General features: G+C 44.7%; 3 protein-coding genes across 3 annotated transcripts; 1 reads left to right on the top strand and 2 right to left on the bottom strand.

Annotated features, from left to right (window-relative positions):
• The first annotated feature begins 36,061 nt into the window (after window positions 1-36,061).
• On the top strand, window positions 36,062-37,976 carry LOC145790697 (glutathione S-transferase T3-like). The gene is made up of 3 exons (XM_082869127.1): window positions 36,062-36,094; window positions 36,929-37,351; window positions 37,437-37,976. The coding sequence occupies exons 1-3, from the start codon at window positions 36,062-36,064 to the stop codon at window positions 37,974-37,976; spliced, it is 996 nt and encodes a 331-aa protein (XP_082725253.1).
• A 672-nt stretch (window positions 37,977-38,648) lies between these two features.
• On the bottom strand, window positions 38,649-40,119 carry LOC145790670 (uncharacterized). Its single transcript, XM_082869047.1, has one exon. It carries the CDS (start codon window positions 39,930-39,932, stop codon window positions 38,649-38,651), a length of 1,284 nt encoding a protein of 427 aa, XP_082725173.1. The 5' UTR covers window positions 39,933-40,119.
• Window positions 40,120-55,318: 15,199 nt separating this feature from the next.
• Window positions 55,319-56,327, bottom strand: LOC145789641 (uncharacterized). Its single transcript, XM_082866745.1, has 2 exons — window positions 56,120-56,327; window positions 55,319-55,911 (listed from the first exon to the last, which is right to left on the bottom strand). Exons 1-2 carry the CDS (start codon window positions 56,294-56,296, stop codon window positions 55,474-55,476), a joined length of 615 nt encoding a protein of 204 aa, XP_082722871.1. The 5' UTR covers window positions 56,297-56,327; the 3' UTR covers window positions 55,319-55,473.
• Between the last annotated feature and the right edge of the window lie 15,762 nt (window positions 56,328-72,089).

Genomic DNA, 72,089 nt, shown 5'->3' with positions numbered 1-72,089 from the left:
GTTTTGTTCCAATTTGGGCGATTTGGTCTATACTTGTTTGCTGCGCGCATAACATAGTAATTCTAGGCTAATAATCGGGATAAGAACACGTAAAGTTTTCAAAAACGGATATCACGGTTAGTAGAGGCCGGTCTTCGGACCGGGCGAAAGGGGGTGCTCATAGCTGACCTTCCCCGATCGTGCCCAAGCTCCCGAGCCGAGACAACTCCGGTGATGACGGACATGTGGCCTTCGGCACCGAGTCAAGGTTTCCTAAATTCTCCCATAAAAAAATATTTAGGTGGCGACTCTGTATCTGGCAAAGCAGTCCATGTTTGGCACTACTTTTTCAAAAATCTGTTTCTCAAAACGATTTGCCAGATTTGGACTCTTTGGTTCAGATTAAGAACCGTGACACAAATCGAGTCCGAACTGTAGTAGTATGGGGCCCACGCGGGCGCGTCTACAGCCGCGCGCCCGATCTGGGAACCCCAGTTGTTTCAAGCTCGTGAACCCACCACGTTTAAGTTAATGGGAATGATTGGCGACCTCCAAAGATCTGTGGCTGATCTGGCCTATGGAATGTCAGCCCCGCTACCGACTGCATCGTATGTTGGGAATTTCATGCCTCAGGAGCCCCCGCTACTGGGGCGAATTGTAATTGAGCTCAGCCAGCCTAAAGCTGTCTCGAACTCTGGAAATGACGTATCAACGACAATGGGGCTTCGCACTGAAGCAACAACCCAAACCTCCCACCAAGCCGAGACTAGTGGAAAGAACAAGATGAAGGCAGATGCGGATCCTTATGCATAACTCCAGCAAGCTGTTGAGGCTCTGAAAGCCGGGGGGTTGAATAAGCAACAAGTACTCGCGATTTTGACTAAGACTGTGGATGACATCTTCCCCACTCAGGTAGAGAGCAGTTCAAGCCAAAGGGAAAATCGAGATTGGGACCGTCGTACCAGAACAGTTCCTCTCAACCCTAATCCTACACTTGGAAAAGATTAGAGAGCCAAGGTAGTACCTACCGATCCTTTTGCTAGTGCATCCAGCAAAGGTCCATAGACTTCGAAGTATCTGCCCCGAGGGCGCAGGCTTTTCATGCCCTCTACATGCCTTTGTCCAAGGCGTTTCAAATCCTCACAGAAAAAGGTCATCTCAAACCTCTTGAGCCTCGACCACTCCCAAGTAATCTCCCTCTCTCACATGATGCCACCCAGTACTGTGCGTACCATCAACAGGCTGGTCACACCACCGACAATTGCTTTCGTCATCGCCACGAAGTGCAAGACTTGATCGATAATGAGGTCTTCCTCCCACCCAGCTCAGCAAAGTCTGTCACCACTGAGTTTCTGGACTTCGAAGATAATGCAAGTATGTGATTAGGGGTTGGCCCACCTGCGGGCGGTGCTCGGTTTACTTCAGATGTGGCGTGTGGCGCGCATTGTGTTGAGCATCTGCGAATGCTAACTTTTGTAGTTTCTGACTCGGGTGTTGAGTTAGTTCTGTGGTTTTTTTTTGAGTTTGCCTCTTTGTTTTGAGTAAGTATTTTTGATTAAGGGTCCGTCTTGTGTATCGAGTCGGTCTTGTTGTATAGAAGTTGGTGATTCTGGGGTCGTTGCTTCGGATATCACTATTTTGCTTTGTGTTCGTCCTTTCTTTTGAGTCTGTTTCTGTCTTGGAGCCAGTTACACCAGAAGATCTAAATGAAACAGCAGTAATTTTCACATTCTCGTGTTTGCTTCTGCCTTGCGCCAATTGTGCCAGAATCTTGAGTGAAACAACAGTGCATTTCACCTGCTCTTCTGTGCCTTCAAATCATTGCATTGACCTAAGTTTTTCAAAACTTTTTGAACATTGTGATGAAAACGAAGAGGAAGGAATTCCTCGGGTTTTGCAAAATTTGATCATATAAGAGAAAGAGAGGCGTGCTAAGCCCTTGATGAATGAGATCATGCTTGTTAGTATGAGTACTGAGAAGGACCCTGGCTTGATCCAGACTGGTTCTACCTTGTCTTCAGCGCGAGCGATTCGTCGCTTTCTTATAAGTTTTCAAAAAATATTTTGCGCGGTTCTGCGAAGACCTGTGTGGAATCTCTCTTGAGATTGTGTAGCTTAGGATCACTCTCAGCCTCGAGACTCGACCCCTTTTTGCTTTCAAATAGTTGAACTTGCGTTCAGAATGTTCAAATGGTCAACCACAATGTGAGACTTGTATGGCCAGATCAGAAGCACCCTCGAACAAGGGCAAAAGACGTCAGATAATGCACCCGAAGAGTCCAAGACGAAGATCGGCAAGAATGCCAAATCCCAGAAATGAGGGAAGAAGAAAGTACTATCGGAGAACAACTGAATTCCTATCCATAACACTAGGGGCAAAATTCAGCCCCCATTGGATGGACTCTGACAACATCAGTAAATAGCAGCCATTCTTCTAGATTCAGATGGCTTCGAGATCTCAAAACCATTTGACATGGACAAAGCTACACTTTTACCCTTGAGATGCTCGCTGGGCCGAAAACCCGGAAGGGCGACCCAGGAAAAAGTTAGAGCAAGAAAAAGGAGAAAAAAAAATGCAAAGAATGCAAAAAAAAAAAAAAAAAGAAAAAGAAAAAGAAAAGAAATGAAGAAAAAGAAATGAAAAGAGTTGAAAGGAAAAGAGAACAAAGCTCGCAAGGTTGAAAACCCAGAAGGGCGGCCTTGGCAAAAGTTAGAGCGTAAAAGGAGAGGTTGATGCCCGAGTGTCCCTTACCCGGAACTACGTAAGGCTTGATTCCCATGTTTGGGATACGTAGGCAACTTCATTTCGAAGTCCAGCCACAAATACTTCCAATTGGATTGGCTCCATGTAATGGTTTGGCTCATCTTTGTTTTCTCTGTATCCGAGAGTTCGGTTGTGATCGTTACTCTGAAGGCTGATTACAATGCGCTGCAATATATATCATTCAAACAAGGGGCAACTTTCCGTTGCCATTCGGTGTGCCACGATGCCGTTCAGACAAGGGGCAATTTTCCATTGCTTCTGATTCGAGGTTGTACATCTCAAGAGTAGGTTCCGTGCTCGTAGAGCAGTGGCCGTTTGCAAAAATAGTTTTTGAGAATTTTTACTGAGTTTGACTAATTTTCTCGAAAATTATTCTATTTTTCCAAAATCGGACCATTTTCTTGGACCCAAAAAGGAAAATTTTCAGTACTCACAACCTAACTTGCATGATTTTAAGTCAGAAAGTTGAACGAGCATGTTAATCAAACTTTTATATTGATCAAAATTGTTTTAAGCAAAATCAAAAAAGGGCCAAAATGATGAACTAGGGGCACAGTTGAATCAGGCTTTCTGTCTTTTCCCCGTTATCCATGCGTTTGCTAAAAAGGGCACTCTACCTGCTAGAAAGGCACACAACTGAAGCTAACAACAATGGGCCGAAAGCTCTCAACATCCTCCGAGTAACGAGGTATCAAGCCAAGTGCGAAGCACGAACTTGAGTGGATCAAGTTACTCCATTCCCTTTTCTGGGGCCTTGACTAAATGACACCGGAGGAGATAGCCGCGAGCTAATAGTGTTGGGCATGAACCTACAACCTTTTGTTTATCCATCAAACCACCCAGGGGAGGGATAAAAAAATGAGAGATTGAAGAATAGAGAGATGTGCGCTGAGAGAAAAAGTGAGGAAAAGGGCTTTTTCAGAGAAAAAAGAGCCTGAGGGCTGAGTGATGTGAGAATCACAAATGAGAAAGGGTGGGAAACAATACCCAGAGAAATTGGCCTCTCGCTTTTGTAACACGTCCGAATGTCGTGTCTTTTGTTTGTCTCGATTCTTGTCATGAGTCGTTTCAAGTGTCTGTGTTTTTAGGTTTTATACCTTTTGTTTTCTGTTGTTGAGTCCTTTTTCGCTGTGTTCAGTAGTAGGCTCAATACCCAATTGAGAATTCATTTCTCGATTTTCAAAATGAATTTTTTGTGCTCAGAGTGCTGTGCCATTCTCCATATTTGTTCTTCTACATTTGGAGCATCTGAATATGTTTCAACTTCTGCCAATTCCATCTTTGCATCCCATCTGTTAGGATCGAACTGTTTGTTCAGAATTAGCTGTATGCCGAATAAATCGAATGCTGTGTTATGGGCTGTTAGTTCAGAATGAGCAATATTTAGAATGGGCTGTGTATTCAGAATCAGCAGTGTCCTACATGGGCCGTATGACCAAAATGAACAGAGTACTGTGTTGTGAGCGGTGTGTTCAAAACGAACACTCTATATGTTGAACATATTGAGAACTCATGATTAGTTCCATTTCCAGTGCCTTCCGATGTTGATTTTACAAAGTCACACCTGTACTACTTCAATTTGCTCATTTGCTTGTCAAATTGTTGCTCATTTGCTTATTGAGTTGTTGCTCGTTTGCTTATCGAGTTGTTGCTCATTTTGTCGCTCATTTGTCTATCGAGTTGTTGCTCACTTGATTACCAAGTTGTTGCAATTTTATTTATTGAGTTGTTGCTCTTTGTTTATCGAGTTGTAAACTTGTCAAGGTTTTATGGTTGCTTATTGAGTTAAGTTGCTACGTTGGTCTACCTGACCTGGTGATACATGCATGTTCAATTTCCAATTCAATTACATTGTTATGTAATATGATGCGATGCGATGTATGAAATATGCGATGTAACACTTTTTTTAAGAAAAATTTTGTTTCATTCCATCATCTTTTCAAGTACATAGTTTTGAAGAAAACAAAACCTGCCTACGGCAGTACAATGTGCTCAAGCCACCAACAAAAAAAAAGGAAAAGCAAAAGGAAAAAATCAACAAAAATGTCTAAACGAAGCCAGAAAAAGAAGAAAAGCAGCAAAAGTCTAGATCAATGTCAAATGGTCTCAGGCATGAGAGTCTGTTCTCGTCCTCTTCCTGCATGATGGTCTAGGAGCATCGTCGCCGACTCCACCATCTGAGCTCGAGCCCAAATCATCTCCAGTCTCATCCTCCGATGACTCTGTCTCTGCCTCTGTCTCGGACTCATCATCGTCTGGAATCGGTGCTCGTGAGCTGCTCCCAGCATGAGTGTGCCCCGCCTTGGTACAGGGGTGTACTGGGATCCCTCACCCTGCTCTCCCTCCTCCTCGGGCAGATGTAGATGGTCCTGCTGGAGCCCCCTTGCAGCCGACATCTGGAATGCGGCCTGAAAAGGACAAATGGTAAATACATCAGTTATGCTACGCAAAGCAGAGTATGAATACAGAATACAGCGTATGAGTACAGTGTATGAATGCTATGAGCAGTGTATCAGTGCAGAATGTCGTGTATGAATGCTATGAGCAGTAAATCAGTGCAGAATGTAGTGTATGAATGCTATGAGTAGTGTGTCAGTACAGAGTTCAGTGACTGAGTGCGGTGTATGAATGCCGTAAGCAATGCTATGAGCAGTCTGTGGGTTGCAGTGTATCAAATGCCGTGAGGGCCGTGTATCAAGTGCCATGTTGGCAGTGCGATACATCAGATTATGTGTGAAACAAATTATGCACAGTTTGAGATTGTGGTTGAAAGAGCTTACCGGGATACCGTAGATAGCTAGCAGGTCGAGGCTCCGCTGTAGCATCTCCATCACAGAGGCAGTCAACTCCAAAGACTGGCGAGTGTACTCGGCAGAAGTCTGCAAGAGTGTTAGCGCATACAAGATACAAAATACAGTAGCGCATACCGGAGGCAAGCCGTAGAATCCGACTAGCTCGTGATCAGGCGGAGGGGGAGCGATGGGGATCTGGTAAGTCTCCCCACCCTGCCTTCGGTATGTCATCATAGTAGGCAGCTCAGGCCACCCGGCTCTCTGCCCTCTCCGAGATCCACTCCTGCCTCGAGCCAAAGGTACCCTCGCTGCCCTAGGTGCCCTCGGTACCCTTACTCCAGCCACTGGCGCCGCATGCCTCTCCCTCTCAGCTCGACAAGCACTACTCAGAGGCTGCATGATATAGGTCTGGACGAACTCCACATAGTCGCCCTCGTCTACAAAGCGCTCATGGCTCCAGCCAATGGTATAGCTCATCATCTTTGCTAAGGTGTATCTCTCAGTGGCCCTCGCATGGGTAAGAGGAGGTGCTGGAACCGGCTGCTCTGGCACGTCCAAGGTCTACCGCAAGAAGTGCTCCCCAAAGTACCTAGCGCGGCAGATAGGGCCCTCTAATAGAACTCTGAATCGGGCCGTCTCTCAGGCACCGGCATGCCGGTCCTGAACTGCATCAGGTAATGGAGGCCAAGGTTGCTAGGTAATCTGCAAATAAAACGCAGTTTGTTACCCACTAATATTGAAAGAACATTGTAAAGCGAAGCTTAAATGAACTGTAATGTTTGACATACCTCGGCTACGGTGATGGTATCAAAGTAACGGCGGAAGAAAATGAGGGACTCCTGTGGTCTCCGCTCGCACCTCACGTCGAAGCGGTGAGAGAATGGAACGCCAAGGGGCATCTCCTCGTTTGGCACTGGGGCAAGCCTCGGGAAATAGGCATACACCCACAACTGTATAGTGTGACAGAACATATATGAGCATGCTTATCAGATAAAGCGATATACAGATAAAGCAGTATGCAGATAAAGCAGAAAGCAGATAAAGCAGAAATCAGTATGTGCAGTGTATTGTGCAGAGTGTACAGTGTGTGCAGTGTATAGATAATATGAAATAGAACTGAGAAAACAGAAAAGGGAATATGTACCTCCCAAGCTTGCCAGTAGCTTCCGAGCAACTGTCCGCTGAGGCGGGAGAACGAACTCATGTAGCCATAGAGGGTGGCCAATCCTGCGCCACCCCAGTCATAGCGACGGATTTGTGTCACATCCACTAGTGCGCTTAGCAAGTAGAGGGCCACAGTGTTCGCCCGGTCGGCGAAAAGTGTCATCCCTAGCAGAAACATGATAAAGCCACGAGCGTACTGCTTCTCCTCCTCCTGGATGGTAGGCGCCTGGATCCGAAAATGGTCCTCGAACCATGAGTATCGCACAAACTCTGCCTGAGCGAGAGGTGGCCGAGCGCCGAGCAGGTATATCTGAGCGGCGTCCCACTCATCCATGTCTGTATCAAAGGGGATCGGATCCTCCCCCACTCTGATGCCTGTGAGCGTGGAGAAGTTGAAAGGAGTCATCGTCATCTCCCTGGTGGCGAAAAGGTGGAAAGAGTCGGTGGTGTCCTACCACCTCTCCACCAGAGCAGCAAGGAGAAGCCTACTCGTAGTGAGGCACGAGAGTCCCATGCAAAAAGTCCCAAAGCCAGCTCAGTCAACGATGCGACGAACCGTATCGGGCAGCTCCATGTACCAAGCTCTGGCGGCAACATTCCCATACCTCCAAAAGGCATGGGAATCCCCCTGTGGTCAAAACAAACATTTGTGAAGCAGTGTTACAAATATAGCATTGAAAGCACTTAGAATTGTTGAAAATACAGCGTGTGTGCGCGTGTTCAGATTCAAACAGATATTGGGTGCAGGTGTGCTCGCAGTGAACTACAGCATGTGATATATCAGTGTGTTTGAGTGGTTTAGTGGGAAATACAGCGTGTGTACACATGTTTAGATTCAAACAGATATTAGGTGCGGGTGTGCTCGCAATGAACTGCAGCATGCGATGTATCGGTGTATCCAGGCCAAACATTTAAAGAATAGAATCAACTATTGCAGTTATGTATTCTACTTTGCAGAAAATGAAATAGGGAAGAGTGTACCTTAGAAGCGCCATAGGACAGATGTGACTCTGGGTCACGCAGCAGAAGCTCCGGTGGCACGCCTCGTGCATGGCTCCGGAAGTGGCGAAGGCTGTCAGGAGGAAGCATGTGTATCGCCGGCCTGTAGGTCGCCGGATCGAACGGCCGGATATGAAGAGGCAGGAGCTCAGCCTCAGGGTCCACGTCCAACTCCGGGGGAGCCCCACCACCTGGAATGTCGTCCGCCATCTCAAGAATAGTGTGAAAATGGCCGAAAGTGTGAAAACCGGGCAAGAATGTGAAAAGTCAACCCTAAAGTCAACCCCAGGAGGGTGGAAAATGGGAGAAAATGTCGAAGTGCGGAAAAGGGCCTGAAGACCGAGGAAAACTTGGGAGAAACAAATCGTAGGTGATGGAAATCAAGAAAACTACACCGAAATCAAGTTTTGTTCGATTCAAAATGTGCGAAATCGGAAGGATTTCGCAAATCAAACAACGAAATGGGCCCGAAAACCAAGGAAAGACGGGGATTGAGAGAAGGAAAATCACCTAGAGAGAAGGGGGGAAGTTTTCGAGCTAGGGCAAAGTGAAAATATGAGGTTTAGAACCTCATATTTAAAGATCCACGGCCAATTGACAAAACTACCCTGACACAGGCATTTTTGGCCGGTCGGCCAAATTGTTAGCCGGTCGGCCAAAAGATTGGCCGATGGCCTTATTTTGTGGCCGGTGGATGGCTGGTGGTCTTCCCCGGTGGCTGGTGCATCTTCCACACCCTGGGTTGGGTTATTCATGTGGTTTGGAACCTCCATTTATCAAGGCAGTACAAGGAAATGCACTTTTGAACCTTGATCGGCCTTCGTGTTGACCTCGAGCCGTGTTTCCCGTATGCGATGCTCAATATGCGCAAGGTGTATCCTTTTTGTATCCTTGGGTATCTTGTAAGGTTCAATAACCACTTTAAATGCGTTGCATTACATGTGTTGCCTCGTTTATGATAAGCACGCATAGGTTGCATTGTTTTGCACTATTCATTTGCATTGTCATGCACTGTTCATTTGCATTGTCATGCATTTCAACAAAACATGCGTTGTCTCGCATTTGAGTTTAGATGCATTGTCATGCATTTCAACAAATCCGCCCAGTCGTGCATTCGAATTTATTTGCATTGTCATGCATTTCAAAAAACGTACGTTGTCGCGCATTTGAGTTCACATGCAGTGTCATGCATCTCAAATTACTTCGCATTGTCATGCATCTTCCTTATCTTGCATTGTCATGCATTTCCTCACATGCATTGTCATGCATGTTCCTCGTCATGTATCATCATGTGCACCTCTCATGCATTGTCGTGCATGTTCCTTATCTCGCATTGACATGCACACCTCATGTGCATTATCATGCATTCCCTTATCACGCATTGTTATGCATATCACGCATTGTCGTGCATTTCAATTACACGCATTGTCGTACATTTCAATTACATGCATTGTCGCGCATTTTAGTTCATGCATTGTCATGTGTGTCTCATTTTGCATTGTCATGCATTTCCTTACTTTGCATTGTCATGCATTTCAGTACATGCATTGTCATGCATTTCTCTCATCGTGCATTGTTATGCACACCGCATTTGCATTGTCATGCGTGTCTTATCATGCATTGTCATGCATCTCCTTACTTTGCATTGTTATGCATTTCAGTACATGCATTGTCATGCATTCCTTTATCACGCCTTGTCATGCATTTCCTTATCATGCATTGTCATGCATCTCCTTACTTTGCAGTGTTATGCAATTCAATTACATGCATTGTCATGCATTTCAGCATTTTCTTACCTCGCATTGTCATACACGTTTCATTTGCATTGTTCCTACTATACACATTGCATGCGTTTCCGCGCGTGCTTTACTTATATGTGTATATTTTGCTTGCTTTACACATTGCATGCGTTTCCGCGTGTGCTTTACTTATATGTGTTTATGCATCCCCCCTAGGTGGTTATACATTGTACATGATTTCGCGTGTACTTTACTTACATGTGTTCATACCTTGCTTGCTTTACACATTGCATGCGTTTTCGCGTGTGCTTTACTTACATGTGTTCATGCATATTTTCAGGAGGTTACACATTGCATGCGTTGTCGCGTATTGCTTTACTTATATGTGTTCAAGTTCCTCATTATACACATTGCATGCATTGTCGCGTATTGCTTTACTTATATGTATTCAAGTTTCTTTTATACACATTGCATGCATTGTCACGTATTGCTTTACTTATATGTATTCAAGTTCCTCATTATACACATTGCTCACATTGTCGTGTGTGCTTTACTTATATGTGTTCAAGTTCCTTTATTTTCACACATTGTACATGTTGTCGCACGTGCTTTACTTACATGTGTACATTTCATTCCTGCTATACACATTACATGCATTTTCGTGCATGCTTTACTTATATGTGTACATTTTATCCCTTACTTTACACATTGTATCCGTTTCCGCGCGTGCTTTACTTACATGTGTACATTTTATTCTTCGTTTTACACATTGTACATGTTGTCGCATGTGCTTTACGTACATGTGTATACTTTTCCTCACCTTCACACATTGTATACGTTGTTGCGTGTACTTTACTTATATGTGTTTGTGCCTTCATAGCATTGTTATGCTTGTTTCAAATCGTATTGTTATGAACACACCCGGGTTGCGTTGTTATGCACCCCTTCCACCCGCATTGTCATGCACCCTCTCACTCGTGTTGTAACGCACTTTTCACTTGCTTTGCTATGCATGTATCTAACGATATTGTACCTGTTAAGTTCTCTTTCTTTTTCAGGCACGATATTGTATGTACGGTTCATTTGAGGCTGGCACGATCAGACGAACCAGACAGGAACGATATTGTATGTTCGGTTCATTTGAGTTGGCACGACTAGACGAACCACACAGGTATTGTATTCTCCGTGTCAAATGTAGCGAGAATTACATAATTCTCTTACATCCTTTCTGCATTGTAATGTAGTTTGGTTTTTGGCTTTCTTAAAACTGTTGCATTTATTGTATGTATTTGCTTCGTTATAGCTTTCTTTGCATGATCATAAGTTATGTTCGGCACCATGCATTGTTCTTGCATTTTGCCCCTGCCATCGGGCACATATCTTGCTATCTTGCATGCTTGTCTAAGTCTTCGGCCTTGTCAAAAATGGGTCGTCTCTAGGCTTTGACATTCACTCTCGTCATTGTTATGACTTTCGAGTTCTGTCAAAGAGGGGCAACTGTAGACACCCCATTTTTGACCGTCCTCAAGACTTGGACGTCATTATCTGAACACTCGATGATCATCTTTGTTCATGTTCATTTTGAGTTCTCGGAGGTTTTGGTCGCGCACCTTGCCTCAAGACCTCTCGACTTGTTTGTTTTGTGCTTGGTCGTATACCAAACACTTGTGTTTTTGCTTCTGAGGGCAGGGAATGGCTTGTTGGCCATCCCCTCACCTCACCGGCCATGGCTTGAGGCCACCGGTCTAGTTTTCTTGCTACTGGCCAAGTATTTTGGTCAGTCGGCAATGCTTTTGGTTGGCCGGCCATTTTTGGTGGTCAATCGGCCATATTTTCCAGCCGACCCCTGTTCATTTGCTTTATACAGATATTTAGTGCCAGCTGGCACAGCTGGCACGCATAATTCACCCCCTCCATACACGTGTATGGAGGGATTTGTCTCTTGCTTAGCTTGTTTTGGAAGTTTTGCAAGATTGGAATTCTATAAAGAGGGAGCTTTTCCTCCCTCCTCAAGGGTTCCAGAGGTCTGAAATTAGGGTTAGGAATAGTTGTACCTATCTATCTCTATATCTCCCTCTCTTTACATATTTGTGTGTGTATAAGGTTGTTTTGTTCATACTTTTGCACACAAACACCTAGCATTAGACCTTCCACTTGGAGCTGAGGTCCTTGGAGGTTGATTTTGGTGTTCTTGGGTTGCTATGGACTCGAAAAACCTGCTGGACCATTGTTCTTGAAGAAGGTCTACAAGGGTGAGTGTTCTTGCTTTAGTTTCTCCATTTTTGCACAAGCTTTTAACCTATCTTGCATCTGTTTTTAAGCTTAAGTTATAACTAATAAAAGTTATGTTTTTAAGTTCTTAAAATAGTTGTTTAAGATCACTTTGGTGTTTGGGGTTGTTTACCCCCTCTTAGGCCTTGTTTTGCCTCATTTTTGTACATTTTTTGTGAGCTCCGGGACTACCTTGTATTGGCCTTCTCACCACTGAAATCCAGAGGGATTTTAGTGGTGGGGATGGTGTTTTGAGGTCCTAAGAAGGAGAGGGCCATCCCCTCTCCTTGTTGTCTTCAATACTTGTCATATTTGCCTCATGTGTGAGCACCTTGTTTAAGTGCATGTTGGCTATGTCTTAGTTGATATTTGGTGTTATTTTGCCATGATTTAACTCTGTCCAAAGTTGGTTTAGACGTGCCATACATGCTATGTATACTTGTCTTGTAATCCCCCGATTTTGCCTTAACATGCACCTAGCATTTAGACCACTATGCATACTTGTTTTGGCGTAACTCCATGAAGCTTTTGGCCTTCCCTTGCCATGATAAAGGTCTAATTTTGGTTGTTTGGGTCATCGATGACTTGCTTTGTATAGCTACCATACAACCTAGCTTGTATGCTTCGAGTGTTGAATCCTCTAGCATGCTCCATTTGGATCATTTTTGTGGTTTGGCACCACTAATAATGCTATTTCAGTCCATATGTTATGCTTGTATGCTTGCATTTATAACTCCTTTAATGCTTTAAAGAGTTAGGGTTGTATGCCTCGTGGATGTGTCATTGTGTATGCCATTATGTCTAGGCATTTGGGATGCCATCTAAGTGGGTTTTTGGGCTCATTTTAGCATGTCATATCTCTAATTTTGGTCGCCTAAATCATGCCATGTTTGGTTGCCTTAGGTGTAGTGTAACACCTCTTTGGTGGCCTTGTATGCCTCATGCCTTGCCCCTTTTGTTTTAGCTTGTTTTAGCTTTGGCCATTGCACGTTTTAGGCTTACTTTGGCATGATTTGGAATTGTTTTGGTCCACTTTGGTCATTTGCTTCATGTGTCACATGATCATGGTTTGAGCCTTTGGGCTAGTTTCAAGCTTTTTGTGCATGACTTGTTTGCATTATTAGGTTGATTTGGCATCATCCTTTGCATGTTTTCAGAGCATTAAAACGCTTGCCATATGTCCATGTTTGTCCCTTTTAAGTGTCCTTAAAAGTTGCCCTCTCATGCTTAAGTGTTGGACCATTATACATGCATGTTTGTATGTGACTTTGTCCCTCATCTCTTAGCATATTGGCCGCTGATTTGGGCCTATTCGAGAGCTGCCTATATTGGTTTAAGACCATCCTTTGCATGTTGTCGCATTTAATTTCATGTTATTAATGAAATTTTTCTTTGCTGATCAAAACAAAAAAAAAAAATGTTGTCGCATACTTGGCCCCTTTGCATGTTGTTGCATGCTATGTATGTTTGTACATCTAGATGATAGGACTATTAACATGTTGCATGTTTAAGTGATATTGTATTTGGCATGCATCTTTGATTAAGTTGCTTAACATGTTGCTACATGTCTTGCATGTTTGCATGTTTAAATTGCATCTTGCATGCTTGTTAGCTTGCATTTTGTAATGAATTTAATATGTTGTTACATGCTTGCATGTTTGCATGCTTGTTCACATGCTCATGTTGCATTAGTTTGCTTGCATGTCTAGGTTGCATAGCATTGTGCATGTTTGCATCCCTTGCCTCTTGATCAATTATGATAGAGGTTAGGATCATTGTGCGTTTGTGTGCATTTCATTTGATATTGAAGTTGCACACTTGACTTCTTGGGCCATCATGCATTGAAATGCGTGATTGATGGCCCGAGGGTCGAGAACCATGCTCCTTTAAGTCTCAAACATGCTGAGGGGGGTGGTGGTGCATAAATTGCTTTAAAAATGCGTTGCCATGTCTTGTCTGTCCTTTGTTGCAGCAAACCAGTCTTCTGCAGGAAGAAATGGCCGGCCGGCAATATTCAGTGCCGGCCGACTATCAAAACCCAGCCGGTGGTATAATTTTTGGTCGATGACCAGTTCTCCATAACCGGTGGTGTTTCCCCTTGGTCGGTGACCTCCCACAATGCTCAGGGAGTAGTCCAGAAGTAACCTTGAGACTTGTGCTATCCTCAGAGGTGCAGAGCAGTGTAAACAGAGGCAACATGTGACATGGCGGTGGGTTTCCGAGCGCAGCCGAGCGTGCATGCATTCGTCCGTCTTCCTGAGGCTATTTTACTGCTTTCAATAATTTAATTAATTTGTTTAATTAATTAAGGGTCTGTAATATTTAATTAGCTTGTTAGTTAATTAATTTGTATTATTCATTCGGACCCTCCGAGAGAGGGCAATTTTGTAATAAGCGTGCGTGAGTGTGTGCATGTCTTCTAACCCCGAGTTCTTTCTCCCGTTTACTTACTTGCTTTCAATGGTTAGTTCTAGGGCACGTTTCAATTAGCATCCTTATGGTATGCATGTTTGCATCATTCATCTGTATTGCATGCACCGGGCTCGGCGCATCATACTAACTACATAGTATTTCAAATTCCAAGTTGAATACGTGTATCGAGTTGTTGCATTTCACATGCCATCCTTAGATTAGCCGAGCCTATTCTAGTTGCATTTTGTATGCGATGCATTAGCCATCTTAACATGGACTTGGATCATACATTGGATTACTAACATGTTCCTTGTTTTGGCTCGAAGTATACTGTGAGTATTTATGCTTTAGCATCTTGCATGTGTGTGAGTTTTGCCATGATAGCATGCTTACCATGAGGCTATGTGCTTATGTGACATAATTGCCTGAATGCCTGTGGGTGAAGGTTGGATTGCTTGAATTAGGATAATTCATTGAAATCCGTGTTTTAGCCTACTTACGAGTAGCAAACTTCAAATCATTTTCCAAACAAACGGATATGCGATGCTTTGTTTCAAATTGGGCGATCTAGTCTATACTTGTGTGTTGTGCGCATCACATAGTAATTCTAGCTAATTAATCGGAATAAGAACGCATGTGTTTTAAAAAACGAGATATCATGTTTAGTAGTGGCCGATCTTTGATTGGGCGAGCGGGGGTGCCCATAGCTGACGTTTTCCAATCGTACCCAAGTTCCCGAGCCGAGGCAACTTTGGTGATGATGGACATGTGGCCTTAGGCGACGAGTCAGGGTTTCCTAAATTTTTCCAAAATAAAACATTTAGGTGTCGACTCTGTATCTAGCAAAGCAGTCCATGTTTGGCACTTCTTTCTAAAAATTTGTTTTTCAAAACGATTTGCCAGATTTGGATTCTTTGGTGATTTATCAATCTCACATCGCACATTGTGAGATCAGATTAAGAACCATGACAATTTGAGTCCGAACTGTAGTAAGCCCTAATGAACAAAACGGGATTCCCTCCAGAGACGTTCGGGGACGTCTACACTTACTTTTGCTTCTCTTGCATCCATTTCAGATGGAAGATGATGTCCCTCATGACGGGGCCTTCCCCACGCTTCCTCCGGTAGAGTTTGTGGCAGACTTTGAGGCCGAGCCAGAGGCTGAGCCAGAGCCATTACCACGAAGGATACGTCCTTTTGACCCAGCGAGGTATCATCTTGAGACTCACGTAGTACCTACCGCGGGAGGCATCAAAGCCTTCACTTACTTCGCTGAGGATGCACCAGATGAGCTTCTATTGAGAGTGCCAGCAGCCCATTTGTCGGCTATCGCTATAGAGGTACGAACATTGTTTTCTGCAGTATTACCTTAATTGTTTGCATTTCTTGCACTATTTTGATCTGACTGCATAAACTACATTGATCTGACTGTATAGACTGTATTACTGCGTTGCATTCAACTGTACTTTCATTACTTGAGCTGATTGCACCTTATGCATTTCCACAGGACGGGTCTCGCTCTTTCAAAGGCTACGGTACGACGATAGCTCGAGACTAGTACGGTGAGCTCCCAGCTAGGGTGCGTGACATTATCAACGAGACAAGCTTCGATCTCTTCTGCTGTAGCCTGACGTGGCTCGTAGCGAGCCACCCTCTCTTAGGGGCTTTAGTGGAGAGGTGGTGGGATACCACAAACTCCTTCCATTTCTCCACTACGGGGGAGATGATGATGACTCCCTACAACTTCGCTATGATCACTGGCTTAGGCATGAGAGGTGATCCGATCCCTCTCGACCCTGACATGGGAGAGTGGGAGGCTGGATGGACCGCACTGCTTAGGGCACGCCCACCGATACTTCGGGTAGGCATGGTCAGATATAGTTGGTTTGAGTAGCAGTTTAGAGGAGTCGAGCTCGAGATAGTTGAGGAGACAGAGTAGTATGCCAGGGGCTTCCTCATGTTCCTTTTTGGTACCACATTGTTCTCGAACAGGTGGAATACCGTTGGCTTGTATCTGCTGAGCACATTGGTAGTACTCCAGCGAGTTCAGTTTTACGACTAGGGCAGAGCCGGCCTCACTACTCTGTATGGATACATGAGCTCGACCTCCCGCATGAGCGGGACCTTGATCGACGGCTACTGGAGGGCCTGGGAGGTACATAGCTTAGTTCTCATTTTTGCTTTACATTTTCTGCTTAGCATTTCGTGCTTTACATTTGTTCAACACATGCACTGTCTGCTTTGCATTCTCTGTATCTACTTATGTACTGTATGCTTTCTGTTTCACATTTTCTGTATTTGCTCATACACTGTATCAATCACATTTTCCCCGCAACTGTGGGTGTACGCATACTTCCCTGCTCTTACTCCAGAGCCTATAGAGGAGACTCCAGTGATAGTCCCGTTTTCTTGGGTATACGACGACCAGCTTCGCTGTAGGACCTGGGAGAACTTCATGTTTTTCCGCGAGTACTTTGATGTGGTTGCGGCACGCGAGGTAACCCAAACCAAAGTTATTTTGCTTTTTAATCAACTTGATGCACCCATGAGTTAATTGATAGCTACTAATCATTTGTTCATTCTCTTATCTTCAGATCACATGGAAGCCATGGGATGCGATACCATTAGGACTCCGAGCCCAGTATAACACAGCTAGGGTCATCACTAGTTGTCATATCCTTCTCAAGGGCTCGATCTTCCGCGCCTGGTTCTTGGGCGAGCGTTTCGTGGACCAGACTTTAGGACTGCTTGCTCCATTCGTACCGATGGCGCCTCCAGTATCTATGAGAGAGACACATAGACTTTCTGTTGAGGAGGTGATCCAGTTTATGGTAAGGCTAGAGGCGGATTACTTTCGTGTAGAGGGCGACTATGTGACCTTCATCCAGACATATCTGATGCTGCCTCTGACCGGCGTTCGTGGGGGTGAGGGGGCGAGAGCTCCAGCTATGAGGGAGAGAGGCAGAGGGGCCAGAACGACTAGGTCCCGTGGCAGGAGAAATTATGGGGAGAGACATAGAGCGGGATGGCCAGAGCTGCCTACCACACTGACTTGCTGGGGACGTTTTAGAGAGACTTATCAGATTCCCATAGAGCCTGCGCCCGTTGGTCACGAGCTTGTCAGAGTTCGAGGCCCGACCCCAGTATGTTCCATACTTTACATTTTGCACATTCAATTCATTTCAATTATACTTTACAAGCCATTGATCATCTCAACACATTTACAGGCGTCCATAGAGTACACCAGGCAGGCTCTCGAGCTAGCAGCTTCTCTGATGGGGATGGTTCAGGTGAGCATGAACCTACTCAGCCTCTATAGGATTCTGGTAAGTTTCTTCAGTTTGCACTTCATGCCATGAAAGTCTCTGCCACTGCATAAGCATTTCAACTGTTCCACAGTACACTGATCTGATTCATCACATCAAAACACTACATAGATACACTGCTCTCATGCACTGTATCGATACATCATCTGATATACACCACAACTAATATGTTTTGACAAACTGCCCTTTTCAGATCCCTTTCCAGACCCCAGCTCCATCGGATGCCCTAGCAGGAGCCACAGTAGGACCTTCAGTTTCTCTCCCAACAGTAGAGAGGAGAGGGAGACAGGCTCAGACACGCAGCTGAGGTAAAGCTAGAGGCATTCGCAGCGAGAGTGGCCCTTCAGAGCCCATTTTGGGCGATGATGACGACGAGACGAGCGAGGAGGCAGAGGTAGCGAGTCCACAGTCCGAGTCATCTGAGGAGGAAGACGACGACGCTGGCTCGGATTTTGCCAGTAGTGAGGCCGGAGAGGCTGAGGAGGGCTCCGGTTCAGACTCTGATCCAGCTTCAGACAGCGGTGCCGATGGTGATAGTGCTCTAGAGTCCTCTTCATTGAGGAAGAGAACGAAGAGGGCCTCTCGAGCTTGAGGCGATCGGCACCGATTTAGATGTTTTTTGCTTTGTTTTCTTTTGCTAGTAGCGTTAGCACATTGTACAACCTTAGACAGTTTTATTTTCTTAAAACTTGTACTCTTTTGCAAAAAGTGACCACGATGGAAATGGAAACAACTTTTTGATTAAAAAGTGTTATATATTTGCATTGTAAGCATCGCATAACACCGCACAGCATGAAGATGAGATTGATCTTTTGAAAATTGCACATTCAAATTGCATTGTCTTAATCAGGTAGTGAACCAACTAACAATTGAAAGAACAAAACAACTCGATAAACTACACAAGGCCTTGGCAGGCTTACAACTCGATAAACAAATTGCAACAACTCGATAAACAACATAAATACAACTCAATAAAAAAAACCAAACGATTACAACTTAAACAAACATGCTTAAGCCCAAAAGGACCAAAACAAGACCTCTAAAGCTACTAATAACAGAATTCCACTGCAGCAAACAACTGGATTTTCATAAAGGAGGTCAGTGAGCCTGAGGGAGAGGCTGCCAGCCATGGAAGATGGCCTACCGGCCATCACTCCCCTCTACCAGCCATCAATGTGCCCCTACCGGCCATTGATGAGCCACTGCCGGCCATCAATGAGCCACTATCGGCCATCGATGGCAGAACCTCTGAAATGTTGACATCTGGCCTCCACTCACTGCCTTATTTTCTACAAAAGCTCCAGGTTCGTGATTTCTTCATTCTGGCTCTGTTTTTGCCCCAAATGGAGTCATTCTTTGCCAAAAAACTCTCAAATTGGATTGCAACTTTGGATGGCTCGGAAAAGTTGAATTTCTTGGGTTTCGGGATAAATGCACTATTCTCGCTAAGCAGCACTCAGCTGTGTTTTCCATTCCTCCATGTCGTGGCTAGATGTTGGAATCTGGTTACACATGTTTTCAACTTTGGCGGACAAGAGATGTGTCCCACAATCGAAGAACTCCGAGCTTTGATGGAATCTCGGCGTGATGAGGAGATCTTGCCCCAGTCTTGTTTTGGACATATCCAAGCTTTAGGAAGGATGTGTGGGCTCACTTTGCATGATGCTCGGTCCTTGGTTCATAACGGGGAGTTGGATATCCCAAACTTGATTCATTGGTTTTCTGATGCCGGTGACAGCGGTGATCGTGTTTGGAAAGGTTTTCGGCAGCATGCCCTCTGCTTATGTATGTTGGCCCATTTCCTGCTTACCCTTGGCTTTGGAGGATCTAGTATTCGCCTGATCAAAGTTGCCCAAGGCTTGAAGGAGTGCAAGAGCTGCATTGGCTTGACACTACCCGAAACTTTAATGGGTTTGGATGCTTTCCATTGTCGGGAGACAAATAAGTTCGCATGAAGTCCACTACTCTTGCAGGTAATGTTCCCCTCTTCTCATATGTGTTTCTCACATCACCTGGCCCTCAGGCTCTGTATGTTTCTCATACCTCTCTATTCTGTAATCTCTTTTATTTTTCATCCCTCCCCAGGTATGGCTCATGGAGAAGTTGAAAGTAGTGGACTCTTGTCCTGCTTATTCAGCGCGTAGCTATTTTTTTCGCCCTCAGCTAGTTGACTTTCCGAATGAGGGTTGGTGGTGCCACTGGATGTGCAACAGGTCTACTATTGACATCGCTTGGCATAGCCCCTAGTTTGATCTACCTGAGATGAGCTACAACATGTCCCGGCAGCCCAGCATTCAGATGGTTCGCTTAACGCACTGTGTCTTCTATTTTCCATTCTAATTCCGTTGTCAGTTCGGACATGACCAGACTTGCCTGAAAGAGGGGATAGAGTACCCAACTTCATTTCCAATCTGAGGCCCATAACTAGCTTGGTATTCCACTGCAGGGAGGACGTGAGAACTCTTGACCCCCGCTCCCAATTTCAGTTGTGCCCTTTTTGGCGAATGCATAGCTTGGCTTGAAGATGAGGCACAAACTGGGCCTACTTTGTCTTCTGAAGCTTCCACAAGCTTTGGGAGGGGATGAATAACACCTGACTATGCCCCAAGTTTATTGCTTTAATCTGTACTTTCAAGTTTTCTTTGAATGTAATAAAAAACAACTTCAATTTGTATCAAGAGTCGGAGAACTCTGTAGTGAAATCAATGAAATTGAAGGTTGTAGGTACTGAAAAGTTTTCGTTTTGGTCCAAAAATGGTCTAAGTTGTAAAAAGATTAATTTGAACAAAGTCAACTTTTATTAAAACTTTTCAAAACCATTTTCAATATGGATCACAACTGGACACGCCCGAGATCTATCGTTGAGATGTACAACCCCAGATCCAACAACTGGAAAGTTGCCACTTGTCTGAATAGCACTGCACTGGAGGTCACAATCGAACTCTTGCATGCAGAAAAGACAAAGATGACCAAAACAATCACACAGACACAGTTGATTTGGAAGTGTTTATGGCTGGACTTCAGAATGATGTTGCCTACGTATCCCAAAGATGGGAATCAAGCCTTACGTAGTTCGGTTAGGGTTCACTCAGGTTTTAACACTCTCCTTTTGTGCTCTAACTTTTGCGAAGGCCGCCCTTTCTGGGTTTTTAACCTTGCAAGCTCAGTTTTTCTCATTTCAATTTTTTTTGCGCTCTAATTTTTGCCTAGGTCACCCTTTCAAGTTTTCGGCCTAGCGAGCCACTCAAGGGTAGTATTTCTTCAACTTGTCCATGTTGATAGCTTGGGAGAACTCAAGGCCATCTAGGTCCATAAGAATGATAGCTCCACCCGACCAAATAGACTTGATGATGTAAGGACCAGTCCAATTGGGTCTGAACTTGCTCCTAGGGTCATGGATGGGAGCTCGGTTATCTTTGAGCACCAAATCCCCTTCTTTCAGATTCCTGGACTTAACTTTCTTGTTGAAAGCCCTAACGATTCTTGCGTTGATAACCTTGGAGGTGGTACAGTGCTTTCAGCCTTCTTTCGTCGAACAACATAAGTTCCTCAAATTTATTCTGCTGCCAATCTGCTTCCATTATTTGGCACTCAGCCATCATCCACAGCGATGGAACCTCAGCTTCGATCGACAGAACAACCTTCATCCCATAAACCAGATAATATGGAGTTGCCCCAGTAGAAGTTTGAATTGATGTCCTGTAACCCCAAAGAGCAAACGGCAGCTTATCTGGCCAGTCCCTGTAGGTTTCCACCATCTTTTGTAGAATGTGCTTGATGTTCTTGTTGGCGGCCTCAACTGCTCTATTGGTTTGCGGCCTATATATGGATGACTTATGAAAAGCCACGTTGTATTTCTCCAATAAGTCGATCACTTCCTTCTTGAAGTGGGAACCATTATCGGAGATGATCTCATTTAGGACCCCATAACGACAGATAATGTTGTTCCTGATGAACTTGGCTACGTGCGATGCTTTCAGCACTGCGTAGGAATGGGCCTTGTCCCACTTTGTAAAGTAGTCTATCGCCACCAGGATGTACTTATGCCTGTTCGACCCCTTCGGAGTAACTGTCCCAATAACATCAATTCCCCAGACTGAAAACGGCCACGATGAAGTCATGTTGTACAGCTTCGACGGCGGGATGTTCATGCGATTTGCATGGATTTGGCATTTGTGGCATCGCCGAACAAAACCAATACCTTCCTCTATGGTTGACCAGTAATAACTCTGTCTTAGAATCTTCCGAACTAGCATCACCCCGCTCATATGCGATCCGCACTCTCCTCCGTGGATGGCCTCCATTAGGCGCCCCAACTCTTCAGCATCAACACACAGTTTATGCATTCCCAGATGGCCCCGTTTGTACAATTTACCCTTGCAGATGATAAACTGAGCAGCCATTCGCCGTATCGCCCTCTTGTCCTTGGCATTTGCCCTTGGCGGATAAGCCTCCTTTTCCAAGAAGTTCCAGACATCAAAGTACTAGGGGTTCTGATATTGTACTTCATCTATCGCAGCAATCAGCTCGTAGGCCGCATATACCTCTGTTCAATAATGATTGGACGCATTCGGACTCCCAAAGGGATGTCTATCATGGAAGATAGAGTTGATAAAGCGTCAGTGAACCTGTTGCTCTCTCTTAACAAATGGGTGAAGGTTAGTTTTCAAACCTACGAATTAGAACATCCAGTGTTTGGTGATAGATTTTCATCCTTTCTTCCTTAACCGTCCAGTCTCCTTTCACTTAAGACATAACCAGGTTTGAGTCCCCAATAACATCCAACCGTTTTGCCCCTAGTTCCAGGGCGACTTCCAAGCCAGCGATACATGCCTCATACTCTGCTTCATTGTTTGATACATTGAACCGGAGTTTGAAAGCTAGGGGTATGTGGGAATTGTCGGGTGCTATCAACAACACCCCTATCCCATACCCATACTGGTTAGACGCTCTGTCAAAGGACATAGTCCAAATCGCCTTTTCAACCTGCAGAATGGCCTCATCTGGGAACAGATACTCTACTGCTTCATCTCCTTTTTCTGGGTGATCAGCAACGAACTCTGCTATCGCTCTCCCTTTCACTAACTTGCGAGTCATGTACTTCAAGTCAAATTCGGAGAGAATAAGCAACCAACGAGCTAGCCTACTCGTAAGTGTTGGTTTCTTGAAGAGATACTTGATGGGATCCAATCTTGAAACCAGAATTACAGAGTGAGCTAACAGGTAGTGCCTCAACTTCTTGGTAGCCCACACCAAGGCCAGGCAAGCCTTTTCCAAAGGCATGTAGCGGGTCTCATATTCCAGCATCTTCTTGCTCAGGTAATAGATAGCCTTCTGCACCTTATCCTCAGATTCCTGTGCAAGCATACAGCTCATTGTCGTGTTGGTTACTGACAAATACAATATCAACAGTTTCCCCGGCTCTGGCGGTGACACCACGGGTGGGTTCTGTAAATACTGCTTGATCTACTCGAAAGCAACTTGGCATCGGTCGTCCCATTGGAATTTCTTTCCTTTCTTTAGGAGACCAAATAGTGGTTCACAAGTCAAGGTTAATTTTGCAATAGACCGTCTTATGAATTGCACTTTACCCAGAAAGCCTCGCACCTCCTTTTCAGTCCTTGGTGGTAGCATTTCTAAGATGGCCTTAAGCTTGGAAGGATCGACTTTAATGTCCCTTTGTGTAATCAAGAACCCCAACATTTTCCCTATTGTGACACCAAAAGTACATTTTTGAGGATTCAATTGCAATTGATACTCTTTGACTCATTGGAAAAATTTCATCAAGGTGGTGTAGTGGCCCTCTCTTTCCTTGGACTTGACAATCATGTCATCCATATACACCTCAACCTATTTATGGATCATATCGTGGAAGATTATTGTTGTAGCCCGTTGGTAAGTAGCCCCAGCATTCTTCAAGCCGAACGACATCACCCTGTAGCAGTAGGTTCCCCACGGTGTAGTGAAGGCAGTCTTCTCCCTATCCTTGGGTGCCATCAAGATATGGTTGTACCCGAAAAATCCATCCATAAAGGAGAGCAGCGCATGCCCTGCGGTAAAGTCCACCAATTCATGAATGTGCGGTAATGGAAAGTCGTCCTTCGGACTGGCTTTGTTTAGATCTCTGAAATCCACACACACCTGAATTCTGCCATCTTTTTTTGGCACCGGAACAATGTTGGCCAACCAAGTAGGATACTCAGATACTAACAGGAACCTTGCATCAATTTGCTTGGTGACCTCTTCCTTGATTTTCAGAGCCCAATTCGGGCGTATTCTCCGAAGCTTCTACTTAACGGGTGGGGCCTCAGGGTCGAGAGGGATCCGATGTTGTACAATCATAGGATCGACCCCAGGCATGTCTTCATAGGACCATGCGAAAACATCTTTGAAATCTTTTAATAAATTGACTAAGCACTCGTGTTCCTTCGAAGACAACGTGGACCCGATTTGGACTAGACGCGGATCCTTCTCAGTACTAACATTAATTGAAGTGATTTCATCAACCAAAGGTTTTACAAACCTCTTCTGCTCTCGATCAATCAAATGTCTCAAAACTGGAGGAATTTCTTCCTCGTCATTTTCATCCAAGTTTTGAAAGTCCTGATTAATGTAATATACTAAAGGCACAGAAAAGTACTCAGAAACCACGATATCATTCTCGTTAACAACTTCCAATTTGTCTGATTCTTCGGTTACGACCGACTTAAAGGAAAAAAAAGACGACCTGGACAAAACAACGGCATCCAGGTTATCAACTCCAGGAATATTGGACTTTGACTCAGAAGAACTAGAATCTGATTCTGACTCCACAGACTCTGTGTAATTAGATTCTGGTTCACTACCTAACCTAGAACTGCTAGACAAAAAGCCTTCCTCGTACTGCCAAACGAGGGAGGGTGCGATAGATGCGTCCAGAATGCCGGAAGAAGGGCCCACAACCGATTGATCTCCAAACATGGAAATAGAGAAGTCATCCCCCGTGCACCCCGGTATGATCTGAGGATTCGAGAGGAGACAAGCTAGCGCTGCTCCCATCTCAAAATCTGTGCCACTAGACTCATCCTCTTTGCAGTGGTCAGCCTTAGCTATTGGGTCAGTCTGCTCTTCTGTAACTTCATCCCCTGGCAACTGTAAGTCAAAAAAGATCTCAAAGTCGGGCAAACGCCGCTTCTCTGAATTCAGCATGGCTCCAGAAAGCTGTAAAATGGGAAATCCTCCCCCTCCCGGACAAAGCATCCGTTTAGGGTTCCTTGGATAGGTCTATGCACTAACTCATAGTGCTTCCCAGCTTGTTTAGCCTTGGCTCTTCTAGCCATCTCCTTTTCCTTTCTTACCCAATCCTCTTTGGCAGGCGTGTAACCTAGACCAAAGGTATAAGGGTTATGTGGCACTTCGGCCAACTCAGCAACGCCCTTTCGGCCACTCCTTCCCAATCCTATCCCAAGTACATGTTGAAGCTTATTCATGAGGTAAACAGATTGCGCACTGACATACAGTCCCTCATCAATAGCTAGAAGATCTTGCACCACCCGAGCCTCAGCCAAGGTGAACCCAGACAGGAAGACATCTTTCTCGCCGTGTGCAATTTCGCAAATCGGCGTAGTAACTTCCGGTGGCGGATGTATGGAAGAGTTCCCAAAAACAATTGCTACCCCTTCCCATGGGGGTATTTCAACATCTGGTGTAAAGTGGAAGAGACAGCTCTTACTTCGTGTAGGCACGACCGTCCAAGGAGTAAGTTAAAGGTGGCTGGAACATCCAGAACATGAAACTCGATGTCCTGTTGGGCCGGCCCAACCTGAGTTTTGATCCGCACTGTCCCCATCACTTCCCGGCTGGTATTGTCATAAGCCCGAATAACCTGGGCTATTGGTACGAAATCTGCGGGCTTCAACCCAATAGCATAGGCCGTACGCGATGGACACACATTTATGGAAAATCCCGTATCAACTAAGACAACTGGTATCCACTTATCCTTACACTCCACAGAGATATATAACGGTTTGTTGTGCTCAGAGCCCTCAGGCGGTAATTCTTTGTCTGTGAAGGTCAAAGTCGGTGAAGCGCCACCCGGGAACACCAGTCCCACCAACTACTTGGGGGTTGTATAAATAGAAAGCTTAGCCTTGTCCATTGCTGATAGGACGGCTTGTTTATGCACCCACGAGGCGATGAGCAGTCCCTAGATAGAGATGTCTGCTTGAATCTTCTTCAGCTGCTTCAGTACAGCTTCCTCCTCTAACAGTTTGTCTTGCTGTTTCTCAAGTTCCTTGTCTTTTCCTGATGCCTCTGGCTGGTCCAGGTGTGGGGGTTTAAAATACCACCCACTCTGGGTCATGTGGTCAACTTCTTCGGTGTACCACGTATCATCCGGGAGATTCTATCCCTAGTCCTCATCAGTATGGGCCAGACACAAATCATCATCTTTCCATTACATGCCCTTAGTAACCAACAAACAACTATCCGATTCTGTTATAATTGTTTTCGTGTTCATAAAACATTTTGTCCCCGCAGGGGCCTTAGCATTTCTAGCCCTCTGATCAGTCTCGATCCTTTCTTGTTCGAACCGCTTCAGCGCGGCCCCTTGTTCTGTATCTGCTATACAAATGCTGCTCAATTCTCGAGCAAAATTCTTCGTACTGGTGCTCTCCGGCAACTCCCCTTTGTCATCGACCGTTCTGGTCATTGCAGACATTCCTGTTTCTAACTGTCCCTATTTCGGTTGAGACCCCTCGTCAATATCTGGCTTATCACTAAGCCACCCTGTATTGTCTGTTGATCCATTCAGGTCAAACCAGTTGATGCTCACATGCCCCGGATCCTACTCATCAAAGAACTGTAGATTAGCAATGTCCTCTTCAAGCTCTACTAAATCATCCAGCCCTTGACTTAGCCCGTCTTCCCGGACTACATTCACCTCAGTTTCCCCCAGCAATTCTACCCTCAGCTTGGCCTGATCAGCTGGCGCAATAAAGCGGCAAGGGTTGTATGCTTCCTCAATTAAGCTTGTAGAGCCCTCAGGCGGTCTCTCTTCTATCACAGCCACCACCATGGGTTCAGGTTGGGATATTGACTTTCTCATCGTGCACAAGTCTGTGCATTCTGGGATGAACAACGCCAGCTTAGGTAGGTGAGAGGGAGTGATGTATATGCTGGGGTCGTATGGGATGACCATTGTTTGGATCAGGTTCACTTGCCTAGGTGGAAGAGGGGGTTGATTATGTGGTGGGAGAGGGTTTGTGGTGACATTTGGTTTGTCAGGAAGCATTATTACTTTGTTGTCAATGAGATCCTGAATCTCATGACAGAGCCCAAAGCATTGGTCAGTATCATGCCCATGCTGCTGATGGAAAACACAATACTTGGCTTGGTTATGTGCAGAAGGGAGGGGATTTGGCAATGGGCGTGGCTCCAGAGGCTTCAGATGCCCCTTTCTGATCTGGACCCTCAAGGCTGCTAATAGAGACATATAAAGTGGGGTGAAAGTCCTCTGGCCTCTGGGTGGGTACTTTACAGGTGATGGCGTTGCTCCAGATGTGCCAGTAAAGGGTGTGGCTGTTTTTGGTGTAGTGGTGACCATTCCAACATCAGAAGTTCTCGTAGCTGCATTGCTATTCGTAGCTGCATTCGAACTGTGTGTAAAGGCCCTCTTGGGCTGCTCTTTCTCTTGGTCAATCAGACCTTGTTTCATAGCATCTTCTATCTATACCCCAATCTCATGAAGATCCACAAAGGTAGGGAGGGGTAAGATAATCATCTTCTGCAGCAGCTTCGGTTGTAGATTCCTCATGACCATCCTTATTTGGTCCTTCTCAGCTCACCTGGTGGTCATCATGGAGGCCTTGGCCCTTCATTGAGTGACAAAGTCATAGAAGCCCTCATTCGGCTTTTGTCTAGTTGCCTCGAGATTAAGAGTTGTGACCTCGATTTGAGCATTGTAAGAATATTGGGCGATGAAAGCCTCGACCATCTCTTCCTAACTCCTTTTCATTGAATCCTCCAGTTTGGCGCACTAGATGGCCGCAATACCCGACAGGGTCCGACCAAAAAGCGATAGCTTTTGCAGTCTAGTCAAGCCCATCGGCCGTAGAATATCTGAAAACAGCCTCAACTGGACCATAGGATCGGCCGAGCTGTCGAAGCGGTCTATGTAAGGCATTTTAAATCTATCCGGCAATGCCACCGCTAAATTTGTGTAGCCGTCCTCTATGTCTGGGATCGAGTTAACTCCCTGAGCTTGCTTAAACAGATTTTTGAGCTTGCTCACTTTCAGAGCGGTTGGATCGACCTCAAACTTGAACGGTGTGTCCGTTGGGTAGGCTGATGCTTTTGAAGTCTGAGGTGGGACTGGCCTTGTTGGAATGTCCGTATTCTCCGGACATTAGCCATCTCTCCGGGTATTGGAACCCTAGATGGGGGTGGGTGCAAAGTAGATGCTGCAGCTTGTTATGGTTATTGATGTTGTTGCTATTGAAGCCTGGCAATTACCTCAGCCTGCTGGGCTACAACCTCTGTTTGACGAGCGGTAACTTTCGCTTGGCGAGCAGCGTCCCGCAGCATGGCCTCAATAGTTTGCTGGAGTTGACGCATCATTTCCTCCATACTGACTGAAAGATACTGATCTGTCTGACCCGGTGTACACTCTGAGGTGGAAATAGAAAGCTGGTTTTCATTGAACACTAGCGACTGACGAACTGATGAATTATGCCGAACTTTCCTCCGTGTTGTAACCGGGGGAAGCGAAACAAACACTGGTTGTCCTCTCACAAGATCCCCAGATCGATAAAGCCTCCTCACTCTGGTGCAGAATGCTTGAGAGGAAACTACCTTGTCAGAAGCAATGGTGAACTACTACCTTGCAAAAGAAAAATAAAGCAAAAAGGAAACTACAATCAGAAAACGCACAGCACCTCGGCTTAGATAAGGACAACACACAGTTGTAAACATAAGCTGGACAATCTGTCTCAAACACTAATTTCTACCCCCAAATTTCTGCCGTAATATTGATACCCTCAAACACTGATGTCCTCAGACTGATACCCAGACTTACAACTGATACATACATTCCTGTCGAGACACACCCTAAGAGCACATATAAAGCAAGTGAGAGCCAAAACACCCCTATGGTGGGGTAGGGTTTCCCTGTCCTAGTTTCATCAGGAACTAGGGGTTCACTACGCACGCATGTGATTTCAAACAATCCTGCATTCGGGTGAGCAACCTGTCCTAGTTTGGAACAGTCTCAAAGGCTTTCGATATACAACTAGGTCAAATGGTCGAAAATGATGCGTCAGCAAGGCCACCTAATATACCTCTCGCACCTAACACCGAGAAGTGAAAGAAGTATCAAATGGTACAGCGATAGTCCAGGTCAAAGGTTTGTGTTCCCATCGTGGCAGAGCTCGCAACCGGTCAGCCTTATGACACGTTTTTCCAAGCAAGCCTTCGGTAAATCGTTTAGGAATAGCAAATGGCAAACACTGTGACTTAGGCGCACCTATGCAAATGTAGATAAAACAACATATCATGAGTTAGAGTCAAGTTCTCTAAATCCCCAGTAGAGTCGATAAAAACTGTAGATAAAACAACATATCATGAGTTAGAGTCAAGTTCTCTAAATCCCCAGCAGAGTCGCCAAAAACTGTAGACTCGACTTTCTTCGCGCACCCCCTTTTAGAGAGGCGCAAATTGGTCCTACAGTTCGGACTCCTGTCACAGTTCTGAATCTAGTCTCACAAGTACAATGTGAAACTGATAATCACCAAAGACTCCAATCCGGAAAATCATTTTGGAAAATCGATTTTGAATCAAATAATGCCAAAACTGGACTGCTTTGCCAGATTACAGAGTCGCCACCTAAATATTTTATTTTTGGGAAATTTAGGAAATCCTGGCTCATGCCAAAGGCCACGTGTCTGTCATCACCAAAGTTGCTTCGGCGCGGGAACATGGGTACGAGAGGGGAAGGTCTTGAAATGAGCACCCCCGCTCACCCGATCAAAGGATCTGTCTCTACTAAGCATGATATGTTGTTTTATAAACATCATGTGTTCTTATTCTAATTATTAGTCTAGCTAACCATACTATATGACGCACACTTACAAGTATAGACTAAATCGCGAGAATTGGAACAAAACAACTCATGTTTGTTTTCGAAAATGGTTTGAAAGTGCCACTCGCAAGGGGGCTAAAGCGCGAATTTTCCACCTCAAGTGGACTTAAAACATGATTTGCCATTTCGTAAAGTGGGCTTAAAACTCACATTTGATGATTTGTCCTAATTCAGGCACCCAAGCCTTCACCCACAGGCACTCATGCAGTTAATTACTTAAGCACATAGCCTCATGGCAAGCATGCTATCATGGCAACACTCACACTCATGCAAGTATGCTAAAGCGTAAAGACTTACAGTGTACATCGAGCCAAAACGAAAGCTAGTTAGAAAAAATGCATGATTTCTAACTATGTAAGATACCTAATGCAACACATGCAATAATGCAACTAATAGGCTCGGTGTAGACACCCCATTTTTGACCGACCTTAAGACTCAGACGTCACCGATTGAGCACTTGGTGATGTTGCATAATGTGCTTGTTCAGAAGTTTCAGAGTCACGGCCGTGAGCCCTGCCTCCGGACTTCCGAACCCTCTTTTGTACTTTGCCTCGGTTTGCGAACCAGGCTCGGTTTTCTTTGTTTCCTTTCCTGAGGGAAGGGAGAGGTCCCATAGACCATCTCTCAATGTCCGTAGGCCACATTTGGTGGCCGTAGGCCATTTTTCCCATTTCGGAGTCCGGTTTCCGATTTTCGGAGCCGTCAGGCCGTGTGCCTCGGTTCAGGACCGCTTAACCATCTCCTATTGCTCCGGTTTTTGGCATACTTCCTATTTTCTCCCTTTTGAGGGACATTGGGGTCTGAGAAACCCACTTCGTGGTCGAATGCCACTTTTGGTGCTTAACAGCCCATTTTCAGGACCTCGAACTGCGCGTTTTGACCCCCGAACATTCGTTTTGCATCGATTTTCATTCATTTTTGGCAGGTACCTCTGTTTTATTATCGAGGAGGTCACTGAAGGGTGAGAGGCCAGTAATTGTTGAAGCAACCAGTTATACATCCTCCGACGTCCTCCGGCGCCCGTTTTTCACACTTTCGGGCTAATGTTGAACACCTTGGGCCCATTTTCTCGAACTTTGAACCACATATTTGTGATGTACACACATGGGAGGACCCTAAAAGTTGGTGGCCGGCCATTAATGTTACTTGACCCTTTTGACCCCCTCCTTCCGGGCTAATGTTGAACACCTTGGGCCCATTTTCTTGAACTTTGAACCACATATTTGTGATGTACACACATGAGAGGACCCTAAAAATTGGTGGCCGGCCAATAATTCCACCTGACCCTTTTGACCCCCTCCTTCCGGGCTAATGTTGAACCCCTTGGACCCACTTTCTTGGACTTTTAACCACAGGGTTGTGTTGTACACAGATAGGAGGACACCATCAGATGGTGGCCGGCCACTAAATCAGATTGACCCTTTTGACCCCTAGCCGGCCGGCTAGGGGGTGTGGCCGGCCGGCCACCTGCAGCAAAGATACCTGGCCGGCCGAGATCCTCACACTGTGCACTTTACAGCTGTAGGGCTTTATCCCCCAGAAAATATCTTTATCCGGGGGATATTTTGTGGGGGAAAGTTTGTCTCCTTTTCCCCCACCTTTACACCCCCTTTTTGGCCCTTATAACCAGCATTCCATATCATCTTTTGGGGTTAGAAAAATTTGTCTTCAAGCTTCCATACACAAATCCCTCTCTATACTTCTCATTTCCTTGAAAACTTCTAAGTCCCTAATCACCATTTCTTCTACACCACCAAGCTCTACCATCACCACTTCATTTCCAGCAACAAGGAGGGCTTCTCAAAGGCTAAAGGAGCTGCAAATTGATCCAAGAAGCAACAAAAGCTTTAGTCTTGAAGGGTGAGTGATATTTCTCCTCTTTGACCCTTTTTCTTGATCCATTTGTAAGCCCCACATGCTTTTTGTTTCAAGCTCCGGCCCTAACTGAAAGTGGCCTTCTTTTGAGCTCATTTTCATTCTTAATTAAGGGCTCAACCCTGTTTGAGCCCTCCATGATGCACTTGCTTCATTGATCCTCTTATATGTCATAATCTTGCATGCTATTTTTGGCCCATGAGTAATCTGTTATTGAGCATGTTGTAAACTGATATTAGGCTTATTTTCAGCCCCTATTCAACATTGAAGAAGGGCTCAACACCATTTGGGACTTCCATGTTATACTTACCTTTATACTCCCCTTTTAGTCCCATTTTTGCATGCAATGGCAGCCTACCATGCTTTTGTTTTTGGCCATTTTACAGTTCTGAAAAAGTGCTTATTTTAGTCCATTCTTCATGTTTCATTTGGGTCCTTTCCTGGTTTGGGACCTCCATATGCCACTTCATGTTATATCTCTCTTTTATTCCCCATTCTTGCATGTTTAGTTACCCTATCATGCTTTTGTTTTTGGCCATTTTACAGTTCTGGAAATAGTCCTATTTTGGCCCATTCTACATGTTTTATTAAGGGTCTTTGGCTGTTTGGTGATTATTTTGTATACTTCATGTTATAGCACCTTTTGAGCCTCAATCTTGTGCCTTTTTTTTAGCATGTTTGTATATTGATTTGAGGTTTTCCATATACTGTAAATATTCATATTTTTTGTCCCTCTTCAATGTTTTAGAAGGAAATTTTTCAGTATGGATTTTGCTTCTATCACTTGCTTCATTACTCCTCTTTTGGCCCCTATTCTTGCATGCCATTTTTTCCCTACCTATGCTTGCTGTTTGGCCATCTTTATAACTGTGAAAGTGCCTTTTTTGGGACTGCCTAGCTTCTGTCTTTGCATTACATGTCCATATTGTGCATGCATTGCATAGCTATAGGCCATTTCGGGTGCCAAAATTCATATTTCGGGACAATTCCATGCATTTGGTGTCATTTCGCCTCATTTCGGACTGTTTTCCTCCATATTTTAGTGCTGAAATTCTATTAGAATGATTGCTTTCCATTTCTATGTCATTACATCGCATTCTACCATCGCCTCGGTTTGCGTGCCCGTGTGCACGCATTTCGAGGCACTTCATTTTCATCCGCCGGCATCCTATGTGAGTGTGGCTGAGGCTCACTCATGTTGGTATAAGCCCATATCACATTTTCATGTCATTCGCATTGTGTATGCCATCGCCTCGGTTTGCGTGCCCGTGTGCACGCATTTCGAGGCACTTCATTTTCATCCGCCGACATCCTATGTGAGAGTGGCTGAGGCTCACTCATGTCGGTATAAGCCCATATCATGTTTTCATGCCATTACATCGCATTCTACCATCGCCTCGGTTTGTGTGCCCGTGTGCACGCATTTCGAGGCACGTCATTTTCATCCGCTGGCATCCTATGTGAGTGTGGCTGAGGCTCACTCATGTTGGTATAAGCCCATATCATATTTTCATGTCATTCGCATTGTGTATGCCATCGCCTCGGTTTGCGTGCCCGTGTGCACGCATTTCGAGGCACTTCATTTTCATCCGCCGGCATCCTATGTGAGTGTGGCTGAGGCTCACTCATGTTGGTATAAGCCCATATCACATTTTCATGTCATTCGCATTGTGTATGCCATCGCCTCGGTTTGCGTACCCGTGTGCACGCATTTTGAGGCACTTCATTTTCATCCGCCGGCATCCTATGTGAGTGTGGTTGAGGCTCACTCATGTTGGTATAAGCCCATATCACATTTTCATGTCATTCGCATTGTGTATGCCATCGCCTCGGTTTGCGTGCCCGTGTGCACGCATTTCGAGGCACTTCATTTTCATCCGCCGGCATCCTATGTGAGTGTGGTTGAGGCTCACTCATATTGGTATAAGCCCATATCACATTTTCATGTCATTCGCATTGTGTATGCCATCGCCTCGGTTTGCGTACCCGTGTGCACGCATTTCGAGGCACTTCGTTTTCATCCGTCGGCATCCTATGTGAGTGTGGCTGAGGCTCACTGATGTTGGTATAAGCCCATATCACATTTTCTATGTCATTACATCGCATTCTACCATTGCCTCGGTTTGCGTGCCCGTGTGCACGCATTTCGAGGCACTTCATTTTTCATCCGCCGGCATCCTATGTGAGTGTGGCTGAGGCTCACTCATGTTGGTATAAGCCCATATCACATTTTCATGTCATTCGCATTGTGTATGCCATCGCCTCGGTTTGCGTACCCGTGTGCACGCATTTTGAGGCACTTCATTTTCATCCGCCGGCATCCTATGTGAGTGTGGCTGAGGCTCACTCATGTTGGTATAAGCCCATATCACATTTTCATGTCATTCGCATTGTGTATGCCATCGCCTCGGTTTGCGTACCCGTGTGCACGCATTTCGAGGCACTTCATTTTCATCCGCCGGCATCCTATGTGAGTGTGGCTGAGGCTCACTCATGTTGGTATAAGCCCATATCACATTTTCATGTCATTCGCATTGTGTATGCCATCGCCTCGGTTTGCGTACCCGTGTGCACGCATTTCGAGGCACTTCATTTTCATCCGCTGGCATCCTATGTGAGTGTGGCTGAGGCTCACTGATGTTGGTATAAGCCCATATCACATTTTCTATGTCATTACATCGCATTCTGCCATTGCCTCGGTTTGCGTGCCCGTGTGCACGCATTTCGAGGCACTTCATTTTTCATCCGCCGGCATCCTATGTGAGTGTGGCTGAGGCTCACTCATGTTGGTATAAGAGCATCTCCAACGCAAGAGCCAAAAGGTGCGAATTAGGCATTTTGCCTATTGAAGTCAGATTTCGAAGCTCCAACGCGCTCTGCATCTGAGGAGGCATTTTGCCAATTCTCGTTTTGGCTCTCCACAGGTAGCCAGCATCCATTGCTAGGCAAAGCACTCTTCCCGCCATTGTGTTGGCCTCCATCGCTGCTTGTTCCATCTCTGTTCCAGCCCATTGATGATCACAGGTATGGCTCTCTTTCTCTTTCTCTTTCTCTTTCTCTTTCTCCACTTCCCTGTTCTTCCCCATCATCTATCTGCAAAGTGGGTTTGTGTACTGAAATTGGTGCCCTTGTTCATGGAAATTTAGTTTTTTTTTTTTTGTTCTGTTTAATTTTTTTTGTTTTATGCTTCCTCAATCTTCGTTTGGTTAAAGTTAGAGAGGTAGAAAAGACCGATCATAAATTAGGTTCTCAAAATATGATTGTTTAGGACTTGTCTTTGTTCATGGAAACTTGATTTTATTCTTTTGTAGGACTTTTTTTATGTGTTTTTTTGTTTTTCATTTCTATTGTCTTTCCTTGGCAATTTTTTTGTTTTATGCTTCCTTGATCTTCGTTTGGTTAGGTGGATGAGGTAGATTTTCGAAATGCACTCAAGGTGTTCGAAGAAAAGACAGACTAGAATTTGGGAGGCATGAGTTGAATTGTGAACCCATGTGATGCATGAGTTGAATTGTGAACGAAATTATTTCTTGAAAAAATTAAACACTTTTCTGCATATGAAGGTAAGAAATTAGTTTTAGTAGATTGTAAAATTTGGAATTATAAATTAATGAACAATTAGAACATTTTAATTTGTTAATGCATCACAATTTGTTAGTGCATCACATTTGTTAGTGCATCACATTTTAATTTTAGAACTGTGAATCAGATTAGAACTGTGAATCATAATTGTGAAACTAAGATACACAGGATTATCTAAACAAAGCTACAAGCATATCTAACCCATCCATTATCACATGACATTATTTGTTCTTTCTTTCCACATGGTATCCAATTACGAAAAAAAAAAAAGATTCTGCTGGATTTGGATTTGGATTTGAGGAGTGATATGTAAAAGGTGAAAAAAAAGAAGAAGAAAAAAAAAAGAAGCTCATATTCAAAATTTGGTAAGTCATTTGAAGACTTTAGGTGACAAATTGACATCAGTAAAAAAAAATATTGGTTGATAATAGCCATATACATATATACATTATGGCTAAGAGAAATGGCATATATACATTATGACTTTAACTGCAATCATTGCAGAAAAAAAAATATATATATATATATATATATATATATACATGATGGCTAAGAGAAATGGCATCAGTTCCACAAGTTTGTTAGCTAATGGTTGTAGTACACCTTCAGGGAAGAATCTGCGTTAAAGAGGTATTTTGACAATAATTCTCAAACAATCAATCATATTCCTTCTACCCAAATGATAAATATGACTAAATAAAATAGAATAAAGATTGCCCAAAGGTATATTGGTTGATAATAGCCCAAATTAGGGTGGATAAATTAATGCAAATGATGAGTATTCCTTGGAATTATCTATCACATGCCCAACAAATTGCCTGGGTATTATATTCATATTAGAAGCAAATTCAATACCATAACAGTAGCTGTCAGGAGCTGAAACTATGAGGACCAAACTTCACAATGACAAGAATGTATTAGACTATTAGTATGTTGAGTGTGATAACAAGTCATTATTACATGTCAATATTAAGAAAGCACCTTTATGCAGCAGCAATTGTTCTTGGGACCAATTGACCAAATTCTAAGCTCAATTCCCCTCAATGCTTTCTGGAGGTGGTACCAGCATACCACAGGTAATTCCATTAACTCATCAAAGAAAGTTCGTAAATAAGTCATGGATTGCTAATTTGTTCTCATAGTAGAAAATCTAATCCACATCACGAGGAATGTGTATTTTTATTCCAACTATGACCTATTTAGTAGTACTGAATGAACTTTCCTTTATCTTTCATATTAAATTAAAACATAATTCTGCAAAAGAAGATTCCTACAGGCTCAGTATTACTTAAAGTGTATTATGTCAAAAATGTTATAACTATTCAAAACAGATTTCAGAGATTTCAAAGTGTATCAGTATAGATGTTTATATATATATATATATATATATATATCAGTATAGATGCAAATACATTGGTGTGCTTCATAGGATAGCATGTTTGAAGAAATTATAGTTTGTCTATGTTTTATAATTGTGAATCAGATTAGTTCCCATGCATTAGGGAAATTTTAGATGGGATCAAATTACTTTCTATGCATTATGAATCAGATTTGTTCCTTCTGTGAATCAGGAAACTTTTAAATTACTTTCAAAGATGTCCAATTATGTCCAATTATAAATTACTTTGTTCCATTATGAATCAGATTTGTCCATTAATGTCCAATTATGTCCAATTTTAAATTACTTTCAAAGATGTTCAATTATGTCCATTATGAATCAAATTTGTTCCAATTTTAAATTACTTTGAAAGATGTTTATGTCCATTATGAATTAGATTTGTTCCAATTTTAAATTACTTTGTTCCAATTATGTCCACCATTCCCTAATTTATTATTTTTGGAATTAGGCCATGAATTGATACTTTTTTTTTCTTTTTTCTTTTTGTGTGGTATGAACAATTGTGATTTAGATGGAATATCAAGGAAATGCGTATTTTAGCAACCTAATGAACGAGTTTGACATTGACCATGATTTTACCACTGAATCTCCTCAACAAGAGAGTCAATCTTTATCATTCTCTCCTGAAGTTATTACTCAAACTACAAAGATATCACAACGCAAAGGGAATTTCACCGAAGAGGAAGACATGATGCTCATTTCTTCATGGCTTAATATTAGCTTAGATCCAATTAGAGGAAATGAGCAAAAGTCAAAGGCATATTGGTTAAGAGTGTGGGAGAACTACAACAAGTACAAAACCTTCGATTCTGAAAGAACTCAAACTTCTCTAATGAATCGGTGGTCGACGATTCAACTTGCCACAAATAAATTTTGTGGATGTTTTGCTCAAGTTGAACGGTTAAATCGAAGTGGTTCGACTGAAAAAGACAAGGTATTACTACAATTTAATTTTGTACCTATAACGAATATATATTATTCATTGCGTGATAGTGATTATTCTTTAATCTATTTTTCAGATTCAGGATGTGAAAATATTGTACAAAGACTTGTATCACTCGAACTTTCCCTTTGAGCATTGTTGGAATGAATTGAGATCCCAACCAAAGTGGATGGAAGATACAACAACAAAGAAGCAAAAAAGCACAAAAAATGCATCTCCGGCAACGTCAACCCCTTGTACACCAGATTCAGTAAACTTAGAGAACAATGATAACTATGATGTTGTGGAAAGACCAATAGGAAGGAAGGCCGCAAAGAAAAACAAAGCTAAAGATCTTGGAAATAATGTTACAGAGTCGCCTTTTGTGAAGCTCTTAGAAGAGATAAAGGTAAAGAATGACATAACAAATGAGAAGAAAATAGAGATATTTGAGAAATCTTATCTTCAAGAGGAACGGAGGATTGAAAATGAGGAAAAGAGAGAGGAACGAAGGCTTGCATTGGAGGAAAGGAGAGAGGAAGAGAGAATCATGTCAATGGATACGAGCATTATGCCTCCATTGCAAGCACAATATATTCGCCAACGCCAGATGCAAATCCTTGAAAAAGGGAATTAATTATTTTTATTTAGCTTTGAAGCTATGTTTTTATTTAATTTAAGTTTGACTAGATTTTATTTTTGGGTTTGTCGGCACATATGTTTTTGATATTCAGAATTTTAGTGCTTTGACTTGGATTTAGAGTTGGGTTTGTTTCAAATTTTGCTGGTTGAAATATGAAATGGAGACAGTGCTTTGAAATATGAAATGGAGACAGTGCTTTGAATTTTGCTGGTTTGAATTCTTATTGGATTTTAGTGCTTTGACTTGGATTTAGTGCTATTTACATTTAGTGCTATTTATATTTTGCTCTTTAAACCACTCACTAAATCCTGGAATGAATTCTGCTGGTTTGAATTCTTGTCCATTCAAGTCCTGGTTTGAATTCTGCTGGTTTACATTTAGTGGTATTTATATTTTTGCTTTTTAAACCACTCAATGCTTTGAATTTTGCTGGTTTCAAAATTAATGAGAGATGTAAAGAAAGATTAAGAATTCTCCATATTCTCCATATTAGGGATTTATTGATAGAAATAATTTATTCTAAGTATCACTAAAGATCATAGATTAAAAACAAATCACTAGTGATATATTATTGAAAGCACATAAAGTAGTACAAATATTTTTGAAAACACACTCATTAAAGCATATAAGCTAGTACATAAATCAATAAGAACCAACTAGTATTTCTCACAAAGAGTCTCCATGTAGTGTCCACAAGTGTTCAACCAAGTCTTGTTTGAGTTTGGAGTGAGTTCCTCTATCTCTGATGCGATGATGATTTTGAATGAATTCAAAAAGTTCTGGTGTACGCTCATGAGACATTGGTGGAAGACTTTCACTAATTGTATCATAATTAAAGTCTAATCCATTGGCATCCCTCTCATCTTCAACAATCATGTTATGCATTATTATGCATGCCATCATAATATCTTCCATTATTTCCGTTTTCCAAAAACGTGCAGGTCCTCGCACAATCGTGAAACGTGCTTGGAGCACACCAAATGCTCGCTCAACATCCTTTCTTGCCGATTCTTGAGCTTTTGCAAAATATATTTGCTTATTCCCTTGTGGAGATGAGATTGTTTTGACAAATGTTGCCCATTGCGGATATATACCATCGGCAAGATAGTATCCCATTGTATAATCATTTCCATTGATTGAGTAATTGACTGGAGGAGCACGACCTTGAGTAAGGAGTGAAAATACAGAAGAACGATCTAATACATTGATGTCGTTATGAGATCCGGGCATTCCAAAAAAGGCATGCCATATCCATAAATCTTGAGAAGCCACGGCCTCTAAAATAATAGTTGGTTCATGGATGTGACCAGAATACATACCTTTCTGTGCAGTAGGACAATTTTTCCACTTCCAATGCATACAATCAATGCTCCCTAGCATACCAGGAAACCCGCGATTGCTTCCCATCGCTAATAATCTTGAAATATCATCGTTGTTAGGGCTCCTCAAGTACGTCTCAGAAAACATTGCAACCATCGCCTTAACAAAGTGTTTTAGACTCTCTATGGCGGTGCTTTCACCAATTCTCACATAATCATCCACAGAATCTGCTGCTACTCCATAAGCGAGCATCCTCATAGCAGCTGTCATTTTTTGAAGGGAAGACAAACCAATGATTCCAACAGCATCTGTTTTCTGGACAAAATATGGATCGTATGCTTCCACTGTAGATAGAATATGAAGAAAGAGAGATCGATTCATCCGAAATCTCCTCCTGAATAAATGGGCAGGATATATAGCTGTTTCTGAGAAGTAGTCTCGATAAAGTCTGTTATGGCCTTGAACTCGATCGCGATAAATAACTGCATGTCCTTCAATGGAACCACTATGTCTTCTCGAACATCTTTCTCTATTGAGTCGCTCTTCTTCCATTGCAGCTATCGTTATTAACTGCAATTCATCATCACCGTCAAAGTCGTTAAGAATCATTTTCATGGTATTGCGAGCCATGATAATTAAAAAATGAATGAAGTTGAGAAATATAGTTCAAATTGGTAAAAATGAAAGAGCAAATCTTTTTTATAAACAAAAATATATGACCGTTAGGAATATGTCCGTTACAGAATATTACCGTTAGAGAATATTACCGTTTGAAAATATGACCGTTGAGAGAATATTACCGTTTGAAAATATGACCGTTGAGAGAATATTAATGTTTGAAAATATGACTGTTGAGATAATATGATTGTTTGAAAATATTTTTTTTATAAATATTTTAATTATATATATTAAATAAATAAATATTTACAAATGCCACGTCAATATATACAGAATGTTATAAAAATATTATTTATTTATTTATTTATTAATGTTTATTATAGTTTTCTTTTAAAAATTAGTTAAGTTAGTTTGAATGGTTAGCTAAAATAAAGAGTATGGTTGGAGTGTACACTAGCTAAAGTAGTTAGGCAAAATAAAGAAGGTAGTTTTTTGTGTACTTTGAAGAGGCATTTTAGAGAGCATGGTTGGAGATGCCCTAAGCCCATATCACATTTTCATGTCATTCGCATTGTGTATGCCATCGCCTCGGTTTGCGTACCCGTGTGCACGCATTTTGAGGCACTTCATTTTCATCCGCCGGCATCCTATGTGAGTGTGGCTGAGGCTCACTCATGTTGGTATAAGCCCATATCACATTTTCATGTCATTCGCATTGTGTATGCCATCGCCTCGGTTTGCGTGCCCGTGTGCACGCATTTCGAGGCACTTCATTTTCATCCGCTGGCATCCTATGTGAGTGTGGCTGAGGCTCACTCATGTTGGTATAAGCCCATACCACATTTTCATGTCATTCGCATTGTGTATGCCATCGCCTCGATTTGCGTACCCGTGTGCACGCATTTTGAGACACTTCATTTTCATCCGCCGGCATCCTATGTGAGTGTGGTTGAGGCTCACTGATGTTGGTATAAGCCCATATCACATTTTCTATGTCATTACATCGCATTCTGCCATTGCCTCGGTTTGCGTGCCCGTGTGCACGCATTTCGAGGCACTTCATTTTCATCCACCGGCATCCTATGTGAGTGTGGCTGAGGCTCACTCATGTTGGTATAAGCCCATATCACATTTTCATGTCATTCGCATTGTGTATGCCATCGCCTCGGTTTGCGTACCCGTGTGCACGCATATTGAGGCACTTCATTTTCATCCGCCGGCATCCTATGTGAGTGTGGCTGAGGCTCACTCATGTTGGTATAAGCCCATATCACATTTTCATGTCATTCGCATTGTGTATGCCATCGCCTCGGTTTGCGTGCCCGTGTGCACGCATTTCGAGGCACTTCATTTTCATCCGCCGGCATCCTATGTGAGTGTGGCTGAGGCTCACTCATGTTGGTATAAGCCCATATCACATTTTCATGTCATTCGCATTGTGTATGCCATCGCCTCGGTTTGCGTACCCGTGTGCACACATTTCGAGGCACTTCATTTTCATCCGCCGGCATCCTATGTGAGTGTGGCTGAGGCTCACTGATGTTGGTATAAGCCCATATCACATTTTCTATGTCATTACATCGCATTCTGCCATTGCCTCGGTTTGCGTGCCCGTGTGCACGCATTTCAAGGCACTTCATTTTCATCCGCCGGCATCCTATGTGAGTGTGGCTGAGGTTCACTCATGTTGGTATAAGCCCATATCACATTTTCATGTCATTCGCATTGTGTATGCCATCGCCTCGGTTTGCGTGCCCGTGTGCACGCATTTCGAGGCACTTCATTTTCATCCGCCGGCATCCTATGTGAGTGTGGCTAAGGCTCACTCATGTTGGTATAAGCCCATATCACATTTTTTATGTCATTACATCGCATTCTGCCATTGCCTCGATTTGCGTGCCTGTGTGCACGCATTTCGAGGCACTTCATTTTCATCCGCCGGCATCCTATGTGAGTATGGCTGAGGCTCACTCATGTTGGTATAAGCCCATATCATGTTTTCATGCCATTACATCGCATTCTACCATCGCCTCGGTTTGCGTGCCCGTGTGCACGGATTTCGAGGCACTTCATTTTTATCCGTCGGCATCCTATGTGAGTGTGGCTAAGGCTCACTCATGTTGGTATAAGCCCATGTTACATTTTCCATGTCATTTGCATTGCGTATGCCATCGCCTCGGTTTGCGTGCCTGTGTGCACGCATTTCGAGGCATCTCATTTTCACAACATAGTGCATACTAGGTTGTATCTTAGATCACATTCTGCCATTTTCTCGGTTTGCATGCCCGTGTGCACGCATTTCGAGGCATCTCATTTTCATAGCATAGTGCATACTAGGTTGTATCTTAGATTGCATTCTGTCATTTTCTCGGTTTGCGTGCCCGTGTGCACGCTTTTCGAGGCATCTCACTTTCATAGCATGGTGTATGTTAGGATTGCATCTTAGTTGCATGTCATGCATATTGCATCGTGTCCGGAATAGGAGTTAGCCCGGGCACGGGAAACGAGGTGCATTTCGTACTCCGAGTGACGGAATGTGTCTCAATTCCCCAGTCACCGACACTCCGGATTATCCATGATGGAGTTAGGTTTTAGCTGTAGTTTCATGTGCATTCATCCTATATTGAGTTGTGCATTTTGACTCCTCGGCCATCATGCCTCGGTATGCGTGATTGGTGGCACGAGGATCGAGACATGCATATATCTGTGCAAATACATTGCTATGCCCCTTTCCTGCTCTCTGTTGCAGCAAAACGAAGAATCAGCAACTTTTTGGGGCTTGGCACACTTTTCAAGTACAGTTGTAAGCAGAGGCTAATTGGGGCATTCCGGTGGATTTCCGCACAAGACAACCCGGACATGCATCATCCATCAGAAGCAAGGCAGTCCCTGGCTTGCATGCCAGTTTTATTTATTTTCTTAGTTAATTTGTTAATTAATTAGGATTTTGTAATATTTTGAACTGTAATATTCTTTCATTCGGGACTGTAATATTTGGACTGTATTATTTATTCGGACCCTCTGCGCAAGGGCACAACTGTAATAAGTGTGCGTGAGTGTGATGTATGTCTTCCAACCCCACGTCTTTCTCCCTTTTATTTATCCGCCTATGATGGTTAGATTAGGGCATATTTCAATTAGCATACAGTATGACAGCATGTTTGCATTCATTCATCAGTTTTGCATGCACCGGGCTCGGCGCATCATACTAACTGCATTGTATTTTTCAATTCTAAATTGAATACATGATAGTTGTAGCATTTCATATACCATCTTAGAATAGCCGAGCCTGCTATAGTTGCATTTTGCATGTGTTGCATTAGACATTTCTGTATACTTAGGATTCATGCATGATTTCTAATGAGTTTCTATTTTGGCTTGGAGTACTCGGTAAGCTTTATGCTTTAGCATCCTTGCATGCGTGTGAGTGCTGCCATGAATAGCATGCTTACCATGAGGCTATGTGCTTATATGATATAACTGCCTGAATGCCTGTGGGTGAAGGTTGGGTTATCTGAATTGGAATAAATCATCAAATGTTTCAAGCCTACCTGCGGGTAGCAAAACCTCTTTAAAAAAAAAAACAAACATGAAATGTTTTGTTCCAATTCAGGCGATCCAGTCTATACTTGTATGCTGTGAGCATCACATAGTAACCTAGGCTAATAACCGGATTAAGAACTCACAATGTTTTCAAAAATTGATATCATGGTTAGTAGAGGCCGGTCTATGACCGGGCGAGCGGGGGTGCTCACGAAGTGACCTTCCCCAATCGTACCCAAGTTCCCGAGCCGAGGCAACTTTGGTGATGACGGACACGTGGCCTTTTGGCACCGAGTCAGGGTTTCCTAAATTTCCCAAAATAAAATATTTAGGTGGCGACTCTATATCTGGAAAAGCAGTCCATGTTTGGCACTTCTTTCAAAAAAATCTGTTTTCTCAAAACGATTTGCCGGATTTGGACTCTTTGGTTCAGATTTAGAACCGTGACTACGAAAGTCGAGTCCGAGCTGTGGCGAGGTCCCCCGCGGGCTTGCTACAGTTTCTGGCGACTCTGCTGGGGACTTAGAGAACTTGACTCGAACTCATGATATCTGTTTTTGACTACACTTGTGTGATTCTTTGCATTGCATTTGCATTGGTGCGCCTAGGACACCGTGTTTGCCATCTGCTATTCCTGAACGGTTTGCCGGAGGCTTGTCTTGTCAAGGCATGACCATAAGGCTGACCGGTTGTGGGCTCTGCCAGTATGGGAACACAAACCCCGGTTTTACCGGGGCACCCTCTTTGACCATTCGACCTAGTGCATATTCGGATCCATAGTGACCATTCCAAATTAGGACAGGTTGCTCACCCGTTTATAGGTTGTTTGAAACCGCTGTGTGCGTAGTGAAACCCTAGCTCCTGACAAAATAGGACAGGGAAACCCTACCCCAACATAGGGGTGTTTTGGCTCTCACTTATCTGTTATGTGCTTTAGAGTGCGTCTCTACAGGCATGCATGTATCAGTATATGAGTTTGGGCATCAGGCCTGCGGGCATCAGTTCAGTATTGTCAGTATCAAGCCTGCGGGCATCAGTTCAGGATCGTCAGTATCAGGCCTGCGGGCATCAGTTCAGTATTGTCAGTATCAGGCCTGCGGGCATCAGTTCAGTACATGAGTTTGGGTATCAGGCCTGCGGGCATCAGCCAGTATTTGAGAATTAGTTATCTGCGGATATCAGATTCTGTTTTAGGGGACAGTGATACAGGGATAATAATCAGTGTTTGAGGACAGTCTGTTATTCAGCTTATTGACTGTGTGTTGATTATGCCCGGCTGTGTGTCATGCATTTTATTTTAAGCTGTTATACTGTCCGTTTATCTGTTTATTTATTTCATTTTCGCTTTATTTATCTTTTGCTAGGTCAGTTTTTAGCACAATTGCTTCCAACCCAGCAGGCATTTCCCAAGCACTTTGGACACGAGGTCGTCGACTCCATCGATTTGAGGATCTAATCGACGGACAGCCAGTGTTCCATTCTCTACCCCCTATTACCAGAAGGAAGCAGAAAAAGCGCAGTGTATCTGAACAGAGATCACCAGAACAGTGGTTTCCCCCATCAGTGGACAGTCGGATTGAGATCCCCATTGAGACAGATCTGCCAGTAATTCAGACAAATCAAAACAGTATGACGGCACCAACAGGAGTTGAGGAAATGATGCGCCAAATGCAGGAAACCATGCGGGCCATGCAGCAGGATGTCGTTCGCCGGGATGAACTCGCTAAGCAACATGCCGAAATTATGACCCAGCAGGCTGAGCTGATTACCAGACTGCAACAACAGAATATAGCATCTGCTTCACACCAAATTCCTTCTCCGGCAGGGGCCCCATTACCTGAGCAGACACCTGCTGTTCAGAACGCTCCTCCAAACACCCAGAATACTGTACCGACTATCCAAAACTTACAAGAAGATACGAATCTTCCAACGGGGCCAGCTCCGCCCCCGCTTCCACCACAACTGTCCAAGGTCCATGCACCCAATCGCCCCGACTCTCCCTTCGAGTTCGAGGTTGATCATACAGCTCTGAAATTGAGCAAACTTGAGAAACTCTTTAAGAAATCCCAAGGGGTCAAGGCTATGCCGGATATCGAAGACGGATATACCGAGGAGGCCGTAACACTCCCCGATAGGTTTAAAATGCCACAAATGGACCGCTTTGACGGGACCGGCGACCCCATGGTCCATCTCCGACTGTTTGCAGACATATTGCGGCCAATGGGCCTAACACGACCACAGAAGCTTTCACTATTCGGTCGAACCCTGTCGGGTGTGGCCGCCCACTGGTACGCAAAGTTACAAGATGAAGTGAAGAAGAATTGGGATGAAATGGCTGAGGCCTTTGTCGCGCAATATTCATACAACACTCAGATCGAGATCACAACTCGTGATCTCGAAACGACAAGGCAAGAGCCCAAGGAAACTTTCTCGGACTTTGTGATCCGATGGAGGGCAAAGGCGTCAATGATGACTTTAAGGCCCACTGACAAAGATCAAATCCGGATGATTGTGCGCAATCTCCACCCAAAGTTGATACAGAGAATGATTGTAGTCCCCTTCCCTACTTTCGCAGATTTACATGAGATGGGGGTGCAAATCGAAGATGCAATGAAACAAGGTCTGTTTGACCACGACAGGGAACAACCGAGGAGGACCTTCAACCGTAACAACAATGCGGGCCCGAGTGGCGCTGCAAATACGAGAGCCTCGGAAGTTAGTATGGCCACCACCACTCCCCCTCCCCCTCCAAGGCCCATGACTGCCACACCCTTCTCCGGCGCGTCCGGAAGCAACACACAAACCAACAGATTCCAACCGCGAGGCCAAAGAACCTTTACCCCACTATATATGCCCCTGACCAAAGTTCTGGGAATATTGATTAGAAAAAATCATTTGAAACCCCTGGAGCCAAAGCCATTACCGAGTCCACTCCCCCCCTCTTATGACCCAGCAAAATACTGTGCGTATCACCAACAACACGGTCACGACACCGACCGTTGTTACAGATTGCGTCATGAGATCCAGGATCTTATTGACAAACAGGTGATCGCGCCTCCTGATAAACCCAATGTCACAACCAACCCTCTCCCACCACATAACCAACCTCCCCCTCCCAAAAGAATCAATTTTATCCAGACTGGGGTCGCATCTTACGATCGTAGCATCTATATTACGCCCACCCACCTACCCAAGCCGGAGGTGCTCCTCCCCGACTGCACTGATTTCTTGTGCATGGTGGACATCTCCAAAACCCAACCAGAACCGATGGTGGTGACCGTCGAAGACAGGGCAGGGCAGATTTTGGGAGAGAATGAGATTGTTGGATCTGGGACTAGACAGAATTTTGCTGGGGGAGCCTATGATCCAAGCGAGTATATCCTATCAACGAGCCGAATTGGGCCAGGTATAGAATTGCCAGAGACAGGAGAGCTATGCATGATCCGGGGGGATGGATCTGGGCTATGGGCAGATGATCTGACAGCCGTAGATGAGGACTTTGCTAACTTGCAATTTTTCGATGACCAGGAACTCGGGGATACGTCAATCAACTGGTATGATTATGAGGGATCAGCGAGGCCACTGGATGGCTCGAGGATCAACCAGATGCAGTGGGGGAAGCCCAACCAGAACAGAGCCCGGCAGGGGCGGAAATATCAGTTGTGGCCGGAATGGCCGAAAGTCAAGTTGTATCGCCGGAGAGCGCCGGTGCTAAGAATTCCGCTCGAGACATGGGCATTATGGATACGAGAAATGTTGAACAAACAGCTGTACTGATGCAGCTGGAACGAGAAAAGTTCAAGGAGGCTGAGAGAATTAGGAAAGCTAAAGGCCCTGAGGGGACTAAAAGTGCCGTGTGCACGAAGATAAAGAATGCTGCGAGCATGTGGACAGGGAATACTGCGAGTATAACTAAACCGGAGCCAGACAGGTGTCTGTTGGCTGCCGATGGAATGTGGTGGGAAGACGATGACTTATGTCTTTCCCACACGGATGAAGACTGGGGAAATAATCAACCGGATGACACTTGGTACCTCGATGAGGTTGACCATATGACAAGAAGTGGGCGGTATTTCAAACCCCCACACCTGGACCAACCCGAGGCATCCGGGAAGGATAGAGAAGCGGAGAAACAGAAGGAGAAGCAGATTGAAGAGGAAGCTGTGCTGAAACAATTAAAGAAGATACAAGCAGACATCTCCATCTGGGGACTGCTAATGGCATCACGAGTACATAGAGAAGCTGTCCTATCTACTATGGACAAGTCCAAACTCTCCATAGACACCACGCCTGAACAGCTGGTTGGGCTGGTTTTTCCGGGAGGAGGTTCCCCGGCATTAACCTTTTCGGACAAGGAACTACCGCCTGAGGGCACAAATCATAACAAACCTCTCTATATTTCTGTGGAATGTAGAGATAAGTGGATACCGGTGGTACTTGTTGATACCGGGTCTGCGATTAATGTCTGCCCGACCAGAACGGCATATGCAATCGGGTTAAAACCCGCGGACTTCGTCCCAACTACCCAAGTGATCAGAGCATACGACAATACCAGCAGAGAAGTGATGGGGACTGTTAAAATTCAAACCAAGGTTGGTCCAGGACAACACAGCATCGAATTTCATATCTTGGACGTTCCCGCAACCTTTAACCTACTTTTGGGGCGACCGTGGTTGCACCAGGTCCAAGCAGTCTCTTCCACTCTACATCAGATGCTAAAGTACCCTCACGGGAAAGGGGTAGCGATCGTTTTTGGGAATTCATCAATCCATCCGCCGCCGGAGGTGTCCACACCTGTCTTGGAGATCGAGCACGGCACGGAGGATGTGTTTTTGTCGGGGTTCACTTTGGCCGAGGCTTAAGTGGTGCAGAATGTCATGGCTGTGAATGAGGGCATGTACGTTAGTGCTCAATCTATTTACCTCATGAACAAGCTAAAACACACCCCGGGGATGGGATTAGGGAGAAGCGGCCGGAAGGGCGTCTCAGTGTTGGCCGAAGTGCCACACAACCCTCACGCCTTTGGACTGGGTTATCTGCCCACCAAAGAAGACAGGGTGAGGAAAGGAAAAGAAATGGCCGAAAAGGCCAGAGCAAAAAAGGCCGGGAAGCCATTTGAGTTAATGCACAGGCCCATCTGGGGTACCCTAAATGGACGTTTCGTCCGGGAGGGGGAAGATTTTCCATTCTGCGGCCTCCCGGAGCCATGGCTAAACGCGGAGGGGAAGCGCGTGCCTGGTTTTGAAATCTTCTTCGACATACAATTATCTGGGGATGACGTTGCCAAAGCGCAGACAGACCCACCAACTAAGGTTGAGCAATGTGAAGTAGCGGATCCTGAGAGCACAGAGCTTGAAATGGGGGTAGCACTGGCGAGTCTACTATCAGATCCACCGATCGGCCAAGAGTGCTTGGGGGATAACTCTTCGGTTTCTATGATTGGAGATGAAATAGCTGCAGGCTTTCCAGCGCCGATCTTGGATGCATCTATCGCACCTTCTCTCATCTGGCAATATGAAGAAGGCTTTTTATCTAGCAGCTCCAGGTCAGGTAGTGAGCCGGAATCTGATTCTACCGAATCTTGTGCGTCGAAATCAGATTCCAGCTCGACTGAGTCTGAGTCCGGTATTCCTGGGGGTGATAACCCGGATGCCACAGTCCTGTCTAGGTCGTCTTTTTCATTTTCTTTTGAGTCTGTTGTAACAGAGGAATCTGACGGCTTGGAAATATTTAATGAGAATGATGTGGATGTGGTTTTTGAGTATTTTTCTGTGCCTTTGATTTATTTCTTAAATCAGGATTTTCAAAATTTTGATGAAAACAACGAGGGAGAAATTCCCCCAGTTTTGCAACGATTAATTGATCAAGAGCAGGAAAGATTTGTTAAACCTTTAATGGATGAAATCACTACTGTGAATGTTGGTACTGAGAAGGACCCGCGGCTGGTCCAGATCGGGTCCACGTTGTCTTCGGAGGAGCGCGAGCGCTTAGTCGCTTTATTAAAAGATTTCAAAGATGTTTTCGCGTGGTCCTACGAAGACATGCCTGGAATCGATCCTGAGATTGTACAGCACCGGATCCCTCTTGATCCCGAGGCCCGCCCTGTCAAACAGAAACTCAGAAGGATTCGCCCGAACTGGGCCCTCAAAATTAAGGAAGAGGTCACCAAGCAAATTGACGCAGGGTTCCTGCTGGTATCTGAATACCCAACTTGGTTGGCCAACATTGTTCCGGTGCCAAAGAAGGACGGCAGAATTCGGGTCTGTGTAGACTTCAGAGATTTGAACAGGGCCAGTCCGAAGGACGACTTTCCCTTGCCACACATTGATGAATTGGTGGATTTCACGGCAGGACACGCCTTGCTTTCGTTTATGGATGGTTTCTCAGGATATAATCAGATAGTAATGGCACCCGAAGACCGGGAGAAGACTGCGTTCACTACCCCGTGGGGGACATATTGTTATAGAGTGATGCCATTCGGGTTGAAAAATGCTGGAGCTACGTATCAACGGGCAGCAACTACAATATTGCATGATATGATCCATAAAGAGGTCGAGGTGTATGTGGACGACATGATTGTCAAGTCCAAAGATAGAGAGGGCCACTACACCGCCTTACAAAAATTCTTTCAAAGGATCAAAGAGTTTCGGCTGCGACTGAATCCCCAGAAATGCACGTTTGGTGTTACAGCAGGGAAGATGCTAGGGTTTCTGATTACACAAAGGGGCATCGAGGTCGACCCTTCCAAAATCAAGGCCATCTTAGAAATGCCACCACCAAGGACTGAAAAGGAGGTGCGAGGCTTTCTGGGTAAAGTGCAATTCATAAGACGGTTTATTTCTAAATTAACCTTGACTTGTGAACCACTTTTTGGTCTCCTGAAGAAAGGAAAGAAATTCCAATGGGACGGCCGATGTCAAGCAGCTTTTGAGCAGATCAAAGAGTATCTACAGAACCCACCCGTGTTGTCACCACCAGAGCCGGGGAGACCGTTGATATTGTACCTTTCGGTAACTGAGACTACCATGGGCTGCATGCTCGCGCAGGAGTCAGAAGACAAAGTGGAAAGAGCCATCTACTATCTGAGCAAAAAGATGCTGGATTACGAGACCCGCTATACACCGCTGGAGAAGGCTTGTTTGGCCTTGGTATGGGCAACCAGGAAGCTGCGGCACTACCTGTTAGCTCACTCTGTAATGTTGGTTTCGCATTTGGATCCCATCAAATATCTTTTCGAGAAACCAGCACTTACGGGCAGGCTAGCTCGTTGGCTGCTGTTGCTCTCTGAATTTGATTTAAAGTATGTAACGCGCAAGTCAGTAAAAGGGAGAGCGGTAGCGGAGTTCCTTGCCGACCACCCGGTTGAGGGGGATGAAGCGGTTGAGTATCTATTCCCAGATGAAGCCATTCTGCACGTCGAAGATGAAACTTGGACGATGTACTTTGACGGAGCGTCAAACCAGTATGGGTATGGGATAGGGGTGTTGCTGATAGCGCCTGACGATTCCCGTATCCCTCTAGCATTCAAGCTCCGGTTCAAAGTTTCCAACAATGAAGCAGAGTATGAGATATGTATTGCTGGCCTGGAAGCAGCCCTGGAACTAGGGGCAAGACGGTTGGACGTCATTGGGGACTCAAACCTTGTTGTGTCTCAAGCAAAAGGAGATTGGAAAGTCAAGGAGGAAAGGATGATAATTTACCACCAAACCTTGGATCTGCTAATTCCTCGGTTTGAGAAGCTAAATTTCACCCACCTCGTAAGAGAGAACAACAGGTTTGCAGATTCACTAGCAACTCTATCTTCTATGATAGACATCCCGTCCGGAATCCGGATGCGTCTAGTCATTATTGATCAGAAGTTTGCGCCAGCATACGAGTTGATTTCCGCCATAGATGAGGTTCAAGACGGCAACCCTTGGTATTACGACATCTGGAACTTCTTGGAAAAGGAGACGTATCCACTAGGGGCAAATGCCAAAGACAAGAGGGCCGTCAGAAGAATGGCCGCTCAGTTCATTATCTGCGGGGGTAAGCTGTACAAAAGGGGTCATCTGGGAATGCATAAGCTCTGTGTAGAAGCTGAAGAGTCGAAACGCCTGATGGAAGCCATCCATGGGGGGGAGTGCGGTGCACACATGAATGGAGTAATGCTGGCCAGAAAGATCCTCAGACAGGGCTACTACTGGTCAACCATGGAGGAGGATTGTATTAGCTTTGTTCGGCGATGCCACAAGTGTCAAATCCATGCAAATCGCATGAACATCCCGCCGTCAAAACTGTACAACATGACTTCGCCATGGCCTTTTTCAGTCTGGGGAATTGATGTGATCGGAGCTGTTACCCCGAAGGGGTCAAACGGGCATGAGTTTATCCTAGTAGCGATAGATTATTTCACAAAGTGGGTCGAGGCCCAATCATACGCAGTGTTGAAGGCGTCGCACGTCGCAAAGTTCATCAGAAACAACATCATCTGTCGCTACGGGGTGCCAAATGAGATAATTTCAGATAATGGTTCCCACTTCAAGAAAGAAGTGATAGACTTGTTGGAAAAATACAATGTGGCTTTCCATAAGTCATCTACATACCGGCCGCAAACCAACGGAGCGGTTGAGGCCGCCAACAAGAATATCAAGCATATACTGCAGAAGATGGTGGGAACCTATCGGGATTGGCCAGACAAGTTGCCATTTGCTCTGTGGGGCTACAGCACTTCAATCAGAATTTCTACTGGAGCAACTCCATATTCATTGGTCTATGGAATGGAGGCTGTTCTACCCATTGAGATTGAGGTTCCGTCGTTACGAGTATTGGCTGAATGCCAGATAGCCGAAGCAGATTGGCAGCAAAGCAGATTCGAAGAACTCATGCTCTTTGATGAAAGAAGACTGAAAGCACTGTACCACATCCAAGGCTATCAACGCAGAATTGCCCGGGCTTTCAACAAGAAGGTTAAGTCCAGGAATCTGAAAGAGGGAGATTTGGTGCTCAAAGACAACCGAGCTCCCATCCACGACCCAAGGGGCAAGTTCAAACCCAATTGGACTGGTCCTTACATCATTAAAGCTATCTGGTCAGGTGGGGCTGTGGTTCTGATGGATCTAGATGGCTTGGAGTTCTCACAACCGATCAATATGGACAAGTTGAAGAAATACTATCCTTGAGAGGCTCGCTAGGCCGAAAACCCGAAAGGGCGACCTAGGCAAAAGTCAGAGCACAAAAAAATTAGAAAATATAAAAACTGAGCTCGCAAGGTTGAAAACCCGCAAAGGGCGGCCTTGGCAAAAGTTAGAGCGCAAAAGGAGAGTGAAAATACTCGAGTGAACCTCGGCCTGAACTACGTAAGGCTTGATTCCCAACTTTGGGATACATAGGCAACTTCACCTTGAAGTTCAGCCATAAACTTTTCCCCGATCAACTCTGTCCATTTTGATCATCTCAGTCATCTTTATCCATCAGCATTTATCGCAATCTCCGGTACAGTGCTGTTCAGACTAGGGGCAACTTTCCGTTGCCGCGACGGTGCAAAGTTACTCAGACAAGGGGCAACTTTCCGTTGCCGTGCAGTGCCGCATTGTTCTTCAGACTAGGGGCAACTTTCCAGTTGCAGGGATCTGGGGTTGTGCATCTCAGTGACAGATCTTCGGCGTGTCCAGTTCTGATCCACATCGAAAATAGTTTTGAAAAGTTTTAATAAAAGTTGACTTTGTTCAAATCAATCTTTTTACGACTAAGACCATTTTTGGACCAAAAGCGGAAAATTTTCAGTACCATAACTTTCAATTTCATTGATTTCAAAATAGAGTTCTCCTGCTCTTGCATTACAATTGAGGTTGTTTTTTTGGTACATTCATAAAGAAAACTTGAAAACGCTAAATAAGCAATAAATTTGGGGCATAGTTGAATCAAGTATGATGCCAAGCTAGGCCCAACCTGTGCCTCCTCATTGAGCCAATCCAAGCACTCATCGGACAAAGTGCAACTGAAAGTGGGAGCAGGGGCCAGGAGCTCTCTAGTCCTCCATGCTGTGGCATATCGGGCAAGCTGTGCACCCCGGACCGGGAAAGCGGCTGGGTACTCAATCCCCTCCGGTGGGCAGGTCTGATCATGACCAAACTGACGCAGGAACCGGAACGGAAAATAAAATACGCAGTGGGTTAGACCAATCAATTGGATCTCAATCAGCCGAGACATACTATAGCTCATTGCCGGGAGGTTGAGCCAAGGACAACGCCAAGCAATGCCGTCTGCGGACAAATTGCACATCCAATCGAACCACCACCTTTCGTCAAGAGCATTGACTAGGCGCTGCCGAAAGAAGTAGCCTCGAGCTGAATAAGCCGGGCAAGAGTCCACAACCTGCAACTTGTCCATTAACCATACCTAGGGGAGGGATGGAAAATGAGAGAATAAAGAATAGAGAGATGTACGATGAGAGAAAAGTAAGACAAGGGTTGTGTGAGAAAAACCGAGCCTGAGGGTCGAGTGATGTGAGCAAATATATATGTGAGGTCGGGTGGGAAACATTACCTGCAGCAGCAGTGGACTCCCGGCGAACCTAGTCGCCTCCCGGCGATAGACAGAATCTAAGCCCATTAGTGTCTCGGCCAAGGTCATGGCAATACAGCTCTTCCCTTCTCTCAAGCCTTGGGCGACTTCAATCAGGCGAATGCTAGCCCCGCCGAAGCCCGAGGAAAGCAGAAAGTGAGACAACAAACATAAGCAGAGGGCGTGTTACCGGAAACCCTGCCAATAATGGTTGCTGCGGTCACCGTCGTCGGAAAAATGGTGGATCAAGCCGAGGATGTCCAGTTCCCCATTGCAGATCAGAGATCGAGTGTCGTGCGCCGTAAGCCCACACATCCGCCCTAAAGCCTGAGCATGGCCAAAACGGAGCTGGGGTAAGATCACTTCAAAGCATTCAGACTCCATCAAAACCTGAAAAGCTTCGAAAGTGGGACACATCTCTTGGCCGCCAAAGCTAAAAACATGCGTCACTGGATTCCAGAACCTTGCCGCGGCATGGAGAAAAGGGAGCTGTAGCGGAGTACGGCTCAACGTGAATAGTGTATTCAAGTCGAAACCCCGGAAGTTCAGCTTTTCCGAACCATCTAGAGAAGAGATCCAAGATGTGAGATTTTCTGCGAGAAACGCCTCCATCTTTGTCTAAAACTAAGATGAAATGAATGTTCCCGAAGTTGAGGCTTTTATAGAAGGAAAAACACTATTCACAGGGACACGTGTCAAAAACCAGGAGGCTGCAGGAATAGCTGGCCGGCCGGCCACCTTTTCTGGCTGGCCAGCCATTTACTTTTTACAAAAATGGCCGGCCAGCTGTCTCTCTCTACAAAATTGGCCGGCCGGCCCCCAAAGGTGGCCAGCAATGCTGCAGTGTATCTCCTTGGCCCTGTTTTACTTCTTTGAGGGGAAGTTTCAAGCATTTCCATGCAACGGGAGAGTCAAAGGCCTTCATCTCCCTCCGTTTCGGATGCGTTCCGGTGCCCAGATCGTCCGAAGTACACTCTGTTATTGCTGAGTTTTGATTATCGAGTTGTAGTTTTGATTATCGAGTTGTTGTTTTGCTTATCGAGTTGTTTGTCGAGCGGACGTGTTTCGTGTTTTTGAGTCATTGCGCTCTGTTCAGGCAATCTTTGTTAAAGTCTTGTTTATTTGCGTTGTCAACATTGTTGCATTTTGCTTATCGAGTTGTAAACTTCCTAAGGTCCTGTTATATCTTAGTAAGTTGAGTTGCTTAGTTTGTTGCGTCGGTTCACTACCTGACTTGGTGATTACACAATGCACATTCCCATTCAATTTCATTTTTGTGCGAAATAAATTGATGCGATACGATGCTAAAAGTTTAAAATACAAACACCTTTTCAAAAGCTATTTCATTCCATCATGCTTTACAACGAACAAAGGTACAAGTTTTACAAAAAATAAAACTGCCTAACAATGTGCAAAGTGCTACAAACTACTAGCAAAAAGAAAAATAAAGTAGGAAACAGTGGCATCAATGTCCTCGGGAACGGAAATGAGAAGCACTCCTCATCCTCTTCTGCGGGACAACCTCTGCGCAATCATCATCATCTGGGTCGGAGCTGTCATCCTCAGGATCCCCCTCAGCCTCACCTCTGTTCCCCGAACCAAAACCGGAGCCCCCCTCCTCAGCAGATGTTTCTGATTGACGGTCGGTAGCCTCCTCCTCCTCCTCAGCATCCTCCTCCTCCTCATCAGGCTCCACCTCTACAACGTGAGTCCTGCGTCTGCGGACAGACCCTCCTTGAGCTCCTCGAAAAGGTCTAGATGGCCCGGCTCCTCGGGAAGGCTGGGATGGCCCCGCCCCCTGAAAAGGCCCGGGTGACCCAACTCCCTGAAAAGGCCCAGATGGCCCAGCTCCCCAAGGAGGCCCGGGTGGCCTGGCCTGCGGCTGACCGGACCATGAAGGCATCTGAAAACAAAGAGTTCAATTCAAATACATCAGTCCAAATATATACATCAGATGCAAATACAAGCAAAGGCTACGTGAAGTGGGTGCATGTAAATGCAGTGTCCAAGTGGGGTGTGTGTCAGATGTGCTCTACACAAGTAGTCTATCGATGCAGTAGAAATCAGCATGTCATCAGAAGTATGATAAATGCCAGAAAATTGAAGGGTACCTGAATGCCCGTGACAGACAACTGTGCCTCCCTACGCAGGACCATGCCCTCGAGTGTGGCCACCAGTCCAACCACCTCCTCCATGTACCCTCGCGGTGGCTGCAAATATGAGCTCATAATCATCAGTGAACAAAAATGTCTAAACATCTGAATGATGAATGAAAAACAGTGGAGCATACCAGCGGTGAGTCAGGATCAATGGCGTATCGATCACTGGGCATTGGAGGCTCTAGTGGGATCGGGGTCGGAGAGATAGCCCCATACTGCCACGCCATTAACTCAATCGGCATATCTGGCCATCCAGGATGAGGATAAGTCGACGGAATCGGAGGAACCGGTCTACTCCCACCTCTAGATGTACCAGCCCTGCTAGTAGAAGGGGCGTCTGCAGCCCGAGCCCGAGCCTGGCCCGAGGATGACATACCGGCAGGCCTCATCATCGGGATACGAGCTCCCATCAATGGAGGCATCAAATATATGTGACGGTAAGTGGCGTAGTCCCCCTCCTCAATATATAGTAAAGCATCACTACCCAGTATGGCGCCGACTACCTCCGAGTAAGAGAGCCTGTCAGCAGTCCGCATACTGACTGGGGGTACTGCGTGAGGATCCTGAGAAAGATACCCCCATACCTGGCGCAGAAAGCGTTCCCCCAGGAACCATGCCCTGCCAACCGGCCCTTCGAGCAGGACCCTATACTGGGAGATATCCGACCCTCCGGTATACTGAAGTCGGAGACTATCACCCAGGGACACCCAGGGCTGCCATGTGATCTGCGGATGATAAATGCATAAACCAATCAGAAATCGAGAATATACAGAGCAAATCAAAGATGAGAATGAAAGGAACTGAAAGTTCTGAGGTACCTCTGAATGTCGCACAGTGTCAAAGTACTGTCGCAGGTAAAGAAGGGTCTCTCGAGGTCTCGGCCGGTGCGGGCCCTTGAACACTAGTGAATATGGGGTCATGGGGAGCCCTACCACCTCCAACTCTGGGGCTAATGCTGGGAAATATACATAGACCCATAGTTGAGAAAAGCAGTGCAGAATGTAAGTACGAAATGCTGAGAGCAAAATACAGACCGTAAAAGTGCGCTGTGTGTGCAATGTACAAGTAATGAAGAGCAGAAATGTAAATCAAGAGGACAGAAAAGTACCTCCCAGGCTCTCCAGTAGCCGCCAAGTAAATCGCCCCGGCCGCGGGAGGTCGCGCTCATATAAAAGTAAAGGGTAGCCAGGCCGGCCCCTCCCAGTCAAATCTACTGACCTGTGATAGGTCGACCAGAGCGCTCAGCAGATATAACCCAACTGTGTTCCCTCTATCGGCGAACAGGGTAGTCCCGAAGAGGAACATAAGGAAACCACGGGCGTACTGCTCCGTCTCCTCGAGAGTCTCAGGCACCATGTCCGCCCGCCGGAAGTGGGAAGAGAACCAAGTGTATCGGACTCTCCCAGAAACCCTGTCAACAGGCGGGCGAGCCCCCAATAGGTATGTCCAAGCGGCCTCCCACTCGCCCATATCCTCATCATAGGGGATGGGCCAACCTCCTATGTCTAAGCCAGTCAACATAGCGAAGTCTAGGGGCGTCATGGTCATGTCTCCAGTGGCAGAGAAATGAAAGGAGTTGGTGGTGTCCCACCATCTCTCTACCAAGGCTGCCATCAGTGTCCTCCTGGCAGGACAACGTGACAACCCGACGCAGAAGGGCCCGAACCCTGCCAAGTCTACTAAGTCTCGGACACCCTCCGGGAGCTCAGCGTACCAGTCCCGCGCGATGGTGGAACCATACCCCCGCACACTGCAGGAACCAACCTGCATTCAGAATGAATACATGTGTCAATAATGAAATGAATGGGCTGTGTGCCAATGAGATGAAATGGGCTGTGTGCCAATGAAATGAATGGGCTGTGTGCCAATGAGATGAAATGGGCTGTGTGCCGATGAAATGAACTGGGCTGTGTGCCAATGAGATGAATTGGGCTGCGTGCCAATGGAATGAAATGGGCTGTATGCCGATGAAGTGAAATAAGCTACATGCAAATTTTAATCTGGGCTGCGTGTTCAGAAAATTTAAAGTTTGGGTTGCGTGTTCAACTTTCTATCAGTGTGGGCTGCGTGTTCACTATTTAATCTGGGTTGCGTGTTCAGAAAATTTAAAGTTTGGGCTGCGTGTTCAACTTTCTATCAGTGTGGGCTGCGTGTTCACTATTTAACCTGGGCTGCGTGTTCAGAAAATTTAAAGTTTGGGCTGCGTGTTCAACTTTCTATCAGTGTGGGCTGCGTGTTCACTATTCTAATCTGGGCTGCATGTTCAGAAAATTTGAAGTGTGGGCTGCGTGTTCACTATTTAACCGGGGCTGCGTGTTCAGAAAATTTAAAGTTTGGGCTGCGTGTTCAACTTTCAATCAGTGTGGGCTGCGTGTTCACTATTTAACCTGGGCTGCGTGTTCAGAAAATTTAAGGTTTGGGCTGCGTGTTCAACTTTCTATCAGTGTGGGCTGCGAGTTCACTATTTAATCTGGGCTGCGTGTTCAGAAAATTTAAAGTTTGGGTTGCGTGTTCAACTTTCTATCAGTGTGGGCTGCGTGTTCACTATTTAACCTGGGCTGCGTGTTCAGAAAATTTAAAGTTTGGGCTGCGTGTTCAACTTTCTATCAGTGTGGGCTGCGTGTTCACTATTCTAATCTGGGCTGCGTGTTCAGAAAATTTGAAGTGTGGGCTGCGTGTTCACTATTTAACCTGGGCTGCGTGTTCAGAAAATTTAAAGTTTGGGCTGCGTGTTCAACTTTCTATCAGTGTGGGCTGCGTGTTCACTATTTTAATCTGGGCTGCGTGTTCAGAAATTTTGAAGTTTGGGCTGCGTGTTCAAGTTTCTATCAGTGTGGGCTGCGTGTTCACTATTTAATCTGGGCTGCGTGTTCAGAAAATTTAAAGTTTGGGCTGCGTGTTCAACTTTCTATCAGTGTGGGCTGCGTGTTCACTATTTAACCCGGGCTGCGTGTTCAGAAAATTTAAAGTTTGGGCTGCGTGTTCAACTTTCTATCAGTGTGGGCTGCGTGTTCACTATTTAATCTGGGCTGCGTGTTCAGAAAATTTAAAGTTTGGGCTACGTGTTCAACTTTCTATCAGTGTGGGCTGCGTGTTCAGAAAATTTAAAGTTTGGGCTGCGTGTTCAACTTTCTATCAGTGTGGGCTGCGTGTTCACTATTCTAATCTGGGCTGCGTGTTTAGAAAATTTAAAGTGTGGGCTGTGTGTTCAGTTTCGAATTCGTGCTGTGTGTTCGACAAATCAGTGTTTGAGCCGTGTGTTCGCCTCTTAACTAATGTGTACTGTGCGTTCGCAATTAATTAATGAGCCGAGTGTTCAGAAATTCGAGTGTTGAAACTACGTGTTCAGGATGCAAGCAAAGTACTATGTCATAAGCTAAACTGCGTGTTCAAGCATGGCAAAGGTGTGAAATGTACGAAAAATACAGAAAATGAAGTAAATACCTCTCGGGCCTCATGAGAGAGGTGATGCTCCGGCTCTCGGAGAAGCAGATCCCCGGGTGCTCGCTCGTCAAAGCTAGTGAAGTGACGGAAGACGGCACGCGGAAGGACATGTGTTGGCGGGTTGTACCTCCCGGGAATAAAAGGTCGGGTCCTCGGGGGTAGGGTCATGGGATCAAAATCATCTCCGGCACCTGGAAAACCTCCGCCGTGGGGAGAATTACCCGCCATTTTCAGAAGATCTGCAAAGGGAGCAAAAATGAGCAAAATGAGCCGAAATTGGAAAAAGTCAACCAAAGTCAACTCTCGGGAAATAAAAAGTCAACAAAAGTCAACTCCCGAGAAAATCTTCCAAATGTTGAGACAAACTTACCTCAAGTGGCGAAAATGCGAAAAGAAGCTCCGAAACCGAAATTTAATCGCTTCAAAGTGCTTGAAACCGAATATTTTTGCGAAAACAATTTGCACGGGGCGTTGGAAAACGCGTATGAAACTCAGATCTGGAGAAAAAAGTGTTGTAGGAGGCAAGAAAGGAAGGGATCTCGGCTGCCTTATATAGGCTCAAGGTCTTGGTTGAAGAAGCATAAAGAAAAGGAGGTGAAAAGACCAAAGTGCCCCCGGATTTGGGCATATGGCCGGCCGGCCCTCTTTTCTAGCCGGCCAGCCATTTCCTTTTTGGAAAACTGGCCGGCCAGCTATTTACTTTTTGGAAAACCGGTTGGCCACCTCCCCTTGGGAAGATAAACGGCCGGCCATGTCCCCCACATGCCCACCTAGCTCCCTGAAAATTTTGAGGAAGATTGGAGTTCCCGGGACCTGAAAAAGTTCAAGAAAAGTACACTTCCGGTCGCGAATTTGCTCCGTCGGAACTTCGACTTCAAGATCTGACATGTGTCTCATCATCACTCATCAAAATCAAAGTGTATCCTTTTTGAATGAGTTGTAACCTTTCAGGGAAGCGGATCGGAGGCCGTGATCGAGTCGCCTTCGCCGAAACGCGCATTTCCATACTCGTTACTTCATGACAAACGGGCACCCTGATTCATGCTCGTTTCGCACTATCATGCACATAACTTGCATTCTCATGAGCATACCTGCATTAACGTGCACATTTCTTGATATTGGCATACCTCTATACTTGGGCATGCGTTGTCACGCATGTTCCACTCTTGCATTGCGATGCATTCACTTGCTGGCACTGTGTGTGTCAAACTTCCAGAATCACATTGGATATATAGCATATTGTACTTGTTGCAATTTCTCTCTTTTTGTAGGCACGATATTGTATGTACGGTTCAATTGAGGCTGGTGCGACCAGACGAATCGCGCAGGTATCGTATCTTCTCCGTGTGAGACGTGGCGGGGATTGAATAATCCTCCGCATTCTTAACTGCATGAAATGTAGTTGTTGCTTTGCATTCTTGCTTAAAATTGTTGCATCTATTTGCGAATACTTGCCTCATTACAGCTTGCTGCATTTGCACGATCATTGAGTTATGTTCGGCCTCTTGCATATCATTTGCACTTTGCCCCTGCCTACGGGCATGCCTGCGGGCACATCTCTGTTTATCTTGTACGTCTGTCTAAGTCTTCGGCCTTGTCAAAAATGGGTCGTCTCTGGGCTTTGACATTCACTCTCGTCACTTGTGACTTTCGAGTTCTGTCAAAGAGGGGCAACTGTAGACACCCTATTTTTGACCGACCTTAAGACTCAGACGTCACCGATTGAGCGCTTGGTGATGTTGCATAATGTGCTTGTTCAGAAGTTTCAGAGTCACGGCCGTGAGCCCTGCCTCCGGACTTCCGAACCCTCTTTTGTACTTTGCCTCGGTTTGCGAACCAGCCTCGGTTTTCTTTGTTTCTTTTCCTGAGGGAAGTGAGAGGTCCCGTAGACCATCTCTCAATGTCCGTAGGCTACATTTGGTGGCCGTAGGCCATTTTTCCCATTTCGGAGTCCGATTTCTGGTTTTCGGAGCCGTCAGGCCGTGTGCCTCGGTTCGGGACCACTTAACCATCTCCTATTGCTCCGGTTTTTGGCATACTTCCTATTTTCTCCCTTTTGAGGGACACTGGGGTCTAAGAAACCCACTTCGTGGTCGAATGCCACTTTCGGTGCTTAACAGCCCATTTTCGGGACCTCGAACTGTGCGTTTTGGCACCCGAACATTCGTTTTGCATCGGTTTTTGTTCATTTTTGGCAGGTACCTCTGTTTTATTACCGGGGAGGTCACTGAAGGGTGAGAGGCCAGTAATTGTTCCAGCAACCAGTTATACATCCTCCGACGTCCTCCGGCGCCCGTTTTTCACACTTCCAGGCTAATGTTGAACACCTTGGGCCCATTTTCTCGAACTTTGAACCACATATTTGTGATGTACACACATGGGAGGACCCTAAAAGTTGGTGGCCGGCCATTAATGTTACTTGACCCTTTTGACCCCCTCCTTCCGGGCTAATGTTGAACACCTTGGGCCCATTTTCTTGAACTTTGAACCACATATTTGTGATGTACACACATGAGAGGACCCTAAAAATTGGTGGCCGGCCAATAATTCCACCTGACCCTTTTGACCCCCTCCTTCCGGGCTAATGTTGAACCCCTTGGACCCACTTTCTTGGACTTTTAACCACAAGGTTGTGTTGTACACAGATAGGAGGACACCATCAGTTGGTGGCCGGCCACTAAATCAGATTGACCCTTTTGACCCCTAGCCGGCCGGCTAGGGGGTGTGGCCGGCCGGCCACCTGCAGCAAAGATACCTGGCCGGCCGAGATCCTCACACTGTGCACTTTACAGCTGTAGGGCTTTATCCCCCAGAAAATATCTTTATCCGGGGGATATTTTGTGGGGGAAAGTTTGTCTCCTTTTCCACCACCTTTACACCCCCTTTTTGGCCCTTATAACCAGCATTCCATATCATCTTTTGGGGTTAGAAAAATTTGTCTTCAAGCTTCCATACACAAATCCCTCTCTATACTTCTCATTCCCTTGAAAACTTCTAAGTCCCTAATCACCATTTCTTCTACACCACCAAGCTCTACCATCACCACTTCATTTCCAGCAACAAGGAGGGCTTCTCAAAGGCTAACGGAGCTGTAAATTGATTAAAGAAGCAACAAAAGCTTTAGTCTTCAAGGGTGAGTGATATTTCTCCTCTTTGACCCTTTTTGTTGATCCATTTGTAAGCCCCACATGCTTTTTGTTTCAAGCTCTGGCTCTAACTGAAAGTGGCCTTCTTTTGAGCTCATTTTCATTCTTCATGAAGGGCTCAACCCTGTTTGAGCCCTCCATGATGCACTTGCTTCATTGATCCTCTTATATGTCATAATCTTGCATGCTATTTTTGGCCCATGATTAATCTGTTTTTGAGCATGTTTTAAACTGATATTAGGCTTATTTTGAGCCCCTCTTCAACATTGAAGAAGGGCTCAACACCATTTGGGACTTCCATGTTATACTTACCTTTATACTCCCCTTTTAGTCCCATTTTTGCATGCAATGGCAGCCTACCATGCTTTTGTTTTTGGCCATTTTACAGTTCTGAAAAAGTACTTATTTTAGTCCATTCTTCATGTTTCATTTGGGTCCTTTCCTGGTTTGGGACCTCCATATGCCACTTCATGTTATATCTCTCTTTTATTCCCCATTCTTGCATGTTTAGTTACCCTATCATGCTTTTGTTTTTGGCCATTTTACAGTTCTGGAAATAGTCCTATTTTGGCCCATTCTACATGTTTTATTAAGGGTCTTTGGCTGTTTGGTGATTATTTTGTATACTTCATGTTATAGCACCTTTTGAGCCTCAATCTTGTGCCTTTTTTTTAGCATGTTTGTATATTGATTTGAGGTTTGCCATATACTGTAAATATTCATATTTTTGGTCCCTCTTCAATGTTGTAGAAGGAAATTTTTCAGTTTGGATTTTGCTTATATCACTTGCTTCATTACCCCTCTTTTGGCCCCTATTCTTGCATGCCATTTTTGCCCTACCTATGCTTGCTGTTTGGCCATGTTTATAACTGTGAAAGTGCCTTTTTTGGGACTGCCTAGCTTCTTTCTTTGCATTACATGTCCATATTGTGCATGCATTGCATAGCTATAGGCCATTTCGGGTGCCGAAATTCATATTTCAGGACAATTCCATGCATTTGGTGTCATTTCGCCTCATTTCGGGACTGTTTTCCTCCATATTTTAGTGCTGAAATTCTATTAGAATGATTGCTTTCCATTTCTATGTCATTACATCGCATTCTACCATTGCCTCGGTTTGCGTGCCCGTGTGCACGCATTTCGAGGCACTTCATTTTCATCCGCCGGCATCCTATGTGAGTGTGGCTGAGGCTCACTCATGTTGGTATAAGCCCATATCATATTTTTCATGTCATTCGCATTCTGTATGCCATCGCCTCGGTTTGCGTGCCTGTGTGCACGCATTTCGAGGCACTTCATTTTCATCTGCCGACATCCTATGTGAGTGTGGCTGAGGCTCACTCATGTTGGTATAAGCCCGTATCACATTTTCATGTCATTCGCATTGTGTATGCCATCGCCTCGGTTTGCGGCCTGTGTGCACGCATTTCGAGGCACTTCATTTTCATCCGCCGGCATCCTATGTGAGTATGGCTGAGGCTCACTCATGTTGGTATAAGCCCATATCATGTTTTCATGCCATTACATCGCATTCTACCATCGCCTCGGTTTGCGTGTCCGTGTGCACGCATTTCGAGGCACTTCATTTTCATCCGCCGGCATCCTATGTGAGTGTGGCTGAGGCTCACTCATGTTGGTATAAGCCCATATCATATTTTCATGTCATTCGCATTGTGTATGCCATCTCCTCGGTTTGCGTGCCCGTATGCACGCATTTCGAGGCACTTCATTTTCATCTGTCGGCATCCTTTGTGAGTGTGGCTGAGGCTCACTCATGTTGGTATAAGCCCATATCACATTTTCATGTCATTCACATTGTGTATGCCATCGCCTCGGTTTGCGTACCCGTGTGCACGCATTTTGTGGCACTTCATTTTCATCCGCCGGTATCCTATGTGAGTGTGGCTGAGGCTCACTCATGTTGGTATAAGCCCATATCACATTTTCATGTCATTCGCATTGTGTATGCCATCGCCTCGGTTTGCGTGCCCGTGTGCACGCATTTCGAGACACTTCATTTTCATCCGCCGGCATCCTATGTGAGTGTGGCTGAGGCTCACTCATGTTGGTATAAGCCCATATCACATTTTCATGTCATTCGCATTGTGTGTGCCATCGCCTCGGTTTGCGTACCCGTGTGCACGCATTTTGAGGCACTTCATTTTTTTCCGCCGGCATCCTATGTGAGTGTGGCTGAGGCTCACTCATGTTGGTATAAGCCCATTTCACATTTTCATGTCATTCGCATTGTGTATGCCATCGCCTCGGTTTGCGTACTCGCGTGCACGCATTTCGAGGCACTTCATTTTCATCCGCCGGCATCCTATGTGAGTGTGGCGGAGGCTCACTCATGTTGGTATAAGCCCATATCACATTTTCTATGTCATTACATCGCATTCTGCCATTGCCTCGGTTTGCGTGCCCGTGTGCACGCATTTCGAGGTACTTCATTTTCATCCGCTGGCATCCTATGTGAATGTGGCTGAGGCTCACTCATGTTGGTATAAGCCCATATCATATTTTCATTTCATTCGCATTGTGTATGCCATCGCCTCGGTTTGCATGCCTGTGTGCACGCATTTCGAGGCACTTCATTTTCATCCGCCGGCATCCTATGTGAGTGTGGCTGAGGCTCACTCATGTTGGTATAAGCCCATATCACATTTTCTATGTCATTACATCGCATTCTGCCATTGCCTCGGTTTGCGTGCCCGTGTGCACGCATTTCGAGGCACTTCATTTTCATCCGCCAGCATCCTATGTGAGTATGGCTGAGGCTCACTCATGTTGGTATAAGCCCATATTATGTTTTTATGCCATTACATCGCATTCTACCATCGCCTCGGTTTGCGTGCCCGTGTGCACGCATTTCGAGGCACTTTATTTTTATCCGTCGGCATCATATGTGAGTGTGGCTGAGGCTCACTCATGTTGGTATAAGCCCATGTTACATTTTCCATGTCATTTGCATTGCGTATGCCATCGCCTCGGTTTGCGTGCCTGTGTGCACGCATTTCGAGGCATCTCATTTTCACAGCATAGTGCATAGTAGGTTGTATCTTAGATCACATTCTGCCATTTTCTCGGTTTGCATGCCCGTGTGCACGCATTTCGAGGCATCTCATTTTCATAGCATAGTGCATACTAGGTTGTATCTTAGATTGCATTCTGTCATTTTCTCGGTTTGCGTGCCCGTGTGCACGCTTTTCGAGGCATCTCACTTTCATAGCATGGTGTATGTTAGGATTGCATCTTAGTTGCATGTCATGCATATTGCATCGTGTCCGGAATAGGAGTTAGCCCGGGCACGGGAAACGAGGTGCATTTCGTACTCCGAGTGACGGAATGTGTCTCAATTCCCCAGTCACCGACACTCCGGATTATCCATGATGGAGTTAGGTTTTAGCTTTAGTTTCATGTGCATTCATCCTATATTGAGTTGTGCATTTTGACTCCTCGGCCATCATGCCTCGGTATGCATGATTGGTGGCACGAGGATCGAGACATGCATATATCTGTGCAAATACATTGCTATGCCCCTTTCCTGCTCTCTGTTGCAGCAAAACGAAGAATCAGCAACTTTTTGGGGCTTGGCACACTTTTCAAGTACAGTTGTAAACAGAGGCTAATTGGGGCATTCCGGTGGATTTCCGCGCAAGACAACCGGACATGCATCATCCATCAGAAGCAAGGCAGTCCCTGGCTTGCATGCCAGTTTTATTTATTTTCTTAGTTAATTTGTTAATTAATTAGGATTTTGTAATATTTTGAACTGTAATATTCTTTCATTCGGGACTGTAATATTTGGACTGTATTATTTATTCGGACCCTCTGCGCGAGGGCACAATTGTAATAAGTGTGCGTGAGTGTGATGTATGTCTTCCAACCCCACATCTTTCTCCCTTTTATTTATCCGCCTATGATGGTTAGATTAGGGCATATTTCAATTAGCATACAGTATGACAGCATGTTTGCATTCATTCATCAGTTTTGCATGCACCGGGCTCGGCGCATCATACTAACTGCATTGTATTTTTCAATTCTAAATTGAATACATGATAGTTGTAGCATTTCATATACCATCTTAGAATAGCCGAGCCTGCTATAGTTGCATTTTGCATGTGTTGCATTAGACATTTCTGTATACTTAGGATTCATGCATGATTTCTAATGAGTTTCTATTTTGGCTTGGAGTACTCGGTAAGCTTTATGCTTTAGCATCCTTGCATGCGTGTGAGTGCTGCCATGAATAGCATGCTTACCATGAGGCTATGTGCTTATATGATATAACTGCCTGAATGCCTGTGGGTGAAGGTTGGGTTATCTGAATTGGAATAAATCATCAAATGTTTCAAGCCTACCTGCGGGTAGCAAAACCTCTTTAAAAAAAAAAAAACAAACATGAAATGTTTTGTTCCAATTCAGGCGATCCAGTCTATACTTGTATGCTGTGAGCATCACATAGTAACCTAGGCTAATAACCGGATTAAGAACTCACAATGTTTTCAAAAATTGATATCATGGTTAGTAGAGGCCGGTCTATGACCGGGCGAGCGGGGGTGCTCACGAAGTGACCTTCCCCAATCGTACCCAAGTTCCCGAGCCGAGGCAACTTTGGTGATGACGGACACGTGGCCTTTTGGCACCGAGTCAGGGTTTCCTAAATTTCCCAAAATAAAATATTTAGGTGGCGACTCTGTATCTGGCAAAGCAGTCCATGTTTGGCACTTCTTTCAAAAAAATCTGTTTTCTCAAAACGATTTGCCGGATTTGGACTCTTTGGTTCAGATTTAGAACCGTGACTACGAAAGTCGAGTCCGAGCTGTGACGAGGTCCCCCGCGGGCTTGCTACACTCGGTTATCTAAGATGTCATATGAATGCAACAATTTGATAACATGCTTTGAAACACGTATTCAACAAAGTTATTGGAATACAACGCAGTTTGAATGATGTGCCGAGTTTGGTGCATGCAATACAAATGAATGATGCAAACATGCAAGCATAAGGTATGCTAATCAAAACGTGCCCTAATCTAACCATCGAAGGCGATTAAGTAAAAGGGAGAAAGACATGGGGTTGGAAGACATGCACACACACACGCACACTTACTACAACATTGCACCCTCGCAAAGGAGGGTCTGAATGAATAACCTAATCTAATCTAAGCTAAGCTAATTATTACAAACCAACTAATCAAACTAATCTAATTAAACTAATTAGACTAATTATTACAAACCAAACGAATAACTAGTAAACTGGTTACTAATTATTACAACACTTTAACTAATTAGCAACTAATTAATTAAATTAAAAAACCATGCTAACTAACAAGTAAAGCATTAAACTACAAACTACACTGCCTCAGCTTTATTTTGAAAATTAAACATGCGTGCATTCGGTTTTCGCCCCGAAAAGCCCACCGGTTTGCTCTCAAGAGGCTCTGTTTGTAGGGTTTCTCCAGGAACTTTCTACTCCACCTTACCAATTCACTGCTGAGGAATGCACCAGTGACTTGCCAGCCATGAGAAACTACTGCCGGCTATCTGCCAGCCAATGAGACGCACTGCCAGCCATTGATGAAGCACTGCCGGCCACTGGTGTGCTGAATCACTATTCTGCAACAAAGCTCAAACAGAGGAAAAAGGGAGGGTCCCCCAAGGGTATGTTTGTACTATGCCATTCCTTATCACCTCAAAATATCAAAGGAGTTGTTTAGACTCGACTTTCTTTGTGCGCCCCCCTTTCGAAGAGGCGCAAATTGGTCTTCTGTAGTTTGGACTCCTGTCTCAGTTCTGAATCTAATCTCACAAAGTGCAATGCGAGACTGATAAACACCAAAGAGTCCAAATCCGGCAAATCATTTTGGAAAATCGATTTTGAATCACAAAGCACCAAACATGGACTGCTTTGCTAGATTACAGAGTCGCCACCTAAATATTTTATTTTTGAGAAATTTGGGAAACCCTGACTCGTGCCAAAGGCCATGTGTCCGTCATCACCAAACTTGCCTTGGCTCGAGAACTTGGGTACGAGAGGGGAAGGTCCTGAAATGAGCAACCCCGCTCGCCAATCAAAGGATCAGCCTTTACTACCATGATATGTTGTTTTATAAACACATGTGTTCTTATTTCGGTTATTACCTAACTTACTATGTGAAGCACACAACATACAAGTATAGACTCAATCACGAGAATTGGAACAAAAGAACTCATGTTTGTTTTCGAAAATGGTTTGAAAGTGCTACTCACAAGTAGGCTAAAGTATAGATTTTCCACCCTCAAGTGGGCTTAAAAACATGATTGTGCCACTTCGCAAAGTGGGCTTTAAACTCACAATCATCGAGTTGTTCCAATCTAGGCAATCAAGCCTCCACTCACAGACATTCAAAGAATTAAGAATATAAGCAAATAGCCTCATGGCAAGCATGCTATCATGGCAACACTTACACTCATGCAAGTATGCTAAGCGTAACACTCACAGTGTACTCCAAGCCAAAACAAAAGCTAGCTAGAAATATGCATGATCCCAACTATATAAAATGCCTAATGCAACACATGCAACAATGCAACTAAATAGGCTTGGCTATCTAAGATGGCATATGAATGCAACAATTTGATACATGTATTCAAATAAGTACTGAAATACGATGCAGTTTGAATGATGCGCCGAGCCCGGTGCATGCAAGACAAGTGAATGATGCACGCATGCAAAGCATAAGGTATGCTAATCAAAAAATGCCCTAAAACTAACCATCAAAAGCGGTTAAGTAAAAGGGAGAAAGAAGTGGGGTTGGAAGACATGCACACACATACGCACACTTATTACAACAATGCGCCCTCGCGAAGGAGGGTCCGAATAACTAAGCCAAGCTACACTAAGCTAAGCTAATCAAACTAACTAATTAACTAACTTAGCTAATTAATTATTACAAACAAATTGAATTTGAATAACTAGCTAATCTAAGCTAATTAGAATATTACAAAGATGAATTAAATTAGCTAAACACATTAACTAATTAATTACAAAATTGGATAAATTAATTAGCTAAGTAAAGTAGTAAAATGGCCTCGAGGGGAGAGAGACATGCATGCTCGGTTCGCTTCACCCGAAAATGCATTGCCTTGCCATGAGTTGCCTCTGTTTGCACTCGCGGTGATCTTAGAACATCATGTGAACTTCTAGATTGCACCTGCCCCAACACAGGAACATTTTGGACAATTTTCGCTGCAGGTGGCCGGTCGGCCACCTCAACTGGTCAGTAGGCTACCTCAACTGCCTGGTCGGCCAGTGCAAGTGGTCGGTAGGCTAGTGCAAGTGGCTGGCCGGCCACTTCTCTTTCCAGAATTCTGCCTTTGCTGCAACAGACGGAAACAGAGCCAAGACAATGTATTTGGCAAGAAATGTGTGTACTACCACCCTCCTCATCATGTCTCAAGCTCAAAGGAGTGTGGTACTTGGCTCTCAAGCCACCAATAAGCATCTCAATTCATGATGGCCAAAGAACCAAGCTTGTACAAGCTTAGTGAATGCGCACATAAGACTCAAAGTGCCTCCACCCCATCATGCATGATCAAGGGTGTCGGCGACCAAGAAATGCAATACGTTTCATCACTTTGAGTATGAAATGTTCCACATTCCTTGTGTTTGGATTAACGTCCGATCCAAACACATGCAATGCGCCACACATATGTTATCTTGGCATGTTTTACTTTGCTCAATTCTTGTTTACACATTTTAGCTTACCAATTAGTCCATTAACTAGTTAAGTTCAATGTGAAAGGTCCTCTAATTTGAAAGATGACCTAAGCTTCGAGTGCCTTGAGCATGAAGAAAGTATCATGCTATTGGTTAGTAGAATTCCTCAGGGGAGGATTAAAACCATTAGACATGAATGCCTCAAGTTCATGCTCAAGCCAACAAGGGGCTTAAGGCCATTTTCAAGGTGAATGAAAGTTTAAAGCAATGAAGTGCAATGACACATATTTCAACATTGAAATAGAATGCTAAGTGACTTAAAAACAATGCAAACAACTCATGTAACGCACGCTCAAAAGCCAAATACCTTAAGCTAGTAAAGAGCATCACTCTAGAAACATGCAATATCAAGCATAAACGACCAAACCAACTCTGGACAGAGCTTAATCATGCCAAATCAGAGACTACAACATGCTGAAATTGAAGCTCGAATAGCAAGAAAAACATGTCCGCATATAGGCTCACAAGCAAGGCATAGAGCACAACTCTCAAAAGCGATGAAAGAGTGGAATATATGAGAGTGTGACTACACTATATGCACTAAAATTGTATGCTAAATGATGTTAAACCATGCAATCATCAAATACACAACATGTTAAAGGCCTCAAAACTTAAAGCTAGTTGAGGCTAACTACACTATAGCTATACAAAGCAAGTCTCAAGGGACCAAGACCACTGAAAACGGAGCTCAAACATGTCAAATCAAGGCGAAAAATATGCTGCAATGGAGCTAACACATGCTAGAATAATAGGCTACAACATCAAGCACACTAGGCTAGCAAGCAAGATTACACTACAAGTGTAAGAAGCAAGCAAGAGGTGCTCCAACCAGCCCAAAACAGAGTTATAACACATCAAAAAAGTCACAAAAACATGCTGAGAGCAAACCATTAGAGGATAAAAAAACATGCTCAACTATTAAGCCATCTATGCATACAAACAAGATACAAGGAGAGGGGACCAACCCCTCCTTTTTTGAGCCTCAAAACCCACTTTATACCACTGAAATTCCTTCGAGTTTCAGTGGTAGAAATGCCAAACAAAGGTTATTACAAAGGCTAAGAAAGGTGGCTCAAGAGGCTTTACAAACCAAAGAGCAAAGGAGGGGAAACACCCCCGAACCAAACAAGACTCAAACCAACATTTTAAAGCCTTAAAATCAGAGTTTTTAAGAGTTAAAACCAGCCTTAAAATAGCATGCAAAGGTGGTCAAGCACTTAATCAAAACAAAGCTTAAGAGGGACAAGTTTCTACCCTTGAAGCACAGCAACAATTCAGGAACAATTCTGAACCAAAACCAAGGCTAAGACCTCAAACCAAGCTTCAATGGACCTCAGCTCCAAAGTGAAGGTGTTTGACTAGGTGTCTTAGTGCAAATATGTGAAGAAAACACACTTTTAAGCACAATATAGCACAATAGAGAGAGAGAGAGAGAGAGAGAGAGAGAGAAATTTTAGCTTTGAAATTTTGTGAACCCCTCTAAAGGGGGAGGGACCTCCCCTTATATAGAGCAAGCAAGCAAAAAGCTTGCTTCATCCCTCCATACACGTGTATGGAGGATGAACCTCAATGAGCC

The sequence above is a fragment of the Camellia sinensis genome, chromosome 1 (genome assembly GCF_055761805.1).
Source record: "Camellia sinensis isolate YWXY chromosome 1, ASM5576180v1, whole genome shotgun sequence".
NCBI classification, from domain to species: domain Eukaryota; kingdom Viridiplantae; phylum Streptophyta; class Magnoliopsida; order Ericales; family Theaceae; genus Camellia; species Camellia sinensis.
The sequence above is the reverse complement of the archived record's forward strand: the minus strand, read 5'-3'. Positions and strand labels throughout refer to the sequence as shown.

Bases quoted from the DNA above. Each gene is read 5' to 3' on its own strand.
- LOC145790697 (XM_082869127.1), top strand. From the start codon at position 36,062: ATGCTTTCTGGAGGTGGTACCAGCATACCACAG. The intron at 36,095-36,928 runs GTAATTCCATTA...ATTGTGATTTAG, and splicing joins GTGGTACCAGCATACCACAG to ATGGAATATCAAGGAAATGC. The intron at 37,352-37,436 runs GTATTACTACAA...TCTATTTTTCAG, and splicing joins GTTCGACTGAAAAAGACAAG to ATTCAGGATGTGAAAATATT.
- LOC145790670 (XM_082869047.1), bottom strand. From the start codon at position 39,932: ATGGCTCGCAATACCATGAAAATGATTCTTAACGACTTTGACGGTGAT.
- LOC145789641 (XM_082866745.1), bottom strand. From the start codon at position 56,296: ATGCTCCACTGTTTTTCATTCATCATTCAGATGTTTAGACATTTTTGT. The intron at 55,912-56,119 runs GTACCCTTCAAT...CTTTGTTTTCAG, and splicing joins TGTCTGTCACGGGCATTCAG to ATGCCTTCATGGTCCGGTCA.